Below are 60,948 nucleotides of genomic sequence, written 5' to 3'. Positions count from 1 at the left end.
TGAGAAAACATTGAGATGAACTCCCTATAGTCTGTACAAAGCAACTTACTCCATGACACAATGTCATCTAACAGAAAGTGACCTTTGCCAGAAAGCAGGCTGAGGATGCTTTCTCTTTATTATTTATTACTATTATTTTTCTCTTTATTATATTACTATATTATTATTATTATTTATTACTACCTTGACAACACGATAGTTGAACTACAAATATGATCTTGAGCCTAGCCAGATAACAATGCACTAAATTCTTAATAAAGAATATTAACTTTTCTAACTACAGAACTTTAGCAATGAAATCAACATCCTTTCCAAATGGATTGCAAAAATGTACAATTTTGCAGAAAGTTTTCTGGCTATGAAATTTTGCAATAATATACTTCACAGTTTTGCACTATCTGCTTTCTTATGCTGTACATTTATTCAAGATGGATGACATAAATTAATTGGGAACTTAAAGTAGAGTTACTGTAAGCTCTGAATACTGTTCCCCCCCCAGAAAGCCCCCAACCACTTGGTTTCTCTGCCTACATAAGACTTAACTGCAGATCTTGAAAGAATCTGTTGTGAGGAAAGCAGATTTAGTTATTTAGAGACTAAAGAGCTGCGTAGTTTGTATCTATATTTGATTCTGTGCTTCTAGACAGTTAAAAAAAAAATCCAAGCCTGATGCTTACACTGTTAAACCTTTCTCACAGTTTTACAAGAACTGACAAGGTCACAGCCTGAGGTAGTATGGTTGCCAGATGTCACACCATTAGTTACAATTTTAGACAGAATAGGTGTAAGTAGGGAGAAGCAAGACTTAAAATAACTGTTCATGTAATGTTTTTCCTACTGATGCTCTTCTAACAATATAAGCACTACTTCTTATTCTATAGTATTAAGTGGATCTTACTATTTATATTTAACAGACAATATTTTTACTTAACAGAAGTGAGTTCAAATTATAACGAAGTGGAAATAACTGTAGCAGCTTCTCCTGTACTGTTTTTAATTATCAAGCTTTTCATTGGAAAAAATCCCTTGAACACATCAGATCCTACTGGTGACCTAAGATCTCTTTGAACTGAACATTTCCACAATCACTTTCAGATATATTTGTTATCTATTTCACTTTAATATATTGTGTTCAATAGAAAGCATAGGGCTTAGTTTTGTCTTGTTTTGTTTTGAAGCAGAAGCAATATTTTTTCAAAACACCCCTCCTAGCTTTGAAAGTCACTTTCTCATACTGGGATACACATAAATAAATCATTGCCTCACTTCATTGGCTTTTGATGCTAGTTTTCTGCAGTCCATTCTTCACTGAATGAAAGCTATATATCTTTAGTAGCAAGCTTGGTAATATCAAGCTGATGGTGGTTAGTTGTTCTGAAACTTCCAGACAGAAGCTGGAAAATTGCAAGTCATTTTCTGTACTTTTGCTTTTGTTCAGCCTGTCTCTCCTGGACGATGCATTCTTACTTCTTAAATAAGATTTAATATAGGGGACTATTTTACCTGCTGAAAGTTTTCTAGAAATTACTCATCATTGTAAAAAAGAAAAGGAATAAAAGGTACAATTACCAAAACAAGTAGATCAAATTTTCTTCTATAAGAAAATTAGCAATTCAGAAAGAAGAAAATAACTTGCACAAAGAAAAGAATGTGTGGAAACGTGTGTATATGTCTGTACCTGTATTCTGTTTGCACAAAAATGCTGTTTTGTATAGTGTTGTGTACAACCCATTGCACGTACCTGCACAGATTTGAAAAGTGATGCAAAACATTTAACAGTATCCTACCATTCAGGTGCTATTTCTTCCCATTTCGCAGCAGAATGATGGAGACCAAGGTCTGATACATTCTGTATTATTGCTAGTGCTGCTTCATGACCAATGGACTCAGGAACATGTATATACTGATTGGTATGGATCCGGTACAGCTGCTAGACTGGAAATCACCAAAACCACATCCAAGGTCTATAAGAATATCCATTCTTCTTCGAATAAGTTCTCTAAACCATCCCTAACCAGGCGAATGAGAAAATTCTAGTACAGGGAGTAATAAAAATGGTGGTATTACTGAACAGTAAATCTGAACTTTGAAATAAGGAAATGAGCAAGGCTGACTTAGAAACATTTTAAACTGTTAAACATTATTGCTCTTTGATGTGTTTAAATCTGGTAAACTATATATAACAGTATCTTTCATCCTTGTACAGAGCACCATCATTAAAAATACAAGTCATTGTAATATGTAAATTATTGTATTGAGAAAAAAAAATGCACAAGCCTTGTACATAGACTGACCAATGTAATTTCACTAGAGGCATGGCAAAGGGAGTAGTCCATGCATGAGAACATAGTAGATCACCGCATGTAAGTAAATACTTGTTCTATGCCTGTTTTCATATGGTGGTCATTAGAAAAACAAAAAAGTGCCTCCAGCAGTTTTTCCTTACAAGCAGACAATGCAGTTTTTGTCTTTTGAATCTGTATAAGAGAGTTACAGACTGGAGAAACATTTAGGTTTTCCCTGTGAATTAATGATATCTTAAAAAAAAAATGAATGAAATATGTTTTGATTAGCAGATGAATGTTAAAGTGTAAGCAATGGTCTATTAAATTTTATTCTTAGAGAAAAATGACCCTTTCAGATGCATTGCCTATTTGCTTAGGTCAATCTTACTAAGAAATGTAACAGTAAATTATCATACACAAATTAAGCTTTGATATGAAGGGTGTCCTTAGAGAGCTGGTGAGAACTACCTGCATATAAATAGTCACAATATGGTACTGGTGAATCTAATGACTTACAGGGTAGTGACAGGAAAAGCAGTACAAATTACTATAGAGAAATAAAGTCACCATAGTGATTATCTTATGTGCCAGTAACCTAAAAGTTTTCACTGCAAGGCTCCCATTCACTTTCTACTGCACCAGTGACTGATTAGTAAATGGCTAAAAAACAGACTCTCTGTTAGTGTCAATTACTGTATTTTCACTGAAATGAATCGATTTTCATCAAAGATCAGTCATTTAGTTTGTATCAACATGCAGACTGGAAAAGCTGAAATTTCTAAGCATTCCCAGAAGAGTCCTCCCATGACATAGAGTAAGTAGTTAAAATTATTCTGATGTTTATGAGTGCCGTCCCTTCTGGAACCTTTTTAGCAAAACCAGGATTTTTCCCCCTAAATGCTTTACAGCTCTTACCTGTTAGGGAAGATAAATTCTGGAACCAGAACAGCAGTAGTCAGCTGAAATAAAACCTCTGGAAAGCCGTGTGCTTGCTGCTGCTGAAGTGCTGTTTAACCTTGGTCAAAACACAGCACCTTCCACTCATCCTCTAGCTGTCTTGCCTATTCACACTGCAGTGTCCTTAAATCAGGGACTTCAGGGACTGTCATTTCAGGCACACAAGGCCCAAGAGAGTGAGATCTTAACCTCGGAGCTTCTAGAAGCCAGGTACTAGGACAGAAATTCAGAGAACTGATGGAATTGCTTCTTTGCATCACCCTACACAGGCATGAAGTGCATGTCTCATTTGTTCTGTCCATACCATAATAACACAATTCTCATTGAAATTTCTGGATAGGTCAAAAATGTTGTTCTGTTTTGTGGAAAATGCAGAGTATGTAGTAGCTTAGGTGCCATCAATGTGTTTCATTTAAAGTATATTTCCACATTTATTTGTGCGTGTGTGCTTTTTTCAGAAGAAATCCTGCTTTGTAGACTTGCAGAACAAGTGGGATTTTTTTCCCCTCTGTACAAAGTGATACTTCATTAAGTGTGTTATTAAATGATATACAAAGTGATAAAAAGTACCAACGCTAATTTATTCTTCTGTAAAAAAATGCTTAAAATGAAAGAAGTCTTTGAAGAAAACCATTACTGTTGAAAACCTGGTTTAAGACACAGCAGCTCTAGCTTCAACAGCAGAAAAATCCTACTGTGGAGTTCCTAAGGGACAGGATGCAGTTTGTGGCTCATGGTTTGAATGTCATTGTTCCACGTGCTGCTCTCTCTTCCCCTTCTCCCCAGTAGCACCAGTAACAGCAGCAATGGGCCCAGCAGTGCTCCAGGTTCAGAGGAGAGAACCTGGGGCCCTTTGCTCCCTGGGCGGGGAACAAAGTGAAGAAGTTTGCAGCCTACACCTGCTGGAGTGTGGCAGCACCTGCTGAAATGCATGTAGCTGCTTCCCAGCTCATGGCACCGCCGGGCAAGAGCCAGTTGGAGGAGGGCAGCAGCGGGGCCCATGCCAGCTTGGTGCCAGTTCTGCCAAAAACATAAACCTCTGCTCGACAGCGAGTCTGAAAGCACTGCCATGGAGAGTGGAAAAGCCTCCCACTGGCCCCACAGCCACGCTGCTGCACAGTGCTCAGCCCCAACACTTCTCTCAGGGGTGAGGGAGACTGGGAAAAAGCTATAAAATAACAAGCATGAGAGGGGTTTTGGTAAGAAGGACTCAAAGGAGAGAAGTCTGGTTATTTGCCAGACATCGTATTTTTATTAAAAAACAACAACAACAAAAACGTTTGATCAAACTAACCTAACTTTTTTGTGTCATCGGGTTGGCCTCAGTGATCTGGAAGGCCTTTAGAGCCTGGAGGGTTCTATGATTCTAAAACTCCACGTGAAACTGCTCACTAGAAATAGGCTGGGTCTTACCCTACTGATCACACAACTAAGTGTTTGATTAAGAAATGAAACCACCTCAAAATAAAAGCCCGCTATTGATAGATCTGAAGATGTAACAGCAAATAGAGAACTGCCACAGATAGTCTGTTTCGCATGGAATTTCACTGGATTCCTCTTTGACCCAATGCAACACCTTATCAGTGAGCTGAAAAATAACAGAAAATTCTGCAGATGACAAAAAGACAAGAGAGTAGTAAATAAGGAAGAGAAACATACATATGCAAGGCAATCTGAATTACTAAATAAACCAGGTGAAAACAATAGAAAACAATATATATATATATATATATATATAATTCAGCCAAAAGAAAATATCGTGATAATGTGTAGATTAACTCTCATGGAAATCCTACACTGAAGTACAGTTTTTCATTTATCATTCAGTGCTTTTATTTATTTATTTTCAGAACACAGGGAAATGCACGATCTTTTAAGAAGCTGGACAAAGGAGCTGAATAGCAGAACAGTTGGTGTTTATTGATACCAATTCAACAAAGAATGAGCAACAGTCAGCACTAATTTGGTGTAATGATCAATAATAGTAAGATATATCTCATAAAATTTTAGAGCATTAGTAAACCAGCACATTTTTATAAGAGCAATGGCCTCCTCTAACACAACAAAAATTAGCCACTTATGTTTGCATTAATTCGGTTTTTATGCTCCATTTAGCTAATTGTGATGTTTTTAACTAAATTTTTAAAAAGTAGTTTGTCTTCCTCTGAATCTGAAGCAGGAATATTTTAATATTACGTTCCTTTAGTTTTGACTGTTGTTTTAGATTAATACAGGAATGGCGTATATTCAGTAGTATACATAATATTGGCCATTCTAATCAGGCTTTTCTCAAGAGTGAGAAAACCACAGTCCTCCTGAAGTGAATGGCATTTCTGCTAAGAATTTAAATGGGATTAAGACTTCATTTTGAACTGCTGGCTAGATAAAACTACATGCTAATTGATAATTATATTAAAAAAGCATACCTTTAGTTATTCTGGTATTTTTTTTTCCCCATAGTGTATCTACTTACACATTACAAGCTTTTAAAGTGTTTTATTATTTTTTATCAAACATGGCTATCATTATGGCTATATGTATCGATGTGTTCCACTGCAGAATATGTTTTTGAATAATGTTGCTTCAATTTTTGTTTCAGATCAGACAAAAAGAGCTTTTATTTCTTTTCATGTATGACCAAGTAGCCTCTCTGCTGCGATCACAGCGAGATTGTAAAGCATTTTTCTAGCTTTTGAATGCTATTTAAGTCAATATTCCTCAATTCACACTCAACACTTTTCTAAGTATCCTTCAGCTTTACACTGATTAATGTTTTCCATGCTGCCTATCAACACATTTATAAAACCAAGAGAATGTTTTATTTACAGCAAAGAAATTATAGAGATGAGTCATAAAAAGAAAAAAGAAATTCTGCATAAAAAAAAAAAAATCCTAACAGAGCACAGAAGGATATTTCATATCAAAGGCATGAAGATCCATGAGACATCTAACTGATGTATCTAAGTGCCCTTCATGTCTTTGAAATGCCCTGAATTCATACCACTTTCACATGACTGACATTGCTTCCATCAAAGTAGGCACTTCCTTTTCTAGAGCAACATTTGAAATCCAGCTAGAGACTTATTTTTACCCACAAGGAAAAAAAAAAAAAAGACTGTGGTTGTGTATTCACTATGTAAGCACATTTTGCAAATGTATCAACCTCCTTTTTCTAAATGAATAGCCAGTTTCAGATGAAAGCCCACTCTCCTGGGGCTTAACATTATATCATTCTTAGTGTTGCCTTTACCAATGAAGATTTTAGTGGTATATCAAGAAGCACGCTCAAATTCACAGTGGAAAGAAGATGCTGCAATGTTATTTTGCATCGGTAATAATTTCCAGCTTTGGAAGAACACATTACGTATTCAGTGCTGCTCTTTCCTTTGACAAAGTTCCTGGATGCAATCAGTGAGAGCTGTGATATGATCTTCAGCTGTCCATGCTGTAGCTTTTGAGTCTTTTTTTTCTTCCAAAAGATGCCGTCAGTCACTTCTATCCAGAGCAGAGTAGGATGATTAATAAGACCTTTGCTACTCTATAATCACAGTGGAAAAAATGCACTTTTTCATAAATATAAAGCAGAGAAATGTTTAAGGGATCTGCAAAGCATCTGTGAAAGAGGAAGGCAGGATCAAAAGATCATTCACTTACTGCTGGAACTCTGTCCTCTGTCATCGAGGAACAGCCAGAGAAGCTGATGGAACATTTCCTGACTGTTTTGCATACTGTTTTGCAACTTACAAAACCAATCACAATCTGAGGATTTTTCACTTTTATGCTACTGAAACTGTGAAAATTAATCTTGTCCTTATATGATATAAATATATATTTAAATGTTCAAGATATTTGACAAGCTATTATTTCTGAAAAACAACTCAAATTTCATGAACTGATTGTAAAGCCTCCTCACACTTAAATGTAGACTGTATTTCAGTGTGTCTCTGTACTTGCAGAGGAGTCTTCATAAATGTCACCAGGAAGTTTTTGATAATAATATGCAGAGGCACAGTGGACTATTTTCTAATTAATGCAATGCCATTTCAGGATCTTACAGTGATTTGAGACCAAAGCCTATTGAAAATGTGTGAGCAACAGAGGCTTTTCCACTCTGCCTTACCAGCCAGCTGTACTTCCACTGAGAGACCAACATACATGTGAGGAACTGAAGCTGAAAGCTTTGCTTTCAATGAAAAAGTAGGTTTCAGGTACAACAGAGCTTTTAATGTCAATATTTTATTACTTGTTGGGACAACATTAATAAAACAGTGTTCTGGAAAATTGTAAAAGTCAGTAGTGTTGATTTATTTTTTTGAGAGGTTTTATTTTTGAAAAGAACCATATTTAAACTTGCAAGTTCAAAGCACATTTAGAAAAAAGTTCAGCAATTATGTCCTATGTGCTATCTACTTCAGAAAAAAGAGAGCACCAACTCTTTTTATATTTGCTATGTAACAAATGTCAGTTATTGATAGTTTTAATTTGCAGGTAATGAAGACCATGCTTGAACTTGTGACCCAAATGTGAAAGGTTTCATATGTACCTCCACAAGCCATTTAGATTTAAATATTGTTTCTTCAGCAATAGGGAATTTTATTCCAGAAAGCTGTGAACTATTTTGCTTGACTGGTATAGTCTGAAGTAACTTTTTTTTTTCTTTTTTTTTTCTAATTTGAACATTATAAGTGTAATAAATAGGAATTTAAATTATTTACAAACTATGTTCTATTGAAATTAGCAGCTGCAGGTACACTCTATAATGATGAGCTCTTGACAAACAAGAGTATTGGAGCAACTCTTGATCTAGCTGAAAGTACAGCATGTAATGATAAGCCCCAGAGAAATGAGAATACTGGATCAAGCCTGGGTCCAGTTGCAGTCAGTGGGAGTTCTGAAACCAAGAGAAATTGCTCATGGCATCAGAGGCACTGTGGTGTAGCATTAAAGTAAATGTGGGTCTTTTCTGTGAACTGGAAGGGAAGGACAATCAAAGCCATAAAAAAGCTGCTCAGATGACACTGTGAAATCTGCTAGCTTCCTGCAACTATACATGCATCTTAAAAGGCAAAGACTTTTTGTTTTAATATCCCTATGTCCATGAACTAAGTATTGTTTATGCTTTGAGGAATGCTTTTAAAATTACATTCTTAAGAAGATGGCTGAAGAGAACTCATCCAACTTTCTTTTTCATAACTAGGGAAATGGCTGCAACATATAAAGCCAAGAGGAACAGTTTGTCATTATACGGATAGTAGAACAACATTAATTTCTAAGCAGACATGCTACATTTTTTAAGACATTTTTTAATTTAACGTAATCCTTTGTAGTGAATGTTCTGATTTGATACCTGTATTTTACCTTGCTCTCTTTCATGTGGTCTAATGAACTAGGTATGATTATTAATGTGTAACCAACTTTTATTTTGAGTTAGTTTAATAAAATTCTAGGTACCTAGAATTCTAAGTGTTCTAGATATGCTTAGACCTCATATAATTCTGACAGGAGCTGGCTGAAGAAAAGTGTGAAATAATATTAACACTTGAGTTTTTAGAGAGACATTTTCATGTGGAAAAGTAAGACCTTCTAACTCCTTTCCACTTTTTATTCCATTCTCTATTCCCCCTTAAAGTTGTGAAAATAAACTACTGCTGCTTTTCCTTTTAAGCAGTCCTGTTTAAGATCAATAGACTTCTGAAAAATAGAATTGTTTATTCAGAAGTGAGAGAAAAAGTTTTGGGTGCACATTTGTCACGATCTCTACCCTGAAAAAACAACCGAAGTGCAACATTTGCTTGACCAGTTTCACCCTCCAGACAAGGAAAACAGGAAACGGAAACATTAAGCAACATATTCCCTTGCTGCAATCTCAGTTAAATCTCACAAATTTCATTTTGATCCTCCAGACCTATGACAACCGCATAGCCAAAAGTTCAGAATGATTAAGTATTATAAAGTGACATCTAGAGTTGCTTTGTTTTTATCTTCAGTGCTTGGTCTTAAAAATTATTGCCTTGTGGTGAATTCTGTAATTCCTGGGCTAGTTGTGAATACTTATGTAAGGACTACAAAACTAAGCCCATGATCTGTGTTGTAAAGAATCACAAAGAAGTTAAACAGAATGAATTTGGCCACAGGGAAGTAGTTGCTAGCTATGTCCTAATTCAGGTTAAAATTCACTATGTCAAGGAATTTAGTCAACTGTACTTGATGAGATGAGACCTGAGTCAGGACCAGTTCTCCACTTCGCATTCCTGTCTCTATCTGCAGATCTTCATGACTCATGGCATACCTGAACTAGTGTACAAGCAGGTGTACAGGCAATATGGACAATCAATGAATAAGATGCATAGGCAAACCTAACTGTATATAGACCTACTTAGAGAGAATTTCCATGTTGCTTCTCCAGTGGGTGAGCACAACTACTCTCATGATTTATTGGGCATCTTCAGAAAGAGAAAAGCGATATATCATTTCCCTGGTTTTAATAGAAATCCATTTGTGAGGCCCAATTTATCCTGACTTTATCCAGCTTTTGGTCCATAGACAATTAAAATGACTCCTCCCTTTCTCCATTACTCAGCAGATTAGAATTTAGTCTTCCTGTGCAGTTATTGGAAATGCCATTTTGCTATACTCTATTGTCTACCATAATATAATTCTCAGAGAACTTTGATCTAAGAAAGTATTGAGCTATTCTCTTGCTGAAAATGAACACCCCTATCATCAACAGAAACCTTGGTAATGGATTTAAGAATCTTAATTTCAGGAAAACTCATCAAACATTTTAAAGTACATTTTGTCTTGAAATGAAATGAAACTGGTGAGAGTGGCACTCAAAAATAGGTGTAAATTAGAACAATTTTAAATAAACAAGCACTGATTTTTCTGACATAAGCATAACAAAGATACAGAATAATAAAACATAACCACAGTATGAAGTAGAAGCAATAACATCATTCTGATAAAAATGTGACACATAATTTATATGTTTGTGTTATGTATAGTTTATCCTCAGTAGCTATAATGAGATGCTAACACCTTCTATGCCTTCATATGATGTGAGTAGTTCCAGTAAACACTGCAAATGTAACTCCAAAACTCCCAATTGGGAGAAAAGGGGAGGTAAAACAACTTCCTGTATACTTCACTTTTTTTTTTTCCTTGAGTAGTACTGTTAAACTGTGTGGAGGGAAGACACTCAAAAAGAAAAAAAAAAGGAAAAATATACTAAAAATATACTTTGAAAATATTTACATGTGTTAACTGCTGTAATGGAAACTGAATTTATTTACAGAAAACGTACAAGATTCTATGATAAAACAAAGTGGAACAATCAACCTACTGTGTCCATAAACTAAACAAGATGATGTTATATATAAAGATTGCTAATACATATTATAATATAGGAATATAAATATACAATATTTATATGAATAAAAACAAAGTAATAGATAAAAATAGATAAAACAAAGTAATAGATAAAATACACAGTAATACAAGAATTAGAAAAACAGAAAAAAAAAAAAGGCCATAGTTATCATAAATGTCCAGCAAGCTACAATGATTTTGTGTGTATTGCTTTCTTTAAAAGTCTGATTTTCCAAAACTGTTTGAACATAATTTGAAGATTGCAATACAATGGCAACAAATGCACTTTCAGAATTATACTTAACAGAAGTGGAAAAGAAAGCATTTGTTTCCTTAGAATACAACCACGTACAGTTACATGTCCGCAAAGAGCAATAATAATAAGAAGGCATTGACCTCTAGCCTCAGTTCAGGCCCAAGAGCTAGGAGAGAGTCGTTGTTGCAAGACCTGTGTTGCAACCTGTGCCAGGCAGGTAGGCAGCAGTAAGATAAAAAGTGGATACAGCAGATATAACATCGTCTTTGCTGTCAATGAGCAGTCATAAGTTAGGTCTCTGAACCGTCTCTCTGATCTGCAGATTTGCATATACACATATGAATATACACATATATGAAATAATTTGCAATCACAGTTTTGAATACATTAAAAAAAAGGGGGGGGGATTTAATTATCAAAATGATACTATATCAACTTGCAGACCCATTGAAAGTAATTAGAATTAAGTGGAGCTCCAGGTTGTAGAAGTTCATGCATACAAGCACATGAGATATAAAAGATCTGAATTTTGATTCCTAAATTCTAATTTCTAGTCCTCATCATTTTGAATAAAAGATAGCAACTGTGAGGCAAGTGTAATAGGCTCATATAAGTAGAGAACATTACAACAAGATGTCTGAGTGTATGAACTGCCCAATTTAGTTCAATATGTGTTTTTAAGCCAAGAACAAATTTATCTGTGCAACGCTGCTAACTTCCTCCTAGTCTGCCATCTATGTTGTAATGCCAGTGGCACTGAAGTGATTTCACCCTTTGTAGTAAAACTGTTGCTCTTACTGGGATGCAGCTGTTTGCTGGCAAATTTGGATGGAAAAAGTCTATTCCAAACATGAAGTTACATGCTAAGGCTGAGACAAGCTAGCAGCACCCTGGTAACATACACAGGAAGCCACCATCCCTGATTCTCTTCTCCCTTTCTCTCTACCACCACTCAATTGCACAAACTGTCTCTTTTTCTTTGTTTAGACTGTGATACTCACCTGTTAACAGTTTTCTGATCCAGATGGAAAGTATGGTTTGGTTTGGTTTTGCTTTTTCAGTTTGCCTGTCTGCCTTGATAGATCTTGATTTTTCACGAACTGCTTAACGCTAACAGTCTGGAAATGCAGCTCTCATAAACCAATACAGCAACAGATGACATTTCTAACTGAAGAGAGTGAAAATTCAGGCACCTATTCAAATTTATGTCATGATTTATCATTAGCTAATTGAACTCCAAGAGATTTAGCTACCAGAGCTGGCTTAAGAGAGGTCCATTGAGCACTGGAGCCACTATAAGGAAAATGTATGGGCAGGCGGAGGGAGGGAGACAGAAAAAAAATGAGGAAGGCCACTGCTTTTGGTAGTGATACTAATTTAAGCCATATTTACATACTCCTTAATAAAAATAAAGTACGGAAGACACACTGTGAAGAAAAAAAAAGGGAGGGGGGGTTGAATTCCTTTCCTTCAACTCTGAAAGTCTAATAGTGCCATTTCTGCCAAAAACTAATCCTTTTGCCCCATAGGAGTGACAAGGGGACAGTTTCAGAAACATGAAAACCTTTGGTCAACACATAGGCCAGAAAACTTTATTCTTCTGAATCAACTTTTTTTTTTTTTCATTTTAACAGGGAAGAAGGCTCTAGAATAAGATTCCAAAGACCAACTTTTAATTTTGTCTCACACATAATATATTCTAATGCAGAAGTTGCATATGGCAGAAGATGTCTGAAGGCAGAAAAACATTTTTAGGTCATTTGGCTCCTTCATGTACAGCAAGAACTCTTAAACTATGCTTTCCAATACTGCCATCATCCCACAGCTGCTGCTGAAGATTCTGGTTAAATTAATACTATGAACGCACATGAAGCAAGAATACCAGCTGGATCCTGAAATTAATGGCTCATTCAAATGCCTGCTATCCAAAGGAAAAGGAGTCCTGAGAAGCATGTATGAATGTAAAAATTGCGTTTGAGAAAAAGTTGTGTTACAATTGAACTAAAATTTTCCTAGTCAGGGCCTTCCTTTTTAGTAAGGTTTTTTTTTAGTTCCTGTTTGGATTAGGTTGGTGAACTTTATCTAGGAAAGGAGGAACCTACTCTGCTGAAAGAAAATCTTTTGCTATTTATTGCATTTTCGTTCTTTCTTGGAATAACACAGCAAACCAGAAGATTGCTCATACTTCTCATACCAGCAGTACTAGTTTTACACACAAGAGCTACACTCCATAAGGATTCCTAAATGATCCACTTGGAGCTATTCTTAGTTTTGTTTGTTATACAACTGATAACATTTAATCACAATTGTAAAACATACAGTTTTGATACAAAACATAACAAAAACATAAATAAGTCTAGGTACCTGATATCTGAAAAAGCTAATGATTGTATTATAAAAATAATAATAATAATTTCCTTTTACAACGCTAATTAGAGTCATCGTGCCCTGAAATGGTTCTGGCCTGCCAGCAACTGCGGTCGATCAGACATAAAGAACCAAAGACTCTTGGATAAAGCTCAAGAAAAGCCTTTAACTCTCCATAAACATCTGAGGCATAAAAATGTAAATGCAATCAGGACACGTTCTGACCTCAGATAACTCAGGCAATTAAACAACTCACAGACCTCAACCCACAGATACCCTCGATTTCAGCAGGACATGCAAGAATATTCTCACAACCTCACGAGTTTCAGTGATTTCTCTTTCAACTTCAAATCAGTTGTGTGGGTGAGTAGCGAGTCACACAAATAATCTCACTGACTCTTATGCTATTAGATAGATGAGCAAATTATGCGTATCTTTGCAAAATCAGGTTCTCGATTTGCATCGGTTATGTGCCACAAGCAGGAAACGAACGATGAAAAAGCTTCTGAAGGCACTGTTTTACCAGCTCAACATCAGTCAGCAAGCATTACTTTCCCCAACTTATATTGTCCACAGATTTGAAATCCTCACCCTCTGCTATTCACTTCCGTCAGTCGCACGCATCCTAAGTTAGAAATTGTTTTGTTGCTCTTCATTTTATTTTCGAAAAGGGACCGGCAAGCAAGCAGCCTGCTTGGCTGAAGTTTCTGTGGCACAGCTGATGTGGCTGGAGTTTAGCGGCACTCTGGGCAATCCGTGAAGCAAAGTTCAACGTGAAAATGCCTCTTCTCGCACATCGCTCTCAGGCCGAGGGAGGCGAAGAGGGCACGGAGACATCGGAGGGGTCAGCCTGTGGGGGTGTGTGTGGGGAGCTCCTCAGGGGGTACAGCACGAGCGGAGTCGCCCAAAAACTGGGGAAAGAAAGAGACACACAGAGAGGAAATAAATGAAGTAGCTCGCTGTGCACTTTATTTATGAGGTTCCACAGGCAAGGAGAGCCTTCAGCAGCCGGGGGAGAAAGGGGGCCGGGCGCTAGGGAAGGCCCCGAGCAGGCGCCGGCCGCCCCCCGCGGGCTCTCCGCGGCCTGCCCGAGCCCCGCGGCGCAGAGCGGCGGAGCCCAGGGGCGGGGAAAGGAACGAAGGGAAAGGAAAGGAAGGGAAGAAGGGGCCCGGCCGCCCTGGCAGGGACAAGCGGGGAGGCGGAGGCAGGACTCGGCAGGAGGAGGGTGGGCGGCCCGGGCCCCGCCGCCCCCGCCGCCGGGCTGAACGCGGCCTGCGGCAGGCTGCGGCCATCGCGGGCTTGCCGCCCCCGTGCGCCCCTCGGAGGACGGAGGGGTGGGGGCAGAGGAGGCGGAGGAAGCGGCGGCGGCGCCAGGAACAGGGAGGCGGCGGCGGCACGGTGAGGGAGGGAGGGAGCCGGAGCCGGGCCGGGCCCCGCCGGAGCAACAGCAGCGCCAGCTCCTCCTCCTCCTCCTCCTCCTCCTCCGGCTCGGTGAGTCCCGCTCCGTCGCCTGGGAGGCTGCTCGCCGCCCAGCCCGGATGCCGGCGCAGGCCGGGCCGCGCCGTCGAGGTGCCCGGGAAAGGAGAGGCCCGCGCCGGGAGCGGGGCACCGCGGCCTCTGTTGGGTGAGCGTCCCCGGGCAGCGGGCGCGCTGAGTCCAGCCGCCCCCTCCTCCCTCCCGCCCCGTCCCGTCCCGTCCCCCGGTGGCCGCGGGGGTAGAGCCGGTGATGGGCCCGGCGCGAGGTTCGGCTCGCCCGCCTGCCTCCTGCCGAGCCGCGGCCCCGGCCTCTCCTCTCCTCTCCCTTTGTTTGCGCCGCTCCCCGAGCCCGCGGTGGCGCCAGGCCCTGCGGAGGCAGCGGGGCTGCGGCGCGGCCTGCACGGCGGGGGGCTGCGCCCTGGCGGGGGGCTTAGGCCCGGCCTCGATCCCCGGCCGCTGCCCGGATCCCCCCTTTGGGGCCAGCCGTAGCGGCTGGGTGAGGCTGCGTCCTCCCCGCCCGCCCTCCTCTTTGGGTCCGGGGGGGTCCCCGTCCTGGGCAGGGAGGGTGGCCAGAGGTGGCATTTTGTGCCCCTGCCGCGGGGGCTTGTGCTCTGGAGGAGCTCAGGGGAAGGTGAAGCTGTGAATGTCATGTTACTGTTAGCCGAGGGTATGCCAAGGGCTCCTGAAGGGGCGGGAGGAGCATTGCTTTCTGTGACAGGCAGCACTTAAAAGCTTAAAAAACTTAACACTTTTTTTTTCTTTTTTTCTTCTAAACATGAACAAACAAACCCCCCCAAACTTTCCTGGCTTCCATTGTTCTTCAGACTGCCTCATGCATTCTCTTTCCCCAGTGGTGCCACTTCTGTCAGAAAAAAACTGGTTCTGGCCCATGCCCACTCATTTGCCTGAGAAAAATGCCTTTCCAAAACACTGAAGTTTTAGGAGGTGCAGAGAATGCTGCTGTGATGTGAGATGCATTGAACACGACTTTCTTTTTCCTTGGTTCTTTCATCTTTTCTCCCAGTGTTTTCAAAATCCCATTCACTTTGAACATGGTATTTTCCAGCAGAGAATGTTACATTGTTAAAGTAGGAGACACTGACAGTAGAACACACTTCAGATATGGAAAGTGCCACTTCCAGTTATGAAATCCTTGGGCCCTTTCATGATTAGGTCTCAACCCCTCTTTCCTACCTGCCAGTAATGTTTACACCACGTCCAACCTCTTAATACACCTGTAGTTAAAAATACCTGCTGCAGGCCTCCTTTCTTAGAGAGCTACAGAAGTACTTGAGGAATAATACATCTGCATTTCTGCCGTGGGTAGAAAAAATAGCATTATTTTGTTTCATGTTAATAAGCCCGTCTTTGGATTGTAGAAAATATGGAAGCTTCAGTGTAGTTATGGGATAAATTACTCTAGCTGGGCCAGAAGACTTAAACCACTGGAGAATATCTGGGTATTTTTGGAGTCTTCTGCAGCAAGACAGTAAAGGTAGCTCACACTTTTCTATGTAACTTACCAAGGCATTTTGAAAGTACTTATTTTGACATAGTGAATCTTTAATGGAGTGTTCATTTTTTATTGTATATTTCTTGTTATTATGTCATAACATGATGGAACCGAGCTTTTACTTAAAGCAGGCTCACTTGTTGTGTATGCTGAATTCAGCACCTATTCCCTATATCCTGATTTATGAGATTTAAACAGACATATTTCCCCCACCCCCAATTGAAATTCAATGAAACTAAGCCTTGAAATTAAGTATGAGCGATCACAGTGTAGTGTTATGTAGAGATATCTGCATTTGCTAACTTGCAAGGCTGTGGAGTAGTAGGGAAGAAGCACTGTATTGTTTCCAGAGCTTTTGTGAGTGTCTTCATTGTGCTGCATATGTGCAGCATCAAAGTGTTCTTACAGTTTCAGGAAAAATACTGTGTAATTCAAAAAGTTGACATTGTGAAATCAGAAAAAAAAATGTTAACTTATATTGTGCTGTTAATTTATTTATTCTGAGACTGAAGTTGGTCAGTCAGATACCTTGGGTTACTCTTAGAGAAGGAAGTTTTGACAAAATAATAACTTGGTCCACATTGTTCTGCAGGTGGATTACACATCCCAGCTCTGCCTAGCGTGGTGAAGTAGTGGAGTGAGAGAGTGGACTCTTAATCAGGAGTTCTTCTCCAGAAGCAAGTGAATTCTTTGTGCTATTATGAAGACTTATATTCATACAGTAACTTGCAAATCACTATTTGAAAGAATTTTCCTAGTAGTGTTGCCTTGAGTTGACTACATATTTGCTACATATTTGCTGCATCACTGCTAGCAAAACCGAGGCCACAGTCCAGAGTAATTCCTTACTCCCGTGCCTTATTTGCTGTACTTCCTTCGTAGGCCTACACTGTGCTATTTTGGTAGCGTTTGGGTAGTGCAGTGTTGTAGTGAGTGGAGTGATAACATAAAGTAGATGGAAAGGAGACTGGTCTTTGCTGTTGTGTCCCAGCTTTCTCTTGGTAGTGCTTTAATGTGTATTAGCAACAACCAGAGAAGCTTGTGATACTTCAAGGAGGCAAATATAGTATTAGCAGTATAAAAGTAAACATAATGCAACTTGGGAGTGCAAATACTAAAGTGTATTGAGTAGAAATTGGGCAGGATGGGGATTGAAAAGGAGAATAGAGAGTTCTTATGAAATTTAACTCTATATTTCTATAAAGTGTTTGAAGAAGTACAGAACTTGGAGTTTGCTTTCTTTTATTTTTTTTTAGTGAAATAGCAGTATCTGGTAATGTACCTCATCTTTGTATTTCTGCCAAAATCTAATTTCATTCCATTTTAATATATGCTTATTTTCTGGAAATACTAGTCTTCAGAAAACAATAGATGTACAGATGCAGAGCTCCCAGGTTCTTATGGACGCCTCTTGTGAGACGCTCCTATGAATCCTAGCGGCTCCCTAGCAAAATAAAAGAGTCTTGAAAATTTTCTGTGAGAATTTCAGATGGCGAGATGCATACAGTAGTGTGTTTTCTAGAAAACAAGATTGTGCTTGTAATGGAATATTCCTTGTCCATGTTTAAAAGGCAGCTTCATACCACTTAAATATTCTTCTGGTACAACAAAGTGTAAAGACAGGTGATTCATGGTAGGTTCCTTCTGCTATCGATATTTCTGCATTTTTCTTTAGAAATAATTGGATTCCACATTAAAACATATGAGCATGTGTTGACAGAAATTCGTAGAAATTCATTTAAAAACAATTAGTTTTGCAACAAATATTAAAGCGCTGTAATTTTGCATTTCTTTAGTGTTAGAGCTTTTTGTTTCTCCCAGTAGCTTACTAATAATACTAAAACAAAAACGGCTCACCCACTTCAGCCTCTCCTGGTGGTTAAAACCAAAACCAAAACCTCAAGAAACTGGCCTTGAATTATTGCCCTGGATGAAAACGGGAAGCTGATAGTATGTGAGATGTTGTCTAGTAGATCAAACATAGAAAGAAAATTGCAAAAATGTTGCTAGTCTACATAGACTGACATTAAAAAGGCAATGAGGCAGAATCTGATTTAGACTTCTTATTGTGAGAATTAAAATTTTCAGATCAGAGTTAGAAATTTAGCTTTCTGACTTCTTAAATTGGCTTAAGTAAAAGTTATTCCAGATTTTTTCTTCTACCAGTCTTCATGGTCTTCTGACTCTTCTGTCATGTATGGGCATGCAAACAGTAAGCATCTGCAGTTCCAGAGAATTTCAGCAAGTTTTTAGGTGTATGGCTTTGTAAATCTGACTACTGTTCGTTAAAGGCTGTAATAGAGATTCAAGGACCTATCTTTACTGTTAGAGCTTTCTTTTTTCTCTTTCTTTTTTTAAAATAAACTATTATTTGTCATTATTTATTTTTTTTCTGGAAAATATCGAGATAAAATATTTGGGAAATTATTTGCCCTTTTCAGTGTCCTTATTCATTCACATAACACTATGAATTCTCAGAAACTCTGCTTCGTTTATGGAAAGGATGTAAGCCACATGTTACCTAAGAAATTGTTCCTGGGTTGCTACATTGCCAAGAAAAGTATGTAAGTTAAACATAAATCTTTGTTTAGCGAGGATGCAAGTACATTAGCTCTGTCATTGTTCTAACTGTGACTTTAAAACTCCATTGAAGGAGTATGAGAAATAATCTTCTTGTTTGCAGTTAATCCCAACCTGAAGAAGTCATATGTAGGTATTTCTATCCAGGCGCTGCTCTCCAAACATTGCTTCCTATTGTGTGTATATATAGGGCACACAGAACACATGAACTTTCTTGTCTTCTGATGAAACATTCAATTCTTTTGTGATTTGCCAAGTGCAGTAGGTTGGCACTTCTAGAAAATCTTAGATTTGTAAAGTATATGGTCTTTTTGTTATAAACACCAAATAATTTTGTTGTAAACTGTTGTAAAAGTTTTGGATGAGAGCCATTTTCTCTGGCAGTGAAGGTATAAATAGATGTTAGTGTTGTTTTTTTTCATAGCTCATTAAGTGGTCTCTAGTTTAAAAAAAAAAAGTTAAACAATGAAAATGAACCTCTGAGTATTGTTAGGTAAACCATACGCTTATGTGGTATTTTTCTTTGCTTTCCAAAGCAGTATATAATCAGCAGCTGTATTTGTATTATTTAGCTTGCGTGGTATGAGATACAGATCTGTAAGAGGACTTGTGTAAGGTTTTAATGGTCTCGAGATAATGTGGTGAACACAGCTAGCAGATAAATTGATGAGTGTCAGGATTTGAGACCACAGAGTTAATACCTTGGTTATTGTTCCTCAAGGATATTCAGTATTATTTAAAACAATACATAGATTGCTTCTCTTGATGACAAAATTGTTGGAAATGAGATTCTAGTCAGGCTTGGTTTTACAGTGTGTGATCTCTGTTTTTCTTGAGTAGTTTTATTCTTAATTAATCTTGACGTTCTGTGGTAAATGTGCTAAAACAGCAGTTTGTAGGAGTCTTGAGTAGGTGATTTTTTTTTCCTTCTCTGAAGCAGTCTGTATTCCTCAAATAAGTTGAGAATAAATTACTAGGCTACTCCAAATGTTTCCAAAGTGTGCTTGTTTGATCCCGAGATGTGTCTGATACAGCGGTCAAGCTTGCTTTCCTTTTTGTTCCTTCTGATTTAGGGAATCCCCAGACTTTGCCTTGGTAAGTGCTACAAGACCTGGGCAGTTACAAGCTATAGTGTTAACTGTGTTTCTGGCATTAGTAATGGGTTTGAATACTCTTAAAATCCTTTACATACTCTTTTGGTTGGTAATCAGGTATCAGATTAGGAGGTTTATTAACTGAAATAAAGAAATGGAGACTGGTGGCATTGGGTAGAAGGTTTTTGATTACAGAAAGTGTGCCTTCCAGGGTGAGATTTGTAGAAGCTGTATGCCAAAAACAGGATAGGCAGCTTTTTCAGGATGACACTCGTCTTTCAGGCACTGGTGAGAACTCTGTGACTGAGGAATTCTCACTGGATTCACTGAACAGAAGCTGTTTGTGTAAGCATATTGGTTTTGATGAAACTTGTACTTGGAAGGGCTTCCAGGCTGGAATTTTGGTCAGCCCAAGGAGACTGATTCCAGAATAGTTGGTTTGTGCATTCAGAGGTACAAGTCTCTAGGTTTTATGTAAGATCTCAAGTCTGCGTCTGTGTAAGGTAGGAGTCTCATGGCATTTTTCCCCCCTCCTTTTCCCTGTTCTCTGTTTGGTGGAAAAGAGTCAAAAACCAAATGTCATCCTGTGCTTTCTGAAACTTTGACTTTTCTCCTCTTCTTGGCTTTTGAAAAGAAGAGAGCTTTCGGCTAATAATAAGTAATGTTGAGAAGTAATAAGGGATTAATCATAAAGCTTTGGCATGATTTTGTGCAAAAAAACCCTAGTTACTTGGGGGAAAACTTACATGCAAATGTAATTATTCTTCAGTCCCTTGTTGAAGGGTTAAAAGAGTCTGTGCTGACCAATGTATTAGTCTTATTTGCAATTTAATCCAGTGATGGTTGAGAGAACAAGGTGAAGGGGAGCTATGTCAGTACTGAATCAGATGCTTTTTCTTTATCCCCCCAAAACAGGTGCTTTTTGGAATCTGCTGTATTTTAAATGGTTTGACATGGAAAACAGGAACAGAAAGTCTGTGTATGAGCATTGAAAAGCGTGTGCCTATTCTCATGTTTTTTAATTGGGTTAATACATTTTTTATAGTGTGTGTAAGTTTAAATTTTTGTCAGAGAGAACAGGAGAAAAAACAGTCTGTGCGCATGTATATGTCTGTCTTTTTTTCATGCTTGAAATTTCAAGCTTAGCAAGCTTTTGCAGCAGGGCTCCTATACTCCTGGCTCTGCAGAAATTTGACCTTAGTCTGGAGATAGCTATCTTAAGGGCTTTGAGTTTGTATAAATTTCATGCAGCATGTTACTTCGTATAGACAGTGAAAACTTTATCTTTGATCCTGCACATGAGAATTTATACACCAATGTGAAGTTGCCTGGTGTAAGACCCCAATTCTTCAAGTGCAAGCTAAGAGTAATGTACAGTGAGCAGTCCCATTGAGTTGAATGTCTGCCCACAGTTAATTAATCTTTGTTGGGCTGAGTGTTAATATTAGGAAAATCAGTTTGTTTAGGGCTGTGTGGAAAATTGTTATTAAAAAAAGAAACAACCACCACTAACAAAACAAAACAAAAAACAACACAAATCCCCCTCCCCTCTGAGCTTTCCAGTGTGCATCACGACAAAACGGTGTCTGTCTAAAAACTTTAACATATTCTTTCTCCGTTTGATGTGCTGCTTGGGATAGCAGGATGTCTCTGGCTGCAGGTGATTAGAGTGTAGGAGGGGAAAAAAAAAAACAGTCCCTGATCTTAATCATGAATAATTAAGAGTCTCTCTAGTTTTGACCCCAAATTAGAGAATTTACGTGTAGACTAAGCTTTGTCAGAACGGGTGTAGTCTTGTAAAAAGGTTTTATTCTGGCAAATTGGGACTTCATTGAAAAGATTGCTAAGCAGCCTTCCCCATGCAGTCAAAATTCCATTCCTATTCTGGTCAATGGGCTGGTTGTGCCCTGTTAACGTATGTGGGTTTTGCTGTTGTTGTTCTTTCCAAAAAGCACCCTCTAGACTTAAAAGGACTGTCAATTGTGAAAACCTGTTTAATGTTTCTCCTCCTGTTTTAAGGGAAACAAAGTAGTAAAGTAATTTTATGAGATTATCTGGAGATAATAATCTCTGTACAGGTGTGTTTACCCTGTATATTTGACAGTACTTTGAGCACAGCCATTTCTACTGTTACCCATATATGGATAGGCTCTAAACCATAAAAAAGACAATTAGCTTACTCTTTGTTCTTATTGGGCCTTCTGCCAGTGACAATGGGAAAGAAAATATTTTAAATAAGTTATGTTTTACATTCTCATTTTCCCAAATGTAGCGCTTGGATTACTGTCTGCAGTGGGTCCTAAGCACTCGGAAAAGCAGTCAGTCCATCGGCAGGAGGTGCTAGGATGAACTTTCTGGTCAACAGATTTAGGTTCTGCTGCCAGAGGGTGTTTGCTGCTCTCTTCAGGAGGTACCTTGAGTTTATTGGGGCCTGAGAAGCTTTCCTCTTGGGCCCCAACTTGACTGGGATCCCCCAGTCATAGAATCACAGAATCATAGGATATCCAAGTTGGAAGGGACCCACAAGGATCATTGAGTCCAACTCCTGGATCCCCAAAGGACCATCCAAAAAATCAGGCCATGTGTCTGAGAGCATTGTACAAATACTTCTTGAACTGTGGCAGGCTCTGTGCCGTGACCACTTCCCTGGGAAAGTCAAATCAGTCTTCAAACAACAAGAAGGAAGTTCTCTCCTGTTCTCTGTTCCTTTCTGCTGGCTTGTCTGTGAAATAAACCCCACTTTCATTTCATGAACTGGACCTGCCTTATTGACCATGAGAGACTCAGCTTCAGTGTCTGATTCTCTTCAACACTGCTTGTATAAAATTGGTGAGCTTGAGGTTAAAAGTGATCCTAGCCTAATCTTCCTGTATGCATTTTAATACAGATACCAATTTTATTTTTTAAGTAAGAAATATGCAGTTAATAAAAGAATCACGACAGTTTAGAAGTATCATTTTCAAATGTCTTATTGTTAAGGATTTCATCTTTCGTAAAGCTTTAAAACTGTCCCAGCATTGTTTAGCAGTTGACAGGCTAGGTTATGAATCATGGAGAGTCCAAATAAAATGCTGGAGATAGCAGAAATAGAGTATATGGGAATGAGGATTACACTAAAAACAATTTGGAATCATAGTAGTGGAAAAGAGAACAGCGTTACGAGCCTTCTTCAGTCTTGTTTTTGTGTGCTGTAATCTAAGGAACCTGATCGTCCATAATTTTTTTCTACTTATCTTGTATGGAACATTTTCTGATCCTGAAGATCCTGAAACTGAATTCAAATCGGTAGTGAAGCTTTATATGTTGTTGTTGTTTTACTTAAGTATCGGTTCACCAGAGCACAATGGAAAAAATGAGATTAGCTATGTTAAAATAATCTTAGTCTTTTGGTGCTTTGATTTTTGAAAGAATGAGTGAGCATTTCCTCTCAACACCTCCAAATTTGATTTTATTTAGAGCTTAAAATGATTACTGGGGTCCTTAGAAAGGAAGATGTGGGCATTAGAGAGTTTGTGTATTTATTAAATATTATCAGATCTAGTAATTTTATGATAAGCACTTAAATAAGAACAAATAACGGCGGAAAATCTTTTCAAGCAAAAGGAATGCTTGGGTTTATTTTGAGATTAATTGTTGAAAGGCAGTTTAAATTTGGTCTTGCTCACCTGTCATAAGTGATTTTTTCCCCTTGCAGAATATAGCAAGTAAGTCCAACCTAATGGATTACTTTCCATGTACTGTTAGTAAAATTGGATTAAAATTAATATTTTTCAATTTTACAAATTAAGTTGGTTCTGTATTGTACTAGCTTGTGATGACCACAATTTGTAAGCCTCTCAGTGTTTATTACTGTCTTTGTCTCTGAGAATCAAATGCTTTTGTTTAGTAGTAATGGGAAATGGTATTCTTTCTTCATCAGTACAAGGCATTAAGTCATTTGAAAGAAGCCAGCACTTCTTTATTTTGTCAAAAAAATATTTGGACTTTGGTTTAAAGAAGGTTTAAGACAAAAATTCTTATTCAAACCTCCTTTTGTAATACTAACTGCAAATGTTATGATTTGTATGTAACCAACAAGATTGTGGGAGGTACTCATGGAGCGTTGCACATGTTTATTTCCCTGAGTGTAGCGGCTCTTTCAGCCTTAAACTCTAGGTGCTAAAAGACATGGTGAAGATGGAGTTAAGAATCTGTTTGGTAAATGTTTTGTTTGGATAGAACATTCCTACTAACTTGGAGAGAGAGAAAAGCATATTCACTTGGGAAGAAGTTATTAAAAATGTTTTTCCAATAATGCTATATATGTAACCTTTTCATTGGGTTAAGTTTTTCCCTTCTGTTAAGTACCCAGAACAAACCAACATTAATCTCAGTTGAATTGCACCTTGCTAAATAGCGTACGTGTTCCACAATAGAAATGATACGCGAACATAACTATGTAAGACTGGGTTCTTTACACTTGATGTAAAATTCTCTTTTGCCTTTAAAATAAATTCCTAAGTGAGTGAGTGGAGTTGTTACTGGTCTTTATTGTGGACCATGTAATAGGTAAACATTGGGCTTAGGGTCCGCATGACAAAAATAATCTACAATACAATATAAATCGAAATATATAAATATCTAAAACTTCCCTTGTTTGTGCTTACAGGTTTTACAGGCTGCAAGCAGTCCAGTCTGCGTTTCCCAGTGATGTGAAATACAGGACCTACAGCTTGGTAGCTAGAGCCCTCACTCGGAGCATAAGACAGCCAAGTTACTCAGTTCTGCCCCTTCTGTAACGGGGGCTGCCTCAAACACTGTCCTGTTGGCTGCTCTGAAGTACAGAGAGCTTTCTGTCTGTTCTTTTAAAGCTCTTCTGGTCTGCAGAAGGTTAACGGAGCTGAAAAATAAAGGGCTAGAGAGGGTATATGTTCTCTCAGCCCAGTGGCCTAAGGATCTGCTGTGGAGGGGGAAAACCTGGGATTGACCGTCTGGCCCAGTTCATCTTATGTCTTAAGCTATTTCTTCACGATAGAGTATCAGAATCAAGAATAAGTGAGAATTTCCCTTCCATGATGGCTGGGACCACTGTCCAGGATGCTAGAATTTGTAGTTTGGTTTTCCCATGGAGCAAAGTCTTTATGTGATGTGGAAGGATATGGTAATTATTTATCCACTTATCGTGGTGTCCAGAAAAAGAAGTAGTTGACACAGTCCTTTATGCAACATGATTCTGTGAGGTGCTTCATGTTTTCCTTTCAGAACATGCCTTAGGAGCTATGTGAAGGCACAGCCATGAGTCCTTGAGTTAGGCATTGATACAGTTCTGCTCAGATGAGATACTTCTGGAGATTGTTTTGATTTTTTTGTTTGTTTTGTTTTTCCTTGCAAAAATAAGGTTAAGGACTGCGGAGGAGGTTTCAACTAAAAAGTAATACTAATAAATTGGAATTTAGGTATTTCCTAATAAAGCAGTTCCCCACATGTGAAGGGGAGAGGGGTGTTGATGAACATTTTAAATATCAAGTCCTAATTTCTGTGGACTCTTCAGGAACCTGACTCTTCTAGTATGCTCTAAGTATTTGCAGTGATTGTTGGAGAAGTTACTTATGCTTAGGTACTGAAAAAAAAATCTTAACTTAGACAAAAATCAGATGCTTTATCTCTATTTTAGTTAAGACTGGTTGTAGTTCTGACCTTTGCAGTTTGTCAAAATGTACTTTGCTTTGAATTGTATTTTTGGAAAGCAGGCCACCAACCTCAGATCTGTTGTGTCACAGGCAGAATGTGGTAGGAATCATGAGAATAGTCCGTGCCTTGCTGGAGTCACCAGTTAGCAAACTCAGAGCATTTTTCATGTAAGGCTTAAGCTCCGGAGAGGAATATTTTTGGCCTATTTGTCAGTCTGAATTCACTTTCTTTGCAGGTTGCAACTTCATTAATGGTTTAGATAACCTTGTGTCTTGGTATCTCGTTCTTTGTTTTTCTGCATCTTTCTAACCCCTTGAGATATATACTACTTACGGATCTTCCGCTTATCATAGGGTTACCTGATAATCCTTTGTACTGTAAGATGGGTAATTCATTTGCTTATTGCCTTGGTAAACTTTAAGCAGTTGGGCTGAAAAGACTTAAAAATTCAGCAGGCATTTTATAAAGTTTTGAGGAATGTCAGGAAGTAGAATCATTACTAAAGAGAGGACAGTGATAGAAGCTATCCTGAAAGGTTGGGTATTTCTCCACGGAATGATGAAACCCAAGGTCCTGTGTTCGCCTATTTCTGTATTGTCAGCAAATTCCTGAAAGGGACCACAGGCTTAACTGATTGATCTCGTGCAGTGGATGACAGTTCGCTGCTGCTGCAATTAACTACTTGAGTTACACCCATTTTGTTCTGTTGTCACCATATACTTCCATGGAGAAATGAGGGAGGTTTCAGTTTTGAGTAGGCAGTTGTTCAAAGCCCCCTACAGGTCAAGCCCTCCCTGCCCCAAATCGTTCCACGTCACAAAAATTCGAACTTCAGGTTTCAGAATGAAGGGACCTTAATTTGGCCTGCTGGTGCATATATATTATTATTCAGCTTATGAATCTGTCTAAAAGAGTGGAAATTGAGCTCTCCATGTTCTGTCTCGTGAAATGCTGAACAGAGCATTGAATATCTACGTATTAACAAGTGTCAGATAGAGACAGCAAAAATTTCCTTAGCGAAGCCAATAATTCTGTTTATGAGCTCTGGAATTTGGAGTTTAATTAGTATGCTGTAAGTAAATGATGGGATCATACACTTCAAAGGGTGATGAAGAGAAGAATTAATGTAAACATTTTTATTCTGTGTATGAGGCAAGACAGAGAAGAGAATTGCTCAGGCAACCCTTCTGGCTTTTCTCAACTTCTGAGTTCTTGAACTCTGAACCTTTATGAAGTCTTCTGCTATGTTTCCTATATAAATAGTTCAGATAAAGGATACAAAAACATGTTTTGCAGTATACTGTTGTTTAAGAGTGAAAACAAGGGATTTTGCTCACCATTAGAAGTTGTTATAGAAGTTGCCTTTGATTGGTTTAGTGTTTATTGTAAAATTTCCGGGAAAATAAAATTGCTGGTGCAACTGACTTTATTATTTATTTCTATTTCAGAAATAAAAATCAAATTTTGAATTCATCTTGATATATAGAAAATGTTTTCAATTCTTAATGTTCTTGCTAGTGACTTATTACATTGATATAAAAGGTATTGCTTGAGCATTTCTCGTTTTGACTGCTGCTCAGAAGTAAATAAAAACACATCACAATGACAAACCACATTTGCTTCTAATGAACATATGTAATATCTTGGTGGTTGGGGGTAAACATATTTTTTGTCTGTGCTACAGCGAACAAGTTTTGTGAAACACATGGCTCTGTGAGGAATAGAACTGTTTAATCCCAGTTTCCTCCTTGTTTCTGGAGATACTTCTGAACTGTCAAGAAACCTTTTCCTGTATTTCAAAATGTCCATTCCTTGGATTTTATATATATATATATATATATATATATATATTTCATATATAAGAATATACGAATTTTTGCTATGGCTGCTCCCTCAGTTGAGACTGTCTGCTGAACTGATTAAAACATTGTTTGGCAGTCCTGAAGAGGATGCAGTATATGCAGACAGAAACAGCCATGCTTGCTCAAGCTTTGTTTCTGTAGGAAGCAAGGCAAAACCAAACTATATTCACTGAATTTAACTCTGAACTTTTCACAGCTGGCTAGGGGACTGGGTTGCTTGAGTAGTACCTGTACTTTTTGAATTACTGTATAACAGTGTTTTATCTAGTTGCTATTTTTTTCAAGGATTGGGAAATCCCAGCTTGACTAAAAGTAGTTACTTAAATTTAGCCAATGCATTTTCATCCCAGGTGAAACACTTCATGTTTCACTTAGCATATATTTCACTTTAAATCTGTCTTACAATGAATGGTGGCACATACTTTCACGTTTTGCATGTTGTGTTTGTGCTAATGGTGTACATTTGTAGTAAAACAATTGGTTATTACTTTGGAAAAATGTGTTTAATAAATCAATGAATAAAAAAAGGTGTGTGAATTTCGCACACACAGAAATTAGCTTTCACTTCACATGCTTGGGAATTTATAGAACATCAACTGTCAATTTTTGTATTGTTTCAGAATTTTCCACTGTGAGAAATTAAAGGAACCAGGTGATTTAGTATGCATACAAAAGCAAAGGTACGGATATAGCAGTCTGTGTGAGTGTGAAACATTAAATTGTTGAGCTGTATGGAAAATGAGTGCCTTCATATGGGGCAAGTATTATGTGGTGTTGATATTAAACTCTTTTGTATAGTCTGGAGGAGAAGGGTGGTATCTTTGTGGTGTCCTTGGACCAATTAATTGTATTTATCTCTCTAATAGTTAAGTGAAGAAGGTCTGAAAACAGATCAGTTCCTTCCTCTCTGTGATTCTGAGGAATGTCTTTTATTAATTGCTGCTTCTTTCTCAGCGCACTTTGAGGTTTCTCCTGGTGTGTGAACGTTGTATGGGTGCTATAATGAAAGATCTTCCCACTCTTCTCTTTAATCAAGGCCCTGTGCTCTCTTTCCCCTCAGACCATAAATGGGTCCACTTAATCTTTATATTTATGTAGGGGGTTAACTGCATTACAAAGGATTGCTGCATCTTAGCCTAAACTGAGAGGATGGAGTGGTATCTTCTAATGAATGAAAGCTTTTATTGTTATTGAAAGTGGCAGCACGGTAGATGTGGCAAGGGTGATAGCTGTGAAGATCTCAGAGAGCCTGCCTGGTCATGTGGATTCAAAGAGTGTTTCAGCCCCAGACAGAAAATAATCTAGTTGAGGTTAATTTGAAGCCACAGGTGCAGCTTTAATGAATTGCAAGATCCAAGGCAGAGTGGTAGGTACAAAGTGGTGTAAGACCACAGTGTATTGCCATTTGCACAAACCCTCTAGATAAGCTGAAAATTGGAAAGTGAGTCTTACTTCAAGCACAGATCCTGAAAAAGCAGGATTTTTTAATTATTATTTCTTTATAATACATTTTCCAACTAGTTTCTATCTGTTTATTTTAAAAGCTCATTTCAGCATCTTTTGTTTCAACTTGTGTATGTGTTAAATTTCTGTGGAATAAGAAAATTGAAGAAAAAAGGGATGAAACTCTTAAGAGTTTGTTACTAGTGGAGTAGATTAGATATCTAAATTTGGATTATTACTTGAAGAAAATCATGTTCTTACTATTTAATTAATAAGTTCATGAGATATTTTGACAAAGTTGATTTTTCTCCCTGGCATTTTGCAACTGATTGTACTACCTTGAAAGAATTGTTGCAGAATGTTGATGTGTTTTTTCACATCTTTGATACCAGTTAATGTTCTTTGTAGGAGCAAAGTTCAATATACCTACATATATTTCCTCCTGTCTGTCAGATAAGTATAAAATAAAGTGCGAAAGTGAACAGTTTATACCTTGATACTCAAGATGTTAGTCTAGTTTTTCAAATAAGTGCAAAGAAGCCATCAGTTGGGTAGAGAGCAGGCTTAATATAAAAGTTAGTTTTAACTTTGATTTTTCTATGAATGTGACTTCATAGCTCTCCTGACTTGTTCCTTAGGTTTTTCATTCCCGCTTCTCAAAAAAAAAAAAAAAAAAGAGTATCCTATGTTGTGATTCAGGAAAACATCATTACTGTTGCCGATCAGACTTCTTGCTTGGTGCTAGAATGTGTAAACACTACTTCCTCCAGATTTCAATCTACACCTCATTTTCATGTCAGGTGAACTAGACAGGCAGAAGCAAATGTGATTATTATTACAAATCATTAGCTCTTAATTTAAGGAGAATGGCAACATAAAATCTTTATACTGGCAAGTAGTGTAGTGGACTTTCGTCATGTATATGTTGATCCTGTGTAAGTGCTGTAGGTTTCAATAGAAAAATGGTCTGAGGCTTCCGTTTCTGTTACCTTTCCTGCATTTTCCTCGTTCCCCTCACATTGTGTTCCTTTCTTCTCTAGCATTATTTTTGGGGATGCAGATAAGTATGCACTTGTGTTAATTGAAAGATGAGTTTCTGTATTGTCCTTTAAATACGTGTCTAGTGGAGTGGATTGGTGATGGAGGTTTGGTCTAAGAAGCAGAATGTTTCCTTTGATAATGTAGGAAAGATCATTCTGTCTTCTCATCAAAATGATTTGTTGGCAGTAGGCCCTTTTCAGCTGTTTTGGTTCATGTTTAAGGAAGTTACATACACTGATGATGTTTCCCTGCTTGCAGTAATGCTAGCATTAATTAGTGCAACGTGTAAAGGATAAACTTTTACACGAAAGTCACTATCAGTACAAGTCAATACGAAGCGGTAATATTAAGCTGTTGTATGTCTTCTAAATGTTTTCTTTCCTTTTTTTGGGAAGGAGTTGAAAACTGTACCTTGCAATCATGTTATTTAGTCATTAATATTAGAAGAAAGGGCCAGATTAATTCTGACCACACCATCACTTTGAGAGAACGTTCTGGTCTATTATTTCTGTCTTTCTGGCACAGGCTTTAAATGGATGGACAGTGTTTCTGAAGTTACTTTTGAAACTCATCAGGATTTAAAAACAAACTGCACTGCAAATTGGTTTGTGGTGCCTGCATCCATATGATGAGATAGGTTATGTTCTTTTTGACGCACGTTCCAGGATTCAAGCGTCTGTGCGTGCTCCATAAAAAGAATCACAGAAGTGCAAATTTTTCTTTTTTTTGTTGATCATCCTTTCCCTTCTTCCTTTTGTTGTCACTATTTTCATTTCAAATACTCTTTTTCTCAAATAAGTAGGCACAGAACCTGTTACTTGCCAAAAGCATTTTATTATTGTAAATTAACATGAATCTTCTAGCAAATTTATTTTTAGTTATTCCTTTTTACACTACATGGTGATGGTCCATGGCACTGGTTCTGAGAAGCTAGTTTATAGAGCACTGCAGTCCTGCCACTTCTCTGACTCCTAAAGTAACTGTTTTAAGGTTTAAGAAGACTGCATAAATATCTTTGTTAATCATGAAGTGTTCCCTGTTGTCGTGCTGAGAGTACCAGCATACCTTACAACAGAGGATAAGCATTTTGGTGTCTCCACCTTTTCTCAGGAAGGAGAAGTGGGACGGAGCCTTATTTGAAATTCTCATGTATCATCTCCCAGTAAATCTAACCTTTGCTTATAAAGCTAAACTTAATTTTTGCTGACAGTCTGCTGCAAGGCTGGCTGCTGCAGGCTTGTAGAATAACAAGAGATGAAAATTGAGCCTGACTGAGCATTATTCTCAGTCTTGGTCTGCTTCCGTATAGCAATGTGAAAAAGATTTACTTGCCCTCGATGGATTTGATTTCCAACAGTGAAACACATGCTATGCACAACAGGTTTCTTTGGTGATTTCTCTCATTTGATTCAGCAGAAATGTTTCACTTCTTCTCATTTTCAGTGACTTGGTGTGCATTGATTTGCTCAGTTATTTTTGTTTGCTTGTTTTCCTCTCGCTGTTCATCAGGGCCTGCAAGCCGGTTTGTGGCTTTATTTTTCCCTGTATCTTCTCAGCTGTTACCAGTATACTTTATCAGATGCCTGCTTAAAAGAGATTGATGGGAGATGAGACTTGTGCCATCCACAGCAAACGTGTAGTAGGTAGTGTGCGCTGTTCCCTGTTGGGGTGCTGGTTCCTTGCCGGGTGCTGAGAGGTTCAGCAGCAGTGGCTGAAGTGGCTGCTGCTCTGTCTGTCATCCACCTCATCCCGCGGGGTCCCCTCTCCACCAGCAGTGCTGCTCTGGTGGTGCCCAGCCGCTGCTGAGCGGGTGCAGTTTCGGCTGGCTGCCCATGTGTCAGCCAGTGCCGACTTCAGTTTGCCATGCTAGGTGAATGTGCCTGCGGCTTCCGAGGAACAGACAAGCAGCACGACCTAGCCTGCCACCCTGTGCAAGGGTGATGTGACTTTGGCAAGGACAGTTCCTGTTAGTGGCTGGCTTTGGCTATTGCAGTTACGCGATTATTGTAGTTACGAGGCTGTATGTACACAGATGAACGGGAATACAAAGATGCCATTTAACACTCTGCAGTTACTCCCCAGAGGAAAGCTACCAATCAGATAGAAATATTCTCTTCTGCAACCAAATATGGGAAAGAAGAAAGAAGAACAGGACTTAGTGCGAGCAGGCATGGATTAAGCTTTAAAAAAAGAAAAAAAGTCCAGATGTCAAGGGACATCATTTTCCAACAGAGGCAAGCAGAGTCAAGGTACTACTAAGATTTCTTACAGGGTTCTGTTGCTGGTTATGCATAAAGTTAATTCCACTGGTCATGGTGAAGAAAAGTCACTTTGTGTTAAGTTTTCATTATTACTTTACCCTACTTTTCTGCTTTTTACCAAAGGCATGCCTTGCTTATTCTTTGTTAGAAGTTAGGGTTTCTCTGTGTAATACCTGTTTGGTTATATTGGCCTTTAGAGAAGCAAGCAGAACTTTCCTTAGAAGTTCAAATCTTAGAAGGTGGAAGTTTAAATTGGTGGTGAATAGTATCTACTTGCTGTTCAGGTCTTTGACTTGTTAACTTAAAAACAGAGGTGTTAAGTATTGGAAAGAGTACAAAATATGGCAGATGATCTTCTATCTGTTCTTCACCTTGTTCCAGTTTTATATGAAGGTGTGCACCTGAGCTTCTTCATAGTCAGGAGAAGAGCAGGTATACAGGAGAGGATAGGATGGACTTTTATAAAATTCACATTCCTGTCTTAAAACAGCATTCATCCATTACCACCCAAGTTACCAGTAAAACCTGTTTTGTTGCTTTCAAGGTAGTCTGAACTTTCAGCATATGAGTATGCAAAATGGAATTTACATTACTTCATTTAAAGACTCTTCATATTAAAGAATAATATGATGTAGGAATTTACTTTGAAGCTCAGGGGAAGGCAGAACCTCATCATCCTCAATAAACTAATGGCAAGTCTAGTCAGAAAGCCGAAAGCTGCCATGTCGTTTATATGTTCAAGAGAGTCATAGTGTTTGAAATAGGTATTTCATCTCCCTGCTTAACGATTATTTTATATGTATCTAGCTTCTGTGACTGAAACCAGAAGTAGATGGAAGGAAATATCTTGAGTTTCTTTGAGCTTTATGTTACTGGTGTGAAGAAATAAATTCCAGCACTACAAAGATTTCGTTATTAAAGTAAAAGGAATGGAAAGTGTATGTAGAACAATTTCCTAGTAATTTACATCAATGCATTTGGAATTCCAGAATAAATATAGATACCTGGATATTTCCAAAATACATTTCTTGAAATCTGTGTTACCTTAAGATGCTGCTGCTGAGACACCCTGCCAAATAATGTATGAATATATTTTAGCAAGAGTTTGGGTGACAGTGAGGGAACACTTTCATATTTCTGCAGAAAATTAACTAGGTTCCACTATCTGACTATAATGAAAATGCAGTGGCTGTTACGCTCAGAAATGCAGAAGCTTTTGTTGTGTTTTGCTTAAAAGTATCTTTATGTAAAATATATTGTAAAGTATATAAATATATATATGTAATGTTAATAATGTAATAAATTGTAATATATTATATTACTTTTGGGTCATGTGCTGTGATTCGGTGGAAGAGAAACGCCTTGTAGTAGTACAACATTTACAGTTAATTCTAGCTTTTGCATTTTCTTCATAAGCTGAATGCTTTTCTACACAACAGCAAAAACAGAATTAACAACTCTGTAGTGCTGCACAGAAATTAGAAATTAAGTTCCTAGATGTTTTCAAACATAATTTTGATCTACATCTAAAATGTTAAGTTTTAAACTTCAGATAGCACACAATATTTAACATCATAGAACTGTAAAATAATTCAGTTTGAAAGGGACCTCAGGACATCTCAAGTCCAGTGTCCTCTCAGCCCTGAGATCAGACAAGGTTTCTTTAGGCTTTATATGGTTAGATCATGGAAACCTACGAGGATGGGGATAACACAACTCTGGGGAATGTGTTCTGCTGCCTGACAGTTCTCATTGTGAAAAAGCTTTTTCTGTATGAAGTTGGAACTTGTAAATTTCGAGATATGTATTTTTCATGATTGTTCCTCTGCTGTGTTATTCTCTTCACTTCAGCTCCATGCACAGTTGTGCCAAATGTTCTGAAGCAAGATGTGCTTAACTTGAAGTTGTAAATGATGCAAGTTTTACTGTGACTCAGTATAAAGAGTAAAGATTATATGTATTCTGATTGATTGCCAGCCTCTTCAGGAATCTTGTAGCTATGGGTGCAAAAAAAATAATTAAAAACAAGTTTAATGCTCACCTGTTTCCCTTTATGGAAATAAATAAGCAGATTAACATTTCTTTTAGGGAAGTGTAAGTTACCTGAAGCAGCATTGATTAATAGTCCCAAGACATGTTTTGTGATGGTATTTTTATTAAAAACTTTTTTGTGATAATTCTTCGCTCAATGCTGAGTTGCTGTATATTTCTAATATGATGGGCTTTGTCACAGCTCTTAAAAGTTAATGCTGTTTTATTTTGATAGTAGTATGTTCTGACAACATTTTTCATGGTATTTGCCTTGGGAAATGAGTGTACCTAACCTGGAAGTGTGAAACAGATAAGAAATGCCATATAAATATAAATAATCACTTTTTGTTAGTATACTTTTGCATACAATGCATTAAGATAGGTAGGTATTTGACTGTAATTCGTTGCAACCATTTTGTAGCATCAGACTGAAACTACTCTGAAATGTTTTGAATATTCCAATTAGATTTGCACCGACTGGTATTTTTAGCTTTCATAACTTTTCATAAATCCAGCACCACAGTAATAACAATGTGATCATGTGACTGGCTCTTCAGATAAGCATCCTGTAAAGCTTTTGGCTTTAAGTCTGTTCATTAGTAGTTCGTGTTTGTGACTAATGTGTTTTTTGTCACTTTAATATGAGGCATACAAACTTAGTTTTGATTATTTTTATTAGTAGAAAAGGGACCATGGTACTTGCCAGATAGTAATCTAGTTGTCCTGATACTTCTTGTCAGGAGGCCTGTGTTTAATCAACCTGCATAGTTTTAAGGATTCTGAGATGAATTTGGGATGAAAGTTAATAAGCCAAAATTTTATTCTGACTCTTCAATCTGTGTTAACATTTCATTCTCTTCCTGAGTCTGATTTATGTTCTCCTGCTTTAAATCGCAGTGTTCCAAGTATTGCTGCTTACACTCATCAAGCTTTGGAATTGCATTAATATGCTTCAGAGTCTTTTTATAGTTACAAATACCTGCCAGAAGACTTTCCAGAGGTGTCTGTAGTTAGGCTTTTTAAATGCACTGTACAGCAGATGGCACTGGAAGAGCACATCTGTGGGAGACTTCATTGGTGCCATAATTCTTACAAAATGCTAGTGAAGCTGTTGCAGTGCTGAGAGTTGTGATAAAATTCAGCAGCTCATTTTAAAGTATTCCAGGAAGGAATGCATGCTGAGCTCTTCTGTTTCAGCTCTTATAGATGCAGACAATGAAAAATTTTATAATTGCAAATACATGAGTGTATCTTATATTGAGGACTGTTTATAAAGTGTGTTTAAACACATTATGTAATACAGAATTACTGTGTTTTTTGTTGTCGCTTTTTAAAGTATATGTAAAGAAGAATGTCTGGATTGATTGGATTATTTGACTTCACAGTATTTCTTTTTCTCCTGTCTTAGATAAAAAAACATGGAAGAGATGTTGCAATGTACAGTGATTTCCATTTATGTAAGACTTATTTAGCAGCTTGCTCTCGTCTGTAGGTGTGTTCTGTTTGCTTCAGAGAACTTTGACCAGGACTGTCATTCACTATATTTTATGGTCTTTGCCTGGATGAATGGGCTGGACTTCTGGGTATATACATATTGTATCTGTGGTTTATATTTGACCCACAAGTTCTTATTATTTCTTTATATGAAATGTTACAAGTATACAAGTAGTGTTTCAAGCATTTAGATGGTCATACATTTTGCTTGATTAAAAATACTGTCTGCTAAGGTAGGCTGACAGATACAGAACACTTTCTTCTCAAGCATACTCAGTAGTCACTCTCAAACTGCAACATTTACATTTCTGTATATATGCTGCTATAGAGATTTATCTGTTGAGTTTATTTTTGGATACTGGATTTTCATTTGTAAGAACACATTTAGATACAGATAGACTAGTATGTGATACAAACACATTCTTTCAAATGATTTGTATTTTTGTCTAGTTATGGCTAAACCTAAAGAAATATAGCTTCTTTTAGCCAAATTTTTAAACACTTCTAATTCTCCAGAACCACTGCAATCAAAAAATTGGTGAATTGGACAGTCTGGGGATCTATACATGTTCCCTCTCTAGTCAGCAATATGATTGTTCTTTTATTTTCTCCCTAGCTTAGAAGGCAGATTTGACTTTGTTTCTTACTTGCTTTCAGGGTTAGGAATTGCAAACAGTATGATATCTTTCCCACAAGGATGTGGGAGTGAGCGTATTTCATAAAATGGAAATAATTTCAATTTGTGGATGTCAGAAACAGTTTGAGAACGCTGTGGATTTTAAAAGTGGGGTTAATGTGAGTCTTCCAAGACTTCTGATGTTGCATACACAAGGGCACTTTATCAAATGAAGAAATTCTCTGATGTAACTCCATCAGTTTAGGAACTGAATAAAGTCCCAAAGTTATATTTTTTACTCATTTTATATGTTCATTTAGTTATATATGATGAAAAGAGTACTGTAAATTGCGAAGATGGCACAATCAAAGTAGTTTAAGAATAGAAGGTCAACAAGGCATTTCAAGTTTGCTTTTAAGTGGCATGTAACTCTATCTGCATATGTAGCTTTTTGTTAATTACTGTATGTTTATTAGTTCTGATACCCCAGCTTTCAGGCATATAAAAACTCTGAAATGTTCAGAGTATTTGTGGTGTTTTCACCCTGCTAGGCAGCTGAACTCCTCCATACCACTCTCTTACTCCCAAGGAGCAGGAGGAGAAAATACGGTGGAAAAGGCTCAGGGGCTGAGATAAGGAGAGGGAGATTGCTCGCCAATTACTGTCACAAGCAAAACAGACTCAGCATAGGGGGTTCAATGTAATTTATTGCCTACCACTAGCAGACTAGAGCAGTTGAGAAATTGAAATCCAACTAAAATCTCCTCCCCCCCATCCACCCTCTTCGACCTCCTCCTCCTGAGCAGTGCAAGGAAATGGGGAATGGGGGCTGCTGTCAGTCCCTAATGCTTCATCTTTGCCACTCCTTCATGGTCACTTCTCTGCCCTTGCTCCAGCATGGGTTTCCACCACGGGGTCCACCCATCAGGAGCAAACTGCTCCAGCACTGGTCCCCCACGAGTGGCAGCTCCCCCCAGACCCCCTGCCATTGCGTGGGCTCCTCTCCACAGGCTGCAGCTCCGGCCTGGGGCCTGCTCCTGCAGGAGCTCTCCATGGGCCGCAGCCTCCTCCAGGCCACATCCACTTGCTCCACCAGGGGCTCCTCCACAGGCTGCAGCGTGGAGATCTGCTCCATGTGAGACCCACGGGCTGCAGGGGGACAGCCTGCTCCACCAGGGGCCTCTACACAGGCTGCAGGGGAACTGCTGCTGCATGCGTGGAGCACCTCCTGCCCTCCTGCTGCACTGACCTTGGGGTCTGCAGGGCTGGTTCTCACTCCTCACTTTCCCAGCTGGTGCTGCCCAGTAGGTTTTTTTCCCCTTTCTTAAATCTGCTCTCCCAGAGGCCCAACCAGTGTTGCTCACTGGCTTGGCTCTGGCCAGTGGCAGGTCCCTTTGGAGCTGGTTGAAACTGGCCCTTTTCTAACATGGGGCAGCTGCTGGATTCTTCTCACAGAGGCCACCCCTGCAGTCCGCCGCTACCAAAACCTTGCCACTTAAACCCAATAAAGTATTCTACTCATGTTTGTTTTTCAGTACTTTCATAATTTCTAGTTCTTCCAAACATACGAGGCTCGTATTAAACAGGTATTTTAAAACATGAAATGTCATGGTTCTGCATGTATCTGTCTTAAGAAACTGAAAATTAGTGTCCTCCTCTCTGGAAATACATATGCATATCACTGCATCCCCTTTAGATTTTGTAAAGGAAATGTTTTTTAAGGTATCAGGACTCCTCATACCCCAAGAGTTTTGTTACAATGTTGAAAATAAGTAGTGAACTTCTAATAAAGTACTGGTCTGTTTTTTTTTAATTTAAGATTTTATTATTTCTTTATAGCAAGAATTGATTCTTGGTCTCGTATTTGTTTATTTAGGAAACAAGCTGTTTGTGTATTTTTTTTTCTGGTGGCATGTAAATTAGTTTACAGGCAAAAGAGAAAACATTTAGTACTCCCCATTGAAAAAAAGTAAAGGAGATGTAGTGCCATTTAGCTTGGTAATCAAGAAAAGGAAGTGGGGCGAACTGCAGATATTCCAAAGATGGACTAGGGGAATGTCAGAGGTTATGGCTGAGACAGAGCAGGTCTTCGAAGTGCAGTTGGTGGAAAGGTCAAGGATATAAATCCACGTTAATCAAGCTTTTGTATTTCTGCAGTTTATGAGAACAGTGTTCAGCACCCTAGCAGCAGGCCTTTACTTCTTTTCTTTTTTCTTTTTTTTTTTTTTTTTCAAGGTATTTTGAAGTTCAGAATCCTTAGATTCCCTTCATTGTCTTTTAGTTAATTTTGGATATGATCTTTTAGCCTTTGTGTTCTTAAGGTCCACAAAAGTTGGGCTGGATCAGAATAGTAATCAGTGGACTGCTGCTTGAGTATAGTAATCATTCACCTTACATTTTTTTAACAGTTTTTGAACAGTTACTTAAGAAAAAACATGTTGTTCAGTTTATTAAAAATGTTTCCGTTCATTTTACTGTGTTTCTCTGTTGTGTGTATTGTGATATCATGAGAGAAGTGGGAAGTGCATATTTAAGGGATGTTTTGCCTCTCGCTCTATCCCCCAGACTAGGAATACCTTTTTTCTGAAGGATTCTTGGTCTCTTCCAGCTTGCCGTACATAGCCCAGAGCCAGGCTTACTGTTGCAGTTTGTTCTGCTATGTAATTGCATGTACATGTTATGATGGCTGTTTCTAAAGGTATTTTCTACTTTCATGGCAGAAATAACTTCCCACTCTCTTCTCTTTCCCTTGTTGTTCTTCCCTTGTCTCTGCAGAGCTCCTTGCTTTGGTAGGTCTGAGCAACACTGAAGAAAAACAAGCTGAAAGGTCAAGTTTAGGGGAGGGGCAGGGGGGTACATGACTCTAGAAGATGGCAGGTTGTCTGGGATCCAGTTGTCTGGGACTTGATGAGATTTGTCCACCTAGCCTTGGCAGAAGTACTGGAGAAAGAAAAGCAGCAGCAGTATAACTAGGCAAGGGGAGGCAGTGATGTGGCTTCCTTTGTGTCTAAAACAAAAATTGGAAATAATTTTTTTTTCATAGAGGTTTAGGAGGGGACTTCGATTATTTGCTCTAAATAGATGTTATTTTGCTGTTTATTTCCCTCAGTTTTCTTTGACTAGAGTTAATTTTCCTATAATTATATATGATAATTGCTCAGTTGTCCTGTGTAAAGAAGGTATGACCATGGCTGATGACAGTTTTACCTGTACGTAGAAAACATGTTGGGTAGCGTATCTTACAGTTTTATGTTTTCTAGTTATTTTTGTGGGGGCTTTTTTAGATGCCTTCTGAAAGAGAGGGGTGTTTCTGTGCTTGAAAATTTTACATACATGCATTAAATGTATGTGCATGTGATGTGTATTAAAAAATAATATAGTAAAAGCTGAATAAATTGTGTAGATCAAGTCTCTAGTAGCACATTCACTTTTTAAGCCTCATTGATTTCCAAGTCAGCTCTCTATATTTACTTTTATTTGATGCTCATTACTTAAGTACTTCAGTTTCTGTTTTGTTTGGAGGAAAAAGAAAACACCCTTCTGGATAATTTTTCAAATATTTCTTTTGTGAAGTTAATTGTATTTTATTTGCTTCCAGGAAATGGCTCTTGAAGTTAAATGAGGCTGGATAAAACACGTAAATGAAGCAGAAGCTGCTCTGCATGTGTTAGGGCTATATCACCACGAGCACTGCTGATCAGCCAGACTTGGTAACTTGTCATAATGAAGAAAATTAGTCTCAAAACAATTCGCAAGTCCTTTAACTTAAATAAAAGTAAAGATGAAAGTGACTTTGTAGTGGTTCAGCAGCCATCGTTAAGTGAATTTGGAAAAGATGACTCCTTGTTTGGCAGCTGCTATGGTAAAGATTTGGCTAGCTGTGAAGTCAATAGTGAAGATGAAAAAGGAGGTAAAAATAGATCAAAAAGTGAAAGCTTAATGGGTACGTTAAAAAGGAGGCTTTCAGCAAAACAAAAGCAGAAAGGCAAAGGCAGCACACCATCTGTAAGCTCTGCAGATGATGACACCTTTTCTTCCTCATCTGCTCCAATAACCTTCAAAGATGTGCGAGCTCAAAGACCTCTGAGATCCACTTCCCTCCGTAATCACCATTACAGTCCAACTCCGTGGCCCCTTCGACCTACAAATTCAGAAGAGACTTGCATCAAAATGGAAGTCAAAGTCAAGGCTTTGGTCCATTCTTCTAATCCAAGCCCAGCACTGAATGGCGTTCGAAAGGACTTCCATGACTTGCAGTCAGATAACGTGTTCCAGGAACAAAACAATGCATTAAAAAATACAGAATCTCAGAATGGGGACTTGCATCTTCATATTGATGAACATGTGCCTGTAGTTATTGGATTAATGCCTCAGGACTACATTCAGTATACTGTGCCTTTAGATGAGGGAATGTATCCTTTGGAAGGATCACGTAGTTACTGTCTGGATAGTTCCTCACCCATGGAAGTTTCAACTGTTTCTTCTCAAGTGGGGGGAAATTCTTTCCATGAAGAAGAGAGTCAAGTGGATCAGGATGTAGTCGTTGCACCAGACATCTTTGTGGACCAGGCGGTGAATGGTTTGTTGATTGGTACCACAGGAGTCATGTTGCAAAGCCCAAGAGTTAATCACAGCGATGTCCCTCCACTCTCACCTTTGCTACCTCCAATGCAGAATAATCAAATCCAAAGGAACTTTAATGGATTGAATGGCACAGATGCCCATGTGGCTGAAAGTATGCGCTGCCATTTGAATTTTGATCCTAACACTGCCCCTGGAGTTGGAAGAGTTTATGATTCTGTACAGAACAGTGGCCCTATGGTTGTGACAAGTCTAACGGAAGAACTGAAAAAACTTGCAAAACAAGGGTGGTACTGGGGCCCCATTACGCGTTGGGAGGCAGAGGGAAAATTAGCTAATGTGCCTGATGGCTCGTTTCTTGTTCGAGATAGTTCTGATGATCGTTACCTTTTAAGTTTGAGTTTTCGTTCACATGGAAAAAACGCTTCACACTAGAATTGAACATTCAAATGGTAGGTTTAGCTTTTATGAACAACCAGATGTGGAGGGGCATACATCTATAGTTGATTTAATTGAACACTCAATCAGGGACTCTGAAAATGGAGCTTTCTGCTATTCGAGATCCCGATTGCCTGGATCTGCAACTTATCCAGTGAGACTAACAAATCCAGTATCTCGGTTTATGCAGGTGCGTTCTTTACAATACCTGTGTCGTTTTGTAATACGTCAGTACACCAGAATAGACCTGATTCAGAAACTGCCTTTGCCAAACAAAATGAAGGATTATTTACAGGAAAAGCACTACTGAAAGCTTATGGAAATCTTGCATCTTGCACTTTGGGAACAACAACAACAAAAAGAGATTGAATTACAGTTTACAGACTTTCATTATTATCAAAATCTTTTGCTGCCATAACAATTTCATTTTTGTGTGTTAAAGAAAATTAATGCATTTGGATTTATGTTTGTTTTTGGTTTTTTTTGTGTATTTTGGGGGGCTTTTTTTTTTTTGAAAAGAATGATCTCAAGTTTATTTTTAGAAGTGTGAAATAGCTATCTTTCATCAATGTGCAGATTAATCACAATGTGAATGATCAAATTCTCCTTAACTTCCCCCAAGTCCTTTGCTGCTATCCACTGTGATTTTTATGCATTGAAAGCACATTTCATGTGTATTCAACCATAAGTAAAAGTCAAATGAAACTTGTTGAATGGATTTTTTTTTTCTTTAAAATAGCCTGTTTGAAAAAGGTGATCATGGATAAAAACATATTGGTATTCTAAAGAATTTACACCTATGCTAAAAATGATTTCCTAGTATCCTTATTATAAATTTCTATAGAGATATGCCCTAACGTGGAATTTAAAGAGTTGTGGGATAAGGACATGGTTATGCAGCATGTCTTTCAAAAAAAAAAAACCCACAAAACCAACAAAAATAACTACAACAACAACAAAAAAGTAAAACAAAAACACCTTTCTCTTAAGCCTTGTATTGTCTGTACACTACTTTGTGTTTGAGAAGGTTGGTTCAGCTTTCTTATTGTCTCAGTATTTTGTCCTTCTAAAAATGGCCTTTAAAAGAGAAGTCTGTGAGAGTCAGTGCTTCGCACCTGTAAGAAAATTGCAGTATCATTGCAATTGCAGGATCATGTCAAATATTACCTTTTAAAATGCCATCAGTTAAAAAAATGAACACCTGCCAGGTCCTCCCTGTGTCATTTTCCCTCCTGCCTCCCCTTGAGAAGAAGAAGAAGAAGAAAAAGAAGGGAAAATTAAAAAAATAATAATAATAATAAAAGGGAGGGGGAACAAAAACAAAACAAAGAAGTCTGAATTTGTAGGAAGACTCTAGGAATTATTATTATGGAAATACAAATTACTAAGCTATTTCAGGGATTGGGTAAAACTTCTAATAGGAGGATTTCTACAATTTATTCAAAATACTTGGGATTTCAGTATTTTCCATTTTTCTGCATTTTTCTTCTGAAATGCAGCAATACACTAATGTCCTTTGGATCATTTATTCCTTTTGGATCTTCTTTGGGGAGGAAGGAATAGGACTAATGATATTTTGGATGGAAGATGCTTAAAATGAATCTCTAATTCTATTCTCATAGCCTCTGAAATTATGGGAAGAGAGGTTTGGATTGACTGTAGAAAGTGTTTCAGTTAACTGTTGTGAAACATGTTTTGACATATGAAATATTGAAACAATTAAGTAAATGTTTATGATATCTGTCAAAGATTCTGGCATTTGAAAAGCTTACAATTATTCTGACCTTTAGGAAAAAAAAAAAAGCCTTTTAGTTGGGAGTACAGGTAATATTTTCTTCATGCAAGGTTAATCCATATCATTTTTCTGTTTTATTTTTATTTTTATTTTTATTTTTATTTTTTTTCCTCTCCATTATTCTGTCCCTTTTATGATTTACTTGTGAAAGGGGTCATTGCTAACTTGCTACCTGATATGGGAGGGAGGCTTACTCTGCCTCCCTCTGCCCCTGGATTTGTATTTTAGAATGTTATCTTCCCAATCTGTGGTAGGAGCTGCTAGTCAGTAAACATCAGTATAGAAAGGGCTGTTGATACAGCTTTCTTATTTAGGTCATTTGCTTCTCTTTGTTTTTTATTTTCTAGCCTTTTGTCCCCTGAAGTGAGTGTTAGTAACGAATACAGTATTGCTGCAATGTGGTGCAATAGCACTACATTTTGGATTGCCTGAATTGATAGACAAAATTTATATTTTTTTAATTTATTTTTTGACCATAATGTTTAGCAAAAAAAAAAAAAATCAAAGGTAGATAAAGGCTGCCTTTGCTTTTAAGGGAGGGAGAATAAGGATTTCTTCTTTAGTCTGATAAAGTTTTAAACGTAAAAGAAAAAAAAAAGTAGAGCTGTCTATATACATAATTTGTTGGCTCTGCCATTGAGATACATGTATGCAAGTGTGAATTCTGTTTTATTTTTTTTCCTCTATTCACCCCACCCCCCCCCCCGTGAATCAGAATCACAAACTTTATTCAAAAAAGGCACAATAACCTATAGTATGGTACAGTGTTCTGATTCTGTCTGTGGGGAGGAAAATCATTTTTAGAGATTTCAGACTCATACTTGGAAGAAAACCTCTGGCATCTTCTTCACTTTAAAAATTCTTTCCCTGTACAAGCTGGAGGGCCTATGCATTCTACAGAATCTTTGAAAGATTACAGTATATTAAATATTTTCTTTGCTATTTAATACCATTATTGGATGCATTAAACTTATACTATGCCACTCACATTAATTAATTTAGCAGTTACTGCATTGAAACAGAAATATTTGAAGCTATAATATCCCAGTTTTATTGCTGAATTGAAAAACATGTAAGAACACATGCTAAATTTCTTGCCCATGCCTTTACAAATTTGTTTGTTCACTCATTACACGTCAATGCTTTAGAAACTGTAGTTCAGCTATCTAGTTCTTGAATTGCCTTCCTTGCTGTGTTCTTCATTTGTGAACTTAATCAGGTCAACTTAACATTGTCATCTTCCCCACCGCCCCCAATAAAGCTTCCACAAAAGGAACACTTTAAAGTAGTGGAGGCCTAGGATGTGAGAACCATATAGCACTTTGATAAAAATGGTGGTGATATTTCTACTAAGCTTGAAATACTTTAAATCAGTAGTAAGTAGACAAAAATACTTATTTTTACAGATTTCATTATTCAAAATCCCTCCGTATGTTTATACTGAGGTAACTGGCCAGCCAGGAGAAAGAACCCAGAAAAAATGACTTTGAAAGCATTAAGGATACTTACAATTTCTTACAATAATGATTAATATAGAACACAGTAACATTTAGGTATGAGACAATTTAGAAGTATTCAGAGAAAACATAAAAGTTGTGTTGACTTCGGCTTCATAAAAATTAGTGAAATAAAGTGTCCTTGGTAAACAAAAAAGGAAAATAATTGAAGATATTTTGGGAACCTTTGGAAGTAGATACACTAGGAAAAAAGTTAACTGACTATGATCCTTACAGAGTAGAAAAATGACTACTTAATCAGTACAACAGTTTAAGGGTTCAGAAGGTGTGCTTTTTATGCAATTGAATTGTGAAACAATGTTTTTCCACATGAGACTTTGAAATAAAACTTTTTTGAGCATCTGAAATGATTGAAGTTATTGATAACATTTGTTTTACCAATTAATTTGAAAAGTAAAACAACACCTTGTATTTGGACATATAGAAATAAATTTGCACTTTTTTTTTTGTAGGTCAGTGTTATAAACAATTCAAAGTGATTTGTATTCTTTGATCCATTTGAAGGATATAGCACTTCTCCTGCTGTTGACATAGTGAATGCCATCTTTTGATAAAAATGTTTTTCTGTCAGAAGGATCAGAAATGCAATTATTAGTTAAACTCTGTTCTCTGATGAGCTGACTTTACATTTTTTTAAAAGTCAATTTCTTTCTATGAATATTGACTGCTGGGCTAAGTGCAGTAATCTGTGCAGTTTTTTCTTGTGATGCATTTCATCTGTGTGAATACTGGAATTATAACTTTAAAACAGCATACCAGCAATATATGGGCTATGATTGTTCAGAAGTATTTCTCTGTTACTGAACTTTCAATTTCTGAGCTAAGCTATGGATAAATCTCATTTCTTTCAATCTTTTATGACTGCAAAGAATAAAAACTAAAAGCATTCTTTTAAATAAAAAATGGACAAGATGGTAGTTCATAATATTGGAAATGTGGCATCAATGTGTCTGGAAAGCTCTAAATTCTACAAAGACGATGAAAAATTCTTAAAGAATTTTCTGTAACTACATGTTGGGTTAAAGAATTTTTATAGTGATGATGATGGAGTGCCATGAAGTTAATACTTGCAATCGAGATTGCTGTAGTTTACACTTTTCTCTGTTTCAGACCTGGTGTGTGCTATTTGTACTCAGCACGCCACAGAGTGAATTATCCAAAGTCCATTGATTTTAATGTGTTTTGGTTTGTAAACAAAATTATAGTAATTTCTTGCACATTTTTGAAAAATAATTGTATAAGGATTTATGTATCTGCTTATGGATACAGTGTGTAAATAAAAATTTCATTCACAGGAAGATTTGTGGAGTGTTCTATACCTGAATGAAGTTCTAAAACAAACAAAAAAAAACCTGAAAGACAATGTAGAATTTGGGCATCTTACGTATAAATTTAGATTTTATTGGTTATAATTTAAACTGTTTCATATGTTCTTACCCCAGCTGATTGACTTTTCGAAACAAACTATTTCTATATACTAATTGTATTAATGCTTACTTTACAAAGCAAGAAGAAAATTTGCCAGAACACGATTTTTAAAAGATCAGCATGTATAATGTAAGTTAACTTTCTGATGTATTTTTTCTTAAAAAAAAAAAAAAGAGAAAAAACAACAAACAATACAGAATTCATAAAAGAAGTCTCCCTTTCCTCCAGATGTATGTTAAAGGTAATATTGCCTTTCCCTATGTTCTGAATTAGAATATAGTTCTTATTTAGTTCCAAAATAAGAAATAATATGTGGTGTTGATCTTCAAATATTCACTTGATGCTTTTTAGATTTTAAAATTTTATTCTTGGATTTTAAACAAGGAGTGACATTTTAAACTCTGAGAAATAATACAAATAAACCAGAAGATCAAGTGTTAGGAATTTGTATGTTATGAAGGACTTTCACAGTTGCATATACATTTTTAAAACAAACAAAAATACGGTGGTAGCAAGTAATTATTGTTCATATTGTCCACAGCTGATAACATACTTTTTGAGTATTCTGTAACTTAGGTCCTAAACCCAAATCCAGTAATAACCAGTTTTTGCCATCAAAGGGAAGACTGCCTTCTCCTCCTTCTCCCCGGTCTTGGGGCCGATGTTACTAGCTCAGTACAGTGTGTGATTGCTCCTTGTCAAGAAGCTTGTCGGGGTTCTGTTGTCACTCCACATATGCCCTTCTCTAATTTCATTCTACTGTTGACTCCAGTAAATTTGGCAAGAAAGAAATGCATTCTTAAATGTTTCACTGGTAAGTGCTGAAAGGTGAGTAGGAGTTAATTTTACAGCTGCCTAGCATGATCCAAGCAGGGCTGAAATGTTTATAGTTAAGATGCCTGTAATGGTATTTACTTCTGCCTCACGTTCAATCAGCTTAATAGCGGTAAGAGTGAAAGAGAAATGCTAAAACACTGTCAGATACAGAAAACTTGGTGCATTATGTCTGATAATATAACAAGACCCAAAGGCAGAGCTTGGTGGGGCAGGAAGGTGAATTAAGTCATGCTCTGCAATTAAGAGAAGACCTCAGAGATTACAAAGCTGTAGAAATTGAGTAGAAATTCTTAATATTTAGGAAGTAATGTTCTATTACTTCCCTCCAGCACACACAATTTGCTTGCAGTCTATGCCTCAGACCTTCTCCTTTTTTCCCTTTTCAAACTCTAAGCTTCAGACAAGCATTTCAGCATCTCTTGGTGCATTATTAAGCACATATTTGGCTTTCCTGTCAAGTTAGTATCTAATACTTCCTGTCAAAGCAATGCAACACGGAGATAGGATAATGTGGAAAGCAGAGAAAATAATTGTTTGTTTTGAGGTATGACTCAGAAATAGGAAGTGTCCTGCCTCTAGAGTCTGGAGCCTGTGATTGTCTTAGGCCAACTTGTCACATGCTGTGAGTAAACTACTGAATCGCAGACTGCGAGCTTTGAGGATAGTGCTACTGAGGGTTTGGGGTAGGCAGAAATGGGCTTCAAAAACGGATTTAAAGAAAGGAGTAGTTTCTTGCTTAGAATGAGGGTGGAAAGAAGAAATAGATTTGTTTCAATTTCAGTAGGTGAGAAGATGACTAAGCTTGGAAGAATGCAGAGGAAGGATGCGTGCTGGTGTCTGCACTGATCCTGACACTGACAATTCAAGTGTTGTTTGGGCAGCTGTTAAAGGGAAGAGTTACTGGGCAGTGAAAGGAAGAGGACCTGTAGCAAAGGTAGCCCAAGTTCTGTAAAACTAGGGAGCTACTGTCTGACATTATATGTGTGCTAGGTCTCCATCTGTTCTTCAAAACAAAATGCCTAATTCTTTAAACTCTCACTCACAGCACTCTTTAGTTCTAATTTACGTGTCTCTCTGATGTGAAATAATGTTCTTGGCTGAGTCTGCTGCCATAAGGGCAGGATTATTTTAGTTTGGTTGGTTGGTTTTGTTTGTTTTTGTTTTCCTAAAGCAACCCTTGTCAGCTATAGTTATTTAAATAGGAAATCTTTAAATAAATGAAACAATTCAAATATGTTGGTCCAGAATTCTTGATAAAATAGCTAGGGCACCTTTCATCATGTGATCAACATATCTATCTACTACCGACACACGTGTTTTCAACTAAGAGAGAAAGGAAAACACCTTCTGAATTTCTCAGATGATCGTTGGATGCTTGTGTGCTGGATCATGGCTCATCAACCAAAGTGGTGTTATCTGGGCTTGAGATTTTTTGCAGTGCTGCTTGCCCACAGCCCACATTCAACACTCCAGCTTTACCCCAGCTCTCTGCCTCCACCATGTTTTGGAGCTTATATAGATAGTCAAAAAGTTTTTAATGTCTACTTCTACATCCCCAGATCTCTACTGAAAGTATACATTCTATTTTCTTTTAAATATCTTTCTTTCCTCGTTGTCTGCTCCATGTCCCTCAGAGAAGAAAGTAAAAACAACCGTGGAACCATTATTAAATGAAACTCTATCTGTTTTCAACAGTTCCATTTTTCATTCAAGCTAGAAATAAAGTAATGGAAAGTTACCTGAACTGTTTTGTGCCAGTAGTGTTTTGAATCAGTCTTACCATACTGAAACATCTAAAAGTCTGAGTTTCAAGACTTCATTGTGTCACATTTTCTAAGATACTTTTGTAGTTCTCATGAGTGCAGAGTAAAGCTTGGGAAATGTTTAGATTGGAAAACCGAAAGTCTGAAATACATCCCATTAATTTTATTATTTTTTGAATTTCTGACGGGAGGTGGTGGGGACACTGAATAGTACTAACAAAACAAAAAATGAAGTGTTCCTTCTCAGGCTATTGTAGCATGCCAAGCTGAAAACTTCTGTTCAGCTCTGTCAAACAGAGATGATGTCAAGGAAATTCTCTAATAGCAGACAGAAGCATGTAACTCATGTACTTACTGAAAAAACATGAGCAATTGCTGCACAGGATAGATGGCACTGCAGATGTGAGTTCTGATGTGCTTCTGTCTGCTCTGAGAGAGTTCATGGGGTATATGACCTCTAATACAGAATCACAGACTGGCTGAGGTGGGAAGGGACCTCTGGGAGTCATTTGGTCTGACCCCTTTGCAGGGCCTCCTAGAGCCCAAAAGTATACTACACCAAAGTATATGTTCATGATAGACTTGCTCCCTTTTGTCACTTATAGGTGATAATGACAATTTTTTTGTTTGTTTCTTTGAATGAAGGAGTCAAAACCAAAACCAACTGAACAAACAAACAAACAAACAAAAAAACAATTTTTGGAAGAATGCACAGGTTAGAAATTGTTCCTATCTATTTACAGTGGGAACTTTGGTATGATTACAGGTTGTAGAATGAAATTTAATATTGACATTAACATCTTCACACCAGTTAGATGATAGGAAGTACTCATCAAAGAATCATTTTAATTGAGAGCTAATTAACTACAAGTGTGGGTCAATATAATGCTGGAAGTGAAGATAACCTCACCGTCATATTTTGGTACTTAATTTGCTGCATATCCTTGCTTCTTATGAAGGTAATTGAATACTTAAAATGAAAGTCATAGCCTGCCATATTTAGGTTGCTACCTTTTCTCCAACTAATAGTCGTATATAGGAAAATTTTATTTAAATTCTATTTTTCTTCATACTGTTAATTTTGGAAAGCATTTACTTACATGTGGAAAAAAAAAAGTTTCTGTCACTATCACATCTTCAAAAGAATACTGATCTCAATAAATTTTCTAGTATAATAAATCTTAAGTGGAATCCTAGAACAGACAATTTCCTGTGGATAATAATGTGATGTGGGGATCATGAAGCAGAGCATTGGAATATTGGAATGAAAGAATATTTTTCAGAAACAATAAGTGCAGCCATAATGGTTAAAGACTATTTTCTCGCTAACAGTTCAATAATATATTAATGTAGCATATCGCTTTTTTCACAGAATCACAGAATGGTTGAGTTTGGAAGGGACCTCCAGGGATCATCTAGTCCAACCCCCCTACTCAAGCAGGATCACCTAGAGCATATTACACAGGATTGCATCCAGGCGGGTTTTGACTATTTCCAATGAAAGAGACTCCACAACCTCTCTGGGCAGCCTGTTCCAGTACTGTCACCTGAACCGTAAAGAAGTTCTTTCTCATATGGCGATGAAACCTCCTGTAGTTCAATTTATACCCATTATCCCTTGTGCTACCACTGGCCACCACTGAGAAGAGTTTGGCCCCATTCTCTTTACGTTGTCCCTTCAGGTATTTGTAGGGGTTGATAAAATCACCTCTCAATCTCTTCTCTAGGCTAAACAGGCCCAGCTCACTTAGTCTTTCCTCATAAAACAGATGCTCCAATCCCCTAATCATCTTTGTGACTATGCTGGACCCTCTCTAGAAGTTCTATGTCCCTCTTCTACTGAGGAGCCCAGAACTGCACACAGTTTTCTAGGTGTGGCCTCAGAAGAGCTGGGTAGGGGAAGAGGATCACCTCTCTCGATTGGCTGTCCACACTACGCCTGATGCAGGCTAGAATCCCATTGGCCTTCTTGGCCACAAGGGCACACTGTTGGCTCATGGTTAACTTGCTGTCCACCACAACCTTCAGGTTCCTCTCTGCAGAGCTGCTCTCCAGTAGGTCAGCCCCCAGCCTGTACTGGTGCCTGGGGTTGTTCCTCCCCAGGTGCAGGACCCTGCACTTGCCCTTGTTGAACCTTATGAGGTTCCTCTTCACCCAACTCTCCAGCCTGTCCAGGTCCCTCTGAATGGCTGCACGGGTCTCTGGTGTGTTAGCCACTGTGCCAAGCTTTGTATCGTCCGCAAACTTGCTGAGGGTGCACTCTGTCCCTTTATCCAGGTCACTGATGAATAAGTTGAAGAGCACTGGACCCAGTACTGAAGTACTTGAAGAGGGCTTTAAAAAAAGATGGAGAGCAACTTTTTGCTTGGGCAGATAATGACAGGACAAGGGGGAATGGTTTTAAATTAAAAGAGGGGAGATTTAGATAAGATGTTAGGGGGAAACTCTTTATTCAGTGGTGATGCACTGGCACAGGTTGCCCAGAGAAGGTGTGGATGCCCCATCCCTGGAAGTGTTCAAGGCCAGGTTGGATGGGGCTTTGAGCAACCTGATCTAGTGGGAGGTGCCCCTGCCATGGCAGGGGGTTGGAACTGTGTGGTCTTTAAGGTCCCTTTTCAACTCAAACCATTCTGTGACTCTGTGATTCTATGAATAACAATTCGAAGATATCATTGCTTCATACACAAACAAATGTAAGAGTAATATATTATGAAAATGTAAAGCATAATATAATTTTCAATGAATTTGAGGAAGGACACAACAACGTTCATAAAAATTTGTTTCAACTAATTTTTCAGTGAATTAGTTATCCCTCCAAGAACCAATTGCATCTTAATCAATAGAGGCTGATTTTTAGATAGGTAATTGTTCCTAGTTAATACCCAAATTATTTGGTAAATTTATATAGGGATTTAATCATATCAGAATTTAACCTGTGGTGGGGTATAACATTTTTTTCCCAATATTATCAGCTGTGCTACTACAGAAACATGAATGTTACAGTTTGCATGGGCTCAGTTAAAAAAACTGATGTTTGGTTTGGTAGAGATTTACTCTTTTAAAATTGTAGGTAGTATGTTCAATCATTGGAACAGTATTGTGCTTGTAAAACTTGCAATATTTTGTAGTGTGGAATATGTGATGTACAGTGCAGTGCAAGGGAAAAGTAGCTCTGAGCTCCTAGAAGAAAGCCTTGAAGAAATAGCTTTATATATATATAAATATATATATATATGTAGAATTTTAATGTTATATGTTTGCTTTCTTTCAGAAAATGTAATTTTTAAATATAAGGAAACCTAATTGAAGAATGACAATATTTTAAATTGATGATTTTCTCTAAAAAGTTATTATGCATTATGATGCCTGACATTTCTTTAGATCCATACCTACATTGGACGTGTGAGTGCGTAGAGATGTCAGTTCTCTTCAGTGCTGTAACTTTCAATTCTGACACTTCTCTCCACATGCACTTTTCTCAACATGATCATTTACAACCCCATCTCTCCCCAGGCTTTAATCACTCTTTTTAGTGCCATTTTCCCCAGCAGCCCTTGCAGTTTCACTGGCATGCTTGCTCTATGGGATATGCATATTAAGACCTCAATGGGGCTTAAAGATAAACCATGTTCTTTGATCTCTGTCCTTTTATACCAGAAGAAATAACAATATAAATATCATCCAGTATGCTGCTATTGTATATGCCATCAACTGCACCAAGGCTCTCACAGCTGTGTACAGTGACTCTCCGCAATGCCTCTGGGTTAAGTCTTTGGTTTCCACAATGTGCTAATGATTGCTGCTTGACAGCTTGAAGGACGCTACCCTGCAGTTCGAGAGAGCAGCATAAGTATTTGTTTCTAGAAGTCTCTGTAGAATTCTTCCATATACGTGTTAGTGCCTGAGGCTTTTCATGATTTAAGACAGGAGTTCACAAGAGTTGTCATAACAAGAATAAGAATAATATGGCAGAGAAGTGAGCTTCCATTTACAGCCAGTGCTACTAATCACACTCTGCCTGCCCCAAGCGTGACCTGCAATTACTCAGCATCTCTGTGACTAGCCCCATGTTGAAGCAGCATGCAGGTCCCTGGCTGGGGGGAATGAAACTATTTCACCTAACAAACACAGGGTGTGAACTGGGATCATTCATTGTCTTTCCCTTAACAAGATTTAAGGGGTCAAAAGGTGAAAGTAGGTTCAAAACAAACAAATGGAGGAAGTTCTTCATACAGCAGATCTGCAGGTGTGAAGCTATTTGTCAGCAGATCTGGTGGATGCCAAGAATGTAGTCAAGAACATGGTAAGGTCATGCATTAGAAGTACCTCAAGTTTTGCTAAATGCAGAAATGGCTCAGGATGGCTGGAAGGGCCTTTGAAGGAAGCATCGATTGGGTTTTTCCTATTTGTGTTGTCTTTTCCAGAATTTGGCTCTTACTGAACAAATACAGTTTTGAGCTGCGACGATCTTTGGTCTGACCCTATATCTGTGCTTTTGTTCTTACTTTGGGTGGGAGATTATAAATCTTGAAATCCTGTCTAACAGTTCTTCTTTCTATATTTCAGTGTTAGTTTCAGTGTTAGTAGAAATTGTAAGGTTGAGTACATACTTGATCGTTGTGGAAAGTGTTTTTGTTTTTGTTTTTCAAAGAAACATTAAACAGAACAGTAAATAATTTGGCATTTTCAAGACAAAGGATCGCTCCCAGCTGGATCATCTAACAGATTTTTCATGAAGCTCTTCTGTACTATTCTAGTGCAAAGCAAGTGTTAAAATTAATTCTGAATCTGCCTCAGATTCATTCTAGCACTGAGAGCTTTGAAAAACATTATATCCAAGAGAGAGGTTTGTATTCGAACCAACATAAAATCCGTGTAGTATAAATATTTCAGTACATAAGAAGAGCGAGAGGAAATCTGAACTAATGCACTTTCTCCTGTGCTTGCCAAAGCAGTGCTTCCATGAGTGTGTTTAGCTGCACATAAATTCATTAAAATCTCTGTGCATCAGTTTGTACAAGAAAAAATAAAATCCAACCTGGTCATCCTTATGATTGGAGTCATATTGATATATTTATTTCATGTAATATTGTAGGTTTATTTTAGGTTGCAGAGGTAATGAAATTGCTGGGGGTAAATGAAAAAAAAAAATCAAAGGAAGTAAAATGAGAAAAAAAAAATTATCCTTTTGTTTTTATATGCATGTAAAAAAGAGAAGAAATGCCATTGGAGGGGATGGAAACATCTTGGATAAAGATGAACATCAATATTACATTACAGGGATTTTACTTTTTTTTCTTATTGTGTAGCAAAATTTGTCTGACGATCATACTCCCTATGTAAATAATGTTTAAGCCGCATAAGTTGTCATCTGTATATCTTTTAAGACATTTGGTAGCTTACTTCTGGAGGTTTTTCAAAGATTATGTTTTCAAAGACCTATCAGGGAACTACTGTTTTTTTTTTGTTTTTTTTTTTTTTCCCCTCTCCTGTCCTGCATAGACTTAGAAAAGATCAAATGCTCAGCTAATGAATGGATTAATGCTTTTTCTCATTGCTTCATGAGTCCCAGATATTTCCCAATGGAAATATATAAATAGATTTTGATAATGAATAAAGGGAAGATATATTTTAGTCCAAAAGTACTAATGCTGAAGGGCATGTCAAATACTGTAAGTTTTTTTCTTTAGGAAAGAAACTGAAAACCTCCAAGGAGTTTGGCTAGAGATCGTTTTAAATGGTGGGAAGTAATTAAAAGAAATAAGTGCATAATGAGTTATTTTCTAACTCTAAAAGGATATTAGAAGGATCTGAATTTTCTATCTGCAATACTGGGAGATGTAAGAAAATTTGGGGTCTCATGCATTTAAAACTGTAAAAGCTTGTGCATTACCTGATGCATTATTGAGGTTGAAATAGATTGAAAATGTTGCATATTTGGAACTGAACTTGGAGGAAGTATTATAGGAAGAGAAATTAGGTATCTTTTTATAATACAAAAAAAAAAGGTTAAAAAAAATCTCAAATTCTAATTTGAGAGGGCGGATATTGTGAAAATGTGGCAATCAACTGAAATTCTTCCCTTTCTCTAAGGATCGGTTGGAAACAGATGCTTATCCTTTTGATAGCAGGTGATAGTGTTTCATTTTAAGCACAAATTATTTTGAGGGGCTGGGGAAATTAAGAAGAAACAGTATGAACTCAAGCTTTTTTCTCCTCTGCAGACTTTTTACAAGTTTCAATTCTTAGACTTGAAAACATATATACTTTAAATAATCATGAAGCTGTTGGCACACAGCTGGGAGGATGACAAGAAATAGAAAATGCTATATAACATATAGAGGTTATAGATTATTAAAACCTCATCTATCATTAATAGTAAGATAATATACTACTATATCTCATATTTCCTTAATAGTAATGCATGTTTTACTTTGGAACTATAACAACACATTTTGAACCAATCTTAAGCGTTTCCATGTCTGAGGCACTGACCTTTCTTGACATTCTTTTTCCAAATCTTTTACCTTTTTTTTTTTTTCTCACAGACCCACAGTAATAGTAATATAGATGAAATTTTATTACCTCATAAAGTCCTCTGTCTTATTGTATTTCACACAATTCTCTTAAATGCAGTCATTTGCAGGCATAAAGCATGAGGTTGATTAAAAAAAAAGAGCTAGTTTTCACTTTAAAGGACTAGCATCCTATTTTTCTCTCAGCTTCCAAGAAAGAAGAGAACAAGTAGTGGGTCTCTGTTGTCTAGGAGAGGGTTTAATGGCTGCTACCAGCAACCATTTATGCCTTTCCTTTTTTAAAAATCAGGTACAACGTTGCTCGTTCTTCCCTCAGGGGTGATACAAGAAAAGAAAAGAAAAGCTGTGATGAACCTTGCTCTTTCTGTCTGAAAAGAGTTCTGTGGCACAACTGAGGATCTACTACAAGAAGAAAACCTTGTCTTGACAGGACCAACATTTACCTAAACTTATCTATAGCAAACAAAATATAACACTCAAAGTGCTGAGGTTTTAGCTTTTTCTCCCTACCTTGTATATACTTATATATCTGTTTTTAATTCTTAGTGGTAATTCTGGCTGAGCCAAGACTTATGTGACCTTGCACAAATTGTTTAGCTTCTCTGAGCCTCAACTAACCTGGCAGAGCAACTGTACAAAAATGGAAGATCACTGGATAAAACAGATGGGAAAGAAAAATAAATTTCCACAAAACATTATGTTTTGAGGTAATGTGAAGGGAGGTGGTAAAGCAAACAATAGACTGGGTGCAGTCTCCAAACAGATCACCCACTTGACCTACTCAATGTAATAATTCCAAGGAGTTACTGATCCGAAAACATATGACTGTCCATTTCTGTGCATGTATTTATATGCACACACGTTTGACTGAGAGGACACTGAAGAAGTTCAGACAGTTCAAAGGAAAATTTATAGTCTGATATGATGTTGCGAATTACTCTTATGCCATCACAAACAACACAATAACATGTAGACAAATGGTGTGTGTGTGTGAAAATTTATGTAATGATGTATGTGTATGAATAAATAGCTTGAAAGCACGATACGCGCCACTAAAATAGAGTGCACACAGGGGTGTGTTTTACTTCGAATTAATTGAATTTACTTCATTTTTATTTTGTTATAACAAAACTTAATTTTGTTATAAACTCTTGTGTCAAGGCAAGAAAGTGGGGCCTGACATACCTTCTACTGGCAGTTGCATTTGGAAATGTAGCCAAGGTAGCTTACTAGTACAGCTTAAGTTTTGGCTAAATTATATGAAATGCACATTACTTCAAAGATTATTGCTAGAACTCTGTAAATAAGTGGAACTTCTGACTTTCCTTGTAAACTAAATTAGCCAATAATATCTTCTGGGCTCGCATTTCATATTTTAACATTAAGAAAATGCTGTATTCATGAATTCATGACCTGGGAACAAAGCATACTCTCAGATTCTTTTGCATTATATAAATACCAGTACAATTAATTTGAAACATAAATATAGACAAGCAGTTCCACTTGACCTTTCTGGCTAGAAAATCAGAAGCAATTCATGTCATGACAAATATTCTTACTAAAAACTACAACGTTGCTTTAGAAGGCCAGTATAAGCTGCCAAACATTGATGAGGCACTGCAGGGTTCAGACACTGTTGTTAGTCAAGATTTTGGGGGCAATTATGTTTCTGTAGAGGTTGGTAGTTGCTCATCTGTGTATTCTACTCAAGGGAAAAATTTGTTCAGCCATGGACATTGAACTGTTATGGAAATATTTATAGGAAATGAATCAAGCCAAATGTTTTTGCCAAATAAAGAGAAAAGCTAATTTGTCAGAAGGTATAACAAACTACTCGTGTCTGTGTTTTGTTTTGTTTTTTTTTTTTGTTAAATAACATTCCCAGGCTGGTAGATATTGACTTGTTTTAAGGAACTTGTATTTACTAAGAACTTTAAATAGCAAATTACCCTTTTCTTCATATTTCTAGTCTTACTAGTCTCTTGGGTTCAGCCAGCTTTGATTTCTCTACGCCTAAATAGCTTGATGATTTTTCTGGTTGTGGTCTGGAGGTGAAACTCATTTGTTTTAAGATAAGAAAATTATGTCTGTTTTTTCAGTTTCTCTTCATTGTTGAAGAGAAAAATTAGGTAGCCTAAAACAAAACAAAACAAACAAACAAATAAAAAACTACAACCAAGCAACCAAAAAATCTTAGTGAGTCTTGTCCTTTACTAGAAGTTTCGAAGTTTGTCACAGTACTGGCCATAATTGAGACTATAGCTTAGAAATTTTCTTATAAACAAATTATTTTCTAACTGAATTGATTACTTCATATGACAAATTTAGTATGACTTTGGAAAGCAATATGGAGAGAATTCATCTTGATGTCATATTTCTGCTTGCATTGAACTCAAAAGACTTTGGAATAGCACTGAGTATTTTTGTGAATTTCACAATAGAGAGTTTATTATGTAATTTAGCAGCTGGAATAGCTCATGTAGAAAAGAAGCCAATATGATGTGGGCAGGTACTTTAACAGATAATTAGATCATTGTCTATCAGAAGATATGTAGAATCACTCTTCTAATCTGGAGTTGTACTATTCATACAAAGCTGTTGCCCTGACACGGAAGTCAGTTGTGTGTGGCTGGGAATGACTCAGTTTAACCTTTTGTAGTGTACCGAGAGAAATAACTGTTCAACAGCCTGTCTTTGCTGTCTGTCTTTCTTAATCAAATGCAATCAAGCTAGGTGTCTGTTCTGTCTTGCATTACTTTAAGGGCCAAGTGATGCCAGGATCATGATTCTGTCAATCTTAAAGGAAGTTAAAGGGTGAAAATGTCATATTGGTCCAGCACTGAAGTACAAACTTATGGGACTCCTCTGTGAAGCTGATTGGCAGAGAGCCAAATGCTGATACCACACCTTAGGACACTAAAGGTAATATCTTTTAAAAGCAACAACTTCCACCTGACCTTGGGGACTCTGTGGAGGAAGGTAGGGAAATATTTAAAATCATATTTATAAGTACGTTAACTGTTAGCAGTTACTAGCTAAGAAGCCTGGTTTCCACTACTGACACTTGTTTCTGGTGTAGCTAATATCCCAAAGGTAACCTTGAAACCCCAACAAGAGGTTCCGACAGGATTGTCCAGTGAAGCCAAGGTGCTGTTGTGGGGTATTCATCTCCTTCTTTCACCTCTGAAACCATCCATTGGCCCAAAGCCTTGAGCATAATCACTATAAAAGATTGTCGGGTGAATGAATATTTCTACCATCATTTTACTGTGGTAAGCAGTTTCCAGACTTGGATTTTAGTAATGCTGCTATTAATTTAACATCTAAAAATTATTGATTTAATAATATTTGCAAGTACTGTAGCTCTTGATGGTAGTGTACAATTACCAGTTAGTAGAAAACAAAACAAGAATATCCATTTAAATATATTAAGGTGGATATATTTATTAGTGTTATCAGATTTTGCTGATATACAGTCAGTAGATTGGCATATATTATATTTCCTTGTGAAAATGTGACAGCAATACCTTCCTTGTTTGACTTACTCACTTTTTATTTTTGTGTGTGCGTGTGTGTGTGTCTTTCAAATAAGCAATGTCTGGCATGCTTGTTTCTTTACATTAGCTGAGCTTTGAATTTTCAGAAGGATTAATATATACTTTTTCAGCTTTCACGCCTTTGTGCTGTCCTAAGACTCATAAAGCAAGAGGAATTGATAGGTTCAGCATTTTGCTCATGTAACATGGAGAAATCATTTAGAAAAGTGATTTATGGTGTTGCAGTGAAGCAGTTCATAAAGGATAATGTCTTTCTAGTTAGAATTCACATGCTGTTACATAGGAAGGGCTTTGGCATTTGAAGGAAAAAGTCAGCTGTGGTGCCATCAATTTATAACAGGCTATTTGAATGTAAGATAGAGGGAATACCCCATGAAACTTTTTATTTCTGAGAATATTAGCTTCCTTGATAGTTAAACTTAATTACTCATGGAAGATACCATTTGACAATTAGCCATAGATTTGCGACTGTAATGAAGGATGGTTGGAAGAAAAAATGAGGCACTAACCTATACAGCATTTCTGTGTGTGTAGAAGAGGTAATTTATTCACGGATGAGCCTCTAATTCTCCTGTCTTTGACATATTAAGATGACATAAAATGGGAAGGTTGAGACAGGCTTACCTAGTTTATTTCCACTTCAATATTCAGCAACAATAAAATTAGAATATATTTTCTTGTTACCAGCTGACCTGATAGTTTTCAATACACACTAGAATGAAAGCCATTACAGTGGTCCCCAGATATTTAAGTATATTCCCATTACTATTCCACATTCTTTTATTACTAGTTGTGATTTAAATCTCAATTCACTTCTTCTCTCAGTTTAAAATCAGCTGATCCTGATCCTATCCATCAGCTTGACTGATTGTTGAATTTGGGATCCTCTCTGCCTGTGGCTGCTTCTCCTGCCCTGCTGATCATAGGAAGCAGGAAATTACCTGCTGACACACTAATAACACTACCAGTGCTCTCTGCGGAGGAAGAATATTTTCTTTTCCTTTGAAAGTTCACAAATATACCTTCAAAATTTTAAGGTACTGCACTAGCATGGGCTGTAGGATGAAGAGGAGTGGGGCATGGATTAGCAGGTGGGGTGTCAGCTGAAGTGACAGATAAAGAGGGACTTGTTAAAATATTAATGAAATATGTAAGTTCTTCTTTGTGCAGAAGTAGAATAACAAGTCTTAGGGGACAGACCTAAAGCTTTGTGAAGGGTAATTGCGACCAGTCATGGCATTAAGGCGCTGAACTAGACAATGCCCTGTTTGTTAAAGTATGTACAATGAAAAGTCAGAGTAAAACTTTATATCAAAGAGTAGATTAAACCTGTCTCCTTTAGCTTTCTTCTCTTAACTTCTCTGGATGATTATCTCCCTTTACTGTGCCTTTGTGAGGCCCCACTTGGAGTACTGCATCCAGGTCTGGAGCCTCCAGCACAAGAAAGATGTGGACCTGTTAGAGTGAGTCCAGAGGAGGGCCACAAAGATGATCAAGGGGCTGGAGCACCTATCCTACACAGAAAGACTGAGAGAGTTTGGGCTGTTCAGCCTACAGAAAAGAAGGTTCTGGAGGGACCTCATTAATTTCCTCTTAAAAGGAGGGACCAACCTTAATTTCCTTTTATAACGAAGTTACCCATCTAGTTGATGAAGGGAAGCCAGCTGATGTATTTTTATTTATTTATTTATTTATTTATTTTTAATTTCAGCAAAGCTTTTGGTACCAGCTCTCACAGCATACTTCTAGACAAAATGTCCAGCATACAGCTAGGCAAACACATAATATGATGCATGAACAAGTGGCTGACTGGTTGAGCTCAAAGGTTATAGTGGCGTTCCCTGGGGCCATTTTAGGGCCAGTTCTCTTCAATGATCTTTATACATGATCTGGACGCAGGACTTGAATGCATACTAATTAAGTTTGCAGATGATACTAAGTTAGGAGAAGCTGTTGATTCTCTTGAGAATAGAGAGACCTTGCAGAGAGATCCTGACAAATTAGAGTACTAGGTGATCACCAATTGTATGGCATTTAACAAGAACATGTGCCAGATTCTGCATCTGGGACAAGGCAACCCTGGATTTATGTACAGACTGGGGAATGGGCAGCTGGAGAGCAGGCCTACAGAAAAGTATGTGGGTGTTTCTAGTCAATAGGAAATTGAATACGAGTCAGCAAT

At 37.6% G+C, this 60,948-nt stretch overlaps 2 protein-coding genes across 2 annotated transcripts; both read left to right on the top strand.

The window, feature by feature from the left end:
- The first annotated feature begins 12,733 nt into the window (after window positions 1–12,733).
- Window positions 12,734–27,038, top strand: LOC126913179 (serine/arginine repetitive matrix protein 3-like). Its single transcript, XM_050708770.1, has 3 exons — window positions 12,734–12,827; window positions 14,213–14,857; window positions 24,545–27,038. Exons 1-3 carry the CDS (start codon window positions 12,734–12,736, stop codon window positions 24,589–24,591), a joined length of 786 nt encoding a protein of 261 aa, XP_050564727.1. The 3' UTR covers window positions 24,592–27,038.
- On the top strand, window positions 14,599–43,634 carry SOCS6 (suppressor of cytokine signaling 6). The gene is given in 3 exon segments (XM_035550568.2): window positions 14,599–14,724; window positions 39,913–41,312; window positions 41,314–43,634. Coding segments are annotated over 2 exon segments (1,605 nt in total). The 5' UTR covers window positions 14,599–14,724; window positions 39,913–40,037; the 3' UTR covers window positions 41,644–43,634.
- The last annotated feature ends 17,314 nt before the right edge of the window (window positions 43,635–60,948 follow it).

The sequence above is a fragment of the Cygnus atratus genome, chromosome 2, assembly GCF_013377495.2.
Source record: "Cygnus atratus isolate AKBS03 ecotype Queensland, Australia chromosome 2, CAtr_DNAZoo_HiC_assembly, whole genome shotgun sequence".
NCBI classification, from domain to species: domain Eukaryota; kingdom Metazoa; phylum Chordata; class Aves; order Anseriformes; family Anatidae; genus Cygnus; species Cygnus atratus.
This window is presented reverse-complemented; position numbering and strand designations above follow the sequence as displayed.

What these genes read in the sequence shown, in the direction of transcription:
- LOC126913179 (XM_050708770.1), top strand. Translation starts at nt 12,734, where the DNA reads ATGAAGCAAGAATACCAGCTGGATCCTGAAATTAATGGCTCATTCAAA. An exon ending in CCTGAGAAGCATGTATGAAT is followed by an intron (nt 12,828 to 14,212) that starts GTAAAAATTGCG and finishes TTTATTTATGAG; the next exon opens with GTTCCACAGGCAAGGAGAGC. An exon ending in GGCACCGCGGCCTCTGTTGG is followed by an intron (nt 14,858 to 24,544) that starts GTGAGCGTCCCC and finishes TTGTGCTTACAG; the next exon opens with GTTTTACAGGCTGCAAGCAG.